Genomic DNA, 72,089 nt, shown 5'->3' on the forward strand with positions numbered 1-72,089 from the left:
TTGTCATTTAGGCTATTTATGAAAGTGTTGTTTCATTTCCACATATTTGTGAATTTTCCAAATTTATTTCCATTTTTAATCTCTAAATTTAGTCCATTATACTTAGAGAACACACTTTATGTGATTTCAATCCTTTTAAATTTATTTTGGCTTGTTTTATGGCATAATATATGGTCTACTCTAGTGAAAGTCTCATGTACACTTGAGAAAAATGTGTATTCTGCTATTGTTGTTGGATGGAGTATTCTTTATATGTCTGTTAGACCTAGATGGCCTATACTATTTTCCCAACTTTTATTTCCTTGTTGGTCTTCTGGCTGGCTGTTCTGTTTATTGTTGGAAATAGAGTATTGAATTCTACAACTATTTTCATTGAACTGTCTATTTTCCCTTCAATTTTGTCAGTTTTGCTTCATGTATTCTGAGACTTCATTGTTAGGTTCATATATGTTTAACATTATGTCCTCCTGATAGACTGACCCTTTTGTAATTTTAAATGTCACTCTATCTTCAATAATAATTTTTACTTTAAGTCTTTTTAATTTAATATTAGTAAGTCACTTTTATTCTCTTGGTTTACTATTTGCATGGTATATCTTTTCCCATCCTTTTATTTTTCAATCTATTTTTCTCATTGAATCTAAAGCATATCTTCTATAGACAGCTTGTTGTTGAATCATGTTTGTTTTAATACATTCCATCAATCTCTGCCTTACATTTCTCATTCCTCTTATTTTCCTCTGAACATTTTTGGCCAGTTTCTTATTTGCCTCAATGGCTCTAGCCATTCCAGATATCTACAGTATTAAATAATTGCTGCTAACATGTTTTTTGACAAATGTCCTAGGGATAGGGCTTTCCTCATTGAGTGAGCTCTGAGTCAGGTCAAATAAAGACAGACTCTACAAATAAAGAATAGATGGAAAGCTGCCAAATAGATCAAATAGTAACAATTCTCTGAGGATGAAGCTTTTTGAGGAGCTCCAAATCCATTCTCCTCTCTCCAGTGACTACAAAGCTGCTGACCTTCACATCTATTATGATTCTGAGGTTATTTTTAAAGGCAACTACGGGGTAGCTTTTTACTTCCAACCCCCTTTTTTCCTGGGGAAGACTTGACCAACACTCATCCAAGTCACCATGACACACACTCTAACATTTGTCAAGTTCTAAATAAGTAATAGTTACCCCCCCAAAAAAAAACTACTTGCTTATATATTATGCTCACTCAAGCTCCCTTGAAAGTGTCTTTGCCATCTCCAGTCAAATTAGATTTGCTAAATTTGATCTTATTTGTAAGCTGCATACATTTTAAAATTTGTGTCCATAGTCTTCTTAGTAACTTGCACTCTAATTATTATGTAACACACTTTAAGATTATAAACTAGCAGAAACTAACACACCATTGTAAAGCAATTATACTCCAATAAAGATGTTAAAAAAAAAAAAGGGTCATGTATCACAATGTTCATTGCAGCTCTATTTACAATAGCCAGGACATGGAAGCAACCTAAGTGTCCATCGACAGATGAATGGATAAAGAAGATGTGACACATATATACAATGGAATATTACTCAGCCATAAAAGGAAATGAAATTGTGTTATTTGTAGTGAGGTGGATGGACCTAGAGTCTGTCATACAGAGTGAAGTAAGTCAGAAAGAGAAAAACAAATACCATCTGCTAACACATACATATGGAATCTAAAAAAAAAGAAAATGGTTCTGAAGAACCTAGGGGGGGGGACAGGAATAAAGATGCAGACATAGAAAATGGACTTGAGGACACAGGGAGGGGGAAGGGTAAACTGGAATGAAGTGAGAGAGTGGCATGGGCATGTATACACTACCAAATGTAAAATAGATAGCTAGTGGGAAGCAGCCACATAGCACAGGGAGATCAGCTTGGTGCTGATCTCACATATAGGGGTGGGATAGGGAGTGTGGGAGGGAGAGGCAAGAGGGAGGAGATATGGGGATATACATGTATGTATAGCTGATTCACTTTGTTATAAAGCAGAAACTAACACACCATTGTAAAGCGATTATACTACAATAAAGATGTTAAACAAACAAAAAAAAGATTACAAACTGTTTTTCCTGAATTTCCAGTTCTTAAAGGTTAGGGAATAACACTATATCCTAGAAAAAAGCATATGTTATGCTCTCCCTTTGAAAATGAATAACTAGGGACTTCCCTGGAGGTCCAGTGGTTAAGACTTTGCCTTCCAATGCAGGGAGTGCAGGTTGGATCCCTGGTCGGGGAACTAAGATCCCACATGCCTCGTGGCCAAACAGTCAAAACATAAAACAGAAGCAATATTGTAACAAATTCAGTAAAGACTTTAAAAAAATACATTTAAAAAATGAATAACTATCATTTAGTCTATGTATGAGTATAGTTCTTTGTACGTCTATACTTTCTTCCAATTTCATTGTTAAATGACCCATTATCATCTGACATTAAGAAGTTTGGGAAACGGTGTTATAATAGTATCTTTAAACACCACCAGTATGTTAAAACTGGCTCAGCCTTTCTTAAAGTATACTTAAATTTAAAACTTAAGGATAATAAATGGGTGCCTATTCTTAGCTGATACTTGTACAAGGTGCATAACTTCACAATGAACAATTATAGGATCTATGACTCTTTGTAGTGCATACAGCCATCTGAAATAGAACTACATTCTCTAGTCTTCCTTGCTGCTAGTAACTATATGAATAAGGCCTAATCAATAATTTATAAGTGGAAGTAATATGTGCAACTTCTAGGTAATAACATTACTGGGATGTGAAAGGAGGGTTAATATAATCATCCTTACTCCTTCCCACTAAATGGAATATAATGTATATCATGGAGAGCTGACAAATAGATTATGAGATTACCTGGAGAATATAAGCCACACATGCTTCAGAGTCATAAAATCCATGTTCCTGACACCATGAAGTCACCATAACCACCCCCACGCAACTGCCAACTTCAAGACTTTTACATGAAAGAGAAATTATTCTGTCTTATTAAGGCCGCTGTTATTTGGGGTTTGAGTCACTCCCAGCTGAATCTAATGTTATCTGATGGTACAGTTTGCAAAGTTTAACACTTACTTTCCTGAGTTTAGTGAAGCTATTACATACATAGTAGAAATTCAATTAAGTTACTCATTGAGGATTGGTACTGCTTAGCCAGAACATGCTTGCAGGAAAATCTCTGTAACATGATAAAATGAATATTCTGAGATAGAATTATTTCATAAACACCAAGGTACACTCACACTTATGCCAGTTAATTTCTTATAAAATTGAAACTGACCTTCACTGTGCCTTCAATCAATTTTGTAAGGGTGTGAATATTCATGCATTAAGAATTTGTGTCTCTTTTGCCTGGTAATATTATTTGTCCCTGTTACATATTACTTTTTCATTATATTGGTAGAAGCCAACAATCACAGTCTCTGAAATGTTTCTCCTGATTTCCCTAGGCAGAATTCTCCACCATATATCTGTATTCCCATAGTATTTTATAAAGAACTTCTAAAATTTCAGGTAATGCATCATAATTATCTTTGGTGTTTATGCATCTGTCTTGTTTACTATGCTCTTAACATCTCAAAAGAAGCGACAGTGTTCTACCCATCTTGCATTTTCCATACCTCACACAGAGCATGTAGTAGGCTCTATTAGTTTTCTATTTTTGTGTAACTATTTGCCACAAAGTTAGCAGCTTAAAACAATACTCATTTATTGTCTTGCACTTTTCATGGTTCAGAAATACAGATGGGTCTGACCAAGCTCTTTGTTTATGGTCTCACAGTCCAGAATCAAGTGGTCAATTAGGCTGAGCTCCGACCCTCAGGAGCTGAGGATGGTTCTGCTTCCAAGCTCATTTAGGTTGCTGTCAGAATTCAGTTTCTTACATTTGTAGAATTGATAGGTTGTCACTTTCTTGCTGGTTATAAGCAGGGGCCCCTGAACTTCTAGAGGCTCCTGAATTTCTTGTCATGTGGCCCCTTGTGTCCATGAGCCAGCTATAGTGTGTTGAATTCTTCTCATGCTTTGACTCTCTCTGCTTTCCCTTTCTATCACAAGCTAGAATCAAAGCTTTTCTATTTTAAAGAGCTCATGTAAATAGATTAGGCCCACCCAGATATCTCCCTTCTGCTATATACTGTAAAATAATCATAATATCTCATCATTTTCACAGGTCCCACCCACACTCAAAAGGTAGGAGGTTATACAGATGGAGGAGCATTGGGGATCATTCTTAGAATTCTGCCTACCAGGTAGACAAAAAATAATGTATCTAATAAGAAAATGACCCTTAGTATGTTGAATTTTCTTAGCAAATAGAAATTTAAAATGTAAATATTTTAAATTTTGTGTTAACAGTTTATTCTCAAAGATCCATAAGCACATGGGCACAATTTCCTTTTACAGTAATGTTCAGTATTCAATAATCAAAGCCTTAGGATCTTGAGTGACATGCCATTACTAATCTGATCAATAAATAAAGAAGAAATAAAACATATTATAACTTAAAAAAACAAAACTAAGAAGGAACAAAGCTACAGATAAAACATAAGGGGTTCTATCAACACATTCCTAGGGAATTAGATGCTTACTCTACATGCAAATAACCAAAGGGCTACATGACCTTTCTAGGACAAATAAGAGCTTCTCCAAGGAGACCTTCTGTTTCTGCCTCTACAGAGAGCAGCTGGCATCTTTAGTAAATAAACCACCCAATCACAATGGCAAAACTGCGTGTAGAGAAAAAACAAAAAACAGTAAACAGTGGTGGTGAATTATGTAAATGAATTATGATTAGGGAAAGGTAATTTGGATGTATCAAGATTTTATTTGCATCAGAGATCAATGGTATTTGCAATGAAAGAACACAACTGCTTTGACACGTACATGTATAAGCAGAGTAGAAGAGAAGTAATCTGCCTATCACAGAAAGTGAACTTAGACTTCTTTCTGCCAAGGTCTAACTAAATTCTCCTGCCACCCACTTTTATTTTTGTCTAAATTTCTGCACAGCTGAATCTTTGGCTTTGTTCCATTTTCCCGACATTCTCAGATAAGAAATAGGTGTTATTTAACCCACAAGCATCCTCCAACCCAAGGCACTCTTACTCCTAGACTTTTGTTTTGCCTCTAAATCAAAGTTCCTCTAGTCACCATGAACATGTTTCCAGAGATAACATACTTGCTACTACCCTGGTCCAGAGCCTAAGGACCAGTCACACGTGGAAAGAACTCACTCACATCGTCACCTTCACCCCAGATTCTATGGGTTCTGCTTCCCATATCTGAATGCTGCCCACATTCCAGGGTTCTGCTGAGATGACTCAGAATTCCCATTTAAAATCGCCATTATGGCTGTCCTGACTTTTGGACATTAGGCCTACTGTGTGTTGGCCTACTCTCAACCATAATCTTCTGCTAATTCCAAATTCATTCATCCTTTTTGTTCTAACCTATTTTTTTAAATGTCACTCAAGTCTCAGAATATTACACTTGCCTTTCCAGTCCAAAATAGGAATATAGGTAGTGTCACAATTCATACAATCTTTCAAGAATTTCTCCAGCTAATTCATTTATGGGCTACTTGTATGTAGTCTGCTCCCTTTTCCAGAAACATAGAATTCTTAAAATATGGGGGAAAAATTATCTCCAGTAATATTAAGAATTTTAGCTAAAAAATATACCTATACACATGTATATAAAACATTAAATGTGTACTTTGCACATCTATAAAATCAATTTACCTTACCCATAAGAGAAACCTGAGTGTGTGTGCTGTTTCCTAACAGAATTCCATGGAAGGTACCATTGTCAGTCTCATACATTGAACGTATCCTCATCAGAGTACATGATTCCCTTCTTTCCCTCACACAAAGCGTACCCAGAATCCTGGAAGCAGTTAGAACACCTCTCTGAAGAACTGCCCCCTCTGCTTATTTTCTGCCACCAGCTCTTTGGCTGCTTGGGCTCCAATCAGCTGAGATTGCTACCTCCCAAGATTCCAGGAGTCTTGCCACCATAAGTTGCAGCTCAATCAGCTTTTATAATGTTCGCCAGTTCCATGCAGAAAAGATTAATTTGTGGTTTTATAGATGCCACCATTTTCCCAATTTTCCTGGATTGACCAGAAATTCATTGCATCTTCCCATTCTGGTGCCTAGGTCCCAGTCAATCCTTCAAAAGATTCTATATTCACTCAGTCCTTCAATTCCCTTCCTTTTCCTAGAGTTTTCTTATACAACTGTCATGTTCCATATCTAAAGTATATTTTGATTTTGCTTAATGTCTGCCAAGAACAGCCTCGTCAAAAAAAAAGAAAAAAAGTGGATGGCTTAGACATCTTCATCTGATCAACAGGTATTGTTCCTATGTAAGTCACAAGTTTGATTTTTAGCCTTAGTCACTAGTAACTATAACTTATGATCATTTAACAACTTGGCCAAAACTCACATAGGTTGGAGCCATGAACCAGTCCCCGAGTTAAACAAACTGTTCCTTTCACAGATATCCACAGTCATCACTGTAGCATATTCTGATTATTGTAATGACTCAGGACTCAGAAATATGAAATAAAATGTTCAGGTCTATTAGAGAATTTTGTCTGGCACCTGGATGAGAATACACTTCTTGAAATCTTTTTCCTCAAGGCCCCTATCATTTCCCACTGGAGACTGTCATTTGGAGACTTTTCGATATTCTATTTTCTCTTCAATATTATTTATTCCTATTACTTAGACCCTTTCAGATCACCCTCAAACAATTTTTCTACCATAATATTTCTAATTCATCTGAGGGTTAAAGGATAGTTTTCACTCACTTCAGCCACATGTAACTTCTCCTCACTCTGTTAATTATTTCTTTGATAACAGTGATACATCTTAATGTGTGAAAGATGCTCACTGTAAGTTAATTTAAAAATTGCTTGCATTTATTTTCATATTCCAAATATGTTTCCTTTCTTTGGTCTTCAGGAGCCAGCAAAGAAAATTTTATTTTAGTCACATCCAACTAACTAATGGGAATCCAAAGGGAGAAATGGAGATTCTGCTTCTTTATTTTTCAAATTTAGCCTGATTGTGTAAAGTAGAAAATACCTGGTTTGAGAAATACAAAGGTATGAGTGGTTGAATGGAGATATCAACCTCAACCATTCATCTGGATTAGTTTTTTTTAGATAAAACTGAAGTAAAAACACTTTCCAAATAATGTATTTTTTTTTTTTTTTTTTTTTTTTTTTTTGCGGTACGCGGGCCTCTCACTGTTGTGGCCTCTCCCGTTGTGGAGCACAGGCTCCGGATGCGCAGGCCCAGCAGCCATGGCTCACGGGCCCAGCCGCTCCACGGCATGTGGGATCTTCCCGGACCGGGGTACGAACCCGTGTCCCCTGCATCGGCAGGCGGACTCTCAACCACTGCCCCACCAGGGAAGCCCCAAATAATGTATTTTTATGCATGAGAACAAAAAGAACATGTATTTCTTAGAACCAGATGGCAAAGTTCAAACGTGCATAGAGTATTGGTAAATCCCTAAGCTTCAAGTTTAGCTCAGTTGCAAAAAAGTACAGAATGTTCTGAAATCAAGTATGAATAGAAAAAATGAGAAACTGAACAAAGGTTCAATAAGTTATGTGAGTTTGTACTGAATTGAAGAATAGACTCAGCACTTCTAGAATACATTATGTATGCAAGTATTGGTGAAAATAATTCACAGCCATAAAACCTATTAAGCCTTTCACTTACAAGAGCATCCTATGATAGCTTTTAAAAAAGAAAATATCAAATGCTTCATTTTATAAAAAATACTGTTGCAAGATTAGCAATAAATTCTGAATCAAAAATCCACCTTTGGTTATCAATAGTTGGAAATGAATTTTAGTTTTTACCCTACATACTCAGCCTAACCAATATGTTTACATCATTATGCTGTTTTTATAATTAATAAAGATAAATCTACGAGGGGGTTGCACATATTTCTCTCAAGCTGTTGAAAGTTAAAAATTGGCTCAAAATTTTAAAAAAGCATGTCTGTAGGTCCATGAGAGTCTGTACGTGCATAAGAAAAACATTTGGCTTTGTAAAATTTCATAAATGAGAATTTATGAGTTTCTAATTTTAAAAACTATAGCAAAAATAAAATCCTGGAAGTGATTAAACAAAATTTGAAAGCAGCCAAACTTCATTACACAAAATTTATGTAATTAATGTCATAATCTTTATAGATATAAGAATGTCTCTGAGACCATCTATTCTTCATTTGGACCAAATTCTTAATGTCAGGAGATTTAGTTTCTAAGTTCACATGCATTAAAGGTAGCATACTGAAGTGGTAGTGAGGTTGTTAGACACAGGCATACTAAATAAACCATGGCTAAAAATCAGAGTTTAAAATTGAGGGAAATGTCAGAGAATATATAAAAAGCAAGTACAGAACACTCTTCTGCATCCAGTAGTGGCTGAATAATATTCCACTATAGAACAACCTGCAGATGACACCTATAAATTCTGAATATAATACAAACTGGAGATTAAAGAGAAGAAGATATATTTTGGTTGATAGTCTATGAGTTCCTATTTTCACAGCTTTTATCATTAGTCTCAGACAGTGAAATATCTACAGTAAGTAGAACAGTGGAAAACTGGAATCTTTCTGGTCTGGGGAAAATAGAAGACTGAATCTGGGGAAACTATGACCACTAGTCATAGAGAGGGAATCCCAGAAAAGAAAGACATGGAGAGAAGATTCCCAATTCTATCTACCCACCTCTTTGGCTGGAACCTAAATCACACATTTGTGGAACAGACTGAATCAAGAAGAAACAGACAATTTGAGCAGACCAATCACTAGTAGTGAAATTGAATTTGTAATTAAAAAAAAAATACTCCCAGCAAACAAAAGTCCAGGACCAGACAGCTTCACAGGAGAATTCTACCAAACATATAAAAAAGGGATAATACCTATCCTTCTGAAGCTATTCCAAAGAATTGAAAAGGATGAAACACTCCCAAATTCATTCTATGAGGCCACTATTACCCTGATATCAAAACCAGAAAAAGACACTACAAAAAAAAAAGAGAAAAATATAGGTCAATATCTGCGATAAATATAGATGCAAAAATCCTTAACAAAATATTAGCAAACCTAATCCAAATACATAAAATGGATCATACACAGTGATCAAATTGGATTTAGTCCATGGATGCAAGGATGGCTCAATATTTGCAAATCAATCACTGTGACATACCACATTAACAAAAGGAAGCATAAGAATTACATGATCTTCTCAATAGAGGCAGAAAAAGCATTTCATAAAATTCAACATTCATTCGTGATAAAACTCTCATCAAAGTGGGTATAGAGGGAACATATCTCAACATAATAAAGACCATTTATGACAAACCAACAGCTAACATCATGCTCAGTGGTGAAAAGCTGAAATCTTTCCTCTACATTCAGGAACAAGACAAGGATGCCCACTCTCAGCACTTCTACTTAACATAGTATTGGAAGTCCTAGCCACAGAAATCAGACAAATATAAGAAATAAAAGACATCCAAATTGGAAGGGAGGATGTAAAACTGTCACTATTTGCAGATGACATGATACTTTATATTCTCTCCACCTAAAAGCTGTTAGAACTAATAATGAAGTCAGTAAAGTAGTAGGATACAAGATTAATATACAGAAATCTGTTGCCTTTCTATATACTAATAATTATCAGGAAGAGAAAGGAAAAAAAAATCCTGTATAAGATAGCATTAAAAATAATACAGCACCTAGGAACAAATTTAACCAAGGAGGTGAAAGACCTATACTCTGAAAACTATAAAACACCGATGAAGAAAGCTGAAGATGTTACAAAGAAATGGAAAGGTATCCTGTGCCCTCAGATTGGAAGAATTAATATTGTTAAAATTACCATACTACTCAAAGCAATCTATGATTTAATGCAATCCTTATCACAAAATCCACGACATTTTTCACAGAACTAAAACAAATAATCCTAAAACTTATATGGAACCATAAAAGACCCCAATTGCCAAGGCAATTTTGAGAAAAAAGAACACAGCTGGAGGCATCACCTCCCTGCCCGCACTTTAGACTATACTACAAAGCTATAGTAATCAAAACAGCATGGTACTGGCACAAAAACAGACACATAGATCAATGGAACAGACTAGAGAACCCACAAATAAACCCACACACTTTTAGTCAATTAATCTATGAAAAAGGAAGCAAAAGTATACAATCGGGGGGGGGCTTCCCTGGTGGCGCAGTTGTTGAGAGTCCACCTGCCAATGAAGGGGACACGGGTTCATGCCCCGGTCCGGGAAGATCCCACATACCGCAGAGTGGCTAGGCCTGTGAGCCATGGCCGCTGAGCCTATGCGTCCAGAGCCTGTGCTCCACAACAGGAGAGGCCACAATAGTGAGAGGCCTGCGTAGCAAAAAAAAAAAAAAAAAGTATACAATGGAGAAAAGAAAGTCTCTTCAAAAAGTGTTGCTAGTAAAACTGGACAGCTACATGTAAAAGAATGAAATTAGAACATTTTCTCATACCATATAGAAAAGTAAATTCAAAGTGGATTAAAGACCCAATTGTAAGAACTAAAACCATAAAACTCCTAGAAGAAAACAGGCAGAACACTCTTTGACATGAACCATAGCAATATATTTTGGATCTGTCTGTTAAGGCTAAAGAAATAAAAGCAAAAATAGACAAATGGGACCTTTTGCACAGCAAAGGAAACCATTAACAAAATGAAAATCAGAGGAAACCATTAACAAAATTAAAAGACAACCTATGGAATTGAAGAAAATATTTGCAAATGATATGATCAACAAGGAGTTAATATCCAAAATACATAAATAACTTATATAACTCAATATCTAAAAAACCCAATCCAATCAATAAATGGGCAGAAGACCTGAATAGACAATTTTTCCAAAGACATACAAATGGCTAACAGGCACATGAAAAGATGCTCAACATAGGTAATTATTAGAGAAATGCAAATCAAAGCAACAATGAGATATGACCTCACACCTGTCAGATGGCTGTCATCAAAATGTCTACAAATAATAAATGTTGGTGAGGATATGGAGAAAAGGGAACACTTGTACACTGTTGGTGGGAATGTAAATTGGTGCAGCCACTACGGAAAACAATATGGAGGTTCCTCATAAATCTAAAAATAGAACCACCATTATGTATATATAATATTTCATTATATATAATGATATATTACTGTGCCATTTGCAGCAATGTGGATGGACCTAGAGAATATTATGCTTAGTGAAATGTCAGACAAAGACAAATACTGTATGATATCACTTATATGTGGAATCTGAAAAATAAAACAAATGAATATATATAGCAAACCAGAAACAGACTAACAGATATAGAAAACAAACTAGTAGTTATCAGTGGGGAAAGGAAAAGGGGGAGGGGCAAGATAGGGTAATGGGACTAAGAGATACAAACTACTATGTATAAAATGGATAAGCAAAAAGGATATATTGTACAGCACACAGAATTGCAGCCCTTATCTTGTAATAACTTTTAATGGAGTATAATCTTTTTTTTTTTTGGAGTATAATCTTTAAAAATACTGAACCACTAGCTGTACACCTGCAACTAATATAATATTGTAAATCCACTAAAATTCAATTAAAAAGACTAAATCAATAAAAATAGATTGTGAGATAATAAAGAAAAAAATCTGAATTTATTTGCAGATGATATTATTGTCTATATAGAGAGTCTTTAAAAATCTATAAAAATGGGAGCTCCCTGGTGGTCCAGTGGTTAGGACTTGGTGCTTTCACTGCTGTGGGCCAGGTTCACTCCCTGGTCAGAGAACTAAGATCCCACAAGTGGTGCAGCGTGGCCAAAAAAAAAAAATTCTACGAAGAAACTGTTGGAAATAATAAGTAAATTAGCAAGAATATAATTTAGTATGGATACAAGATAAATATACAAAATCAATTGCATATCTATAGCAATAAACAATCGAAACATACAATTTAATAAAAAACAGCAATATGATTTATAGTATCAAAAATGTTAAATACTTAGGAATTAATCTGATAAAATATATTCAAGGCATGTTCACTGAAAACTATAAAATATTGCTAAAAGAAATTAAAGAAACATAAAAAATGAAAGATATATCTTTTTCTTGGGCCAGAAGACTTAATGTCAATAAGATATCATTTCTCCCCAAATTGTTCTATAGGTTCAATTCAACCCCAATCAAAATTCCAGTAATTCTTTTTTTATAGAAATTGAGAAAATAATTCTAAAGTCCTATGGCAATGCAAAGACTCTAGAATACCCAAAACAACATTGAAAAGAAAAGCAAATCTTCAGGGCTAATACTACCTGAATATCAGATGTATAATAAAGCTCTAGTATCAATTTATGTGATATTAACATTAATAACAGGGACCTAAAAATAGACACAAATATTATCAACTTATTTTTAACACAAATTCAAAGGCAATTCAATTGAGATAGAATAGTCTTTTGAACAAATGCTACTAGAACAATGGATATCCATATGCAAAAAAAAAAGGAATTTTGATGCATACCTCTTTTCACATAGAAATATTAACTCAAATGGATCATAAACCTAAATGTAAAAACCCAAACTATTAAAGTTCTATTGAAAGAAGCAAACATAGGATACAATATTTATGGTCATATGTTATGCAAAGATATTTTTAGATACCCCACTAAAAACACGACCTAAAAAAATTGTTTTAAAAATGATGAGTTGAGCTTTGTCAAATTTAAAACTTCAAAAGACACTACTAAAACAGTGAAAAGAAAAATCACAGACTGCAGGAGATTATCTGATAAAGGACTTGCATGCAGAATATATAAAGAATTTTCAAGGCTCAAAAATAAGGAAGCAAAGAGCCAACTTAAAAAAAAATTGAAAGTAGACATTCAACAAGATATACCAATGGCACATAAGTACATGGATTGATGCTCATCATCACTGGTCATTAGGAGATGGGAAAATGCAAATTAAGACGATGATGAGATACTACCACACAGATATTAGAATGGCTGAAATTAAAAAGAATGACCATATGGAGTATTGGCAAGGGTGTGCAGTAAATGGAACAGTCATACACTAATGGAGGGAGTGTTAAATGCCACAACCAATTTGGAAAACATTTTGATAGCTTCTTAAAAAGTTAAGCATATGCCTAAAATTTAGCCATTTAAGTATTTACCCAAGAGAAAAGAAAAATATATGTCCAGAAGAAGACATATACATAATGTTCACAGCTGCTTACTTTGTAATAACCAAAAACTGGAAACTTTCCATGAAAGAGTACATGAATAAATATAATCATACTCTATCATGGAATAATACTAATAAATAAAACATAGAATAAACTACTCATATAGGTTACAACATGGAAGAATCTCAAAATATTATTCTGACAAAAGCCAGAATAAAAAGAGTACATATTTTATGATTCTATTTATAGAAGAACTCTAGAATATGCAAAGTAATCTATGGTATAAGAAAGTTGCATGGGTATAGGGAAAGAGAAGCAGGATGGAGGGATTATAAAGTAGCAAATGGTCAGGTAGATGGATATGTTCAGTACCTTGCTTATGTCATTATATAATGACAAATATATGATATATATAACATATATAGTGTTAAATAAATAAATATAAATATGTGAATATATATTTTAAATGTGTGTAATTTATTGTCAGTTATATCTAAATAAAATTGTTAAAAAATACAATGTATCAAAATTTTTAAATGCAGCTAAAGTAGCACTTCGAGGGAAATTTATGGCTTTCAATTTATATGTAGAAAAGAGAAATGATATGTCAATAACTGAAATTTCCATCTTAAGAAATTAGGAAAACTAAAGCAAATTAAAATAGAAGGGAGGAAATGATAAAGAGCAGAAATTATTATCAGTAAATATCAGGAATGAAAAAATGGATATAACTAGAGATACACAGACATTAAATGAATAAGGGAATATTATGAACTTTATGCCAATAAATTTGAAATTTTAGATTCAAAAACTGTTTGAAAGACAGAATTACAAAATTGAATTCAAGAAGAAATTCAATTTCTTGAAAGGCTAGAAAACTTTCATAGCCTTAAGTCAATTAAAGAAATTAAATTTGTAACTAAAATTTCCCCACAAATAAAACTTCACACCCTGATGAATATAAATATTAATATAACATTATATAATATTATATAAATTATATAATATAAACATATATTTCATATATTTTCTGTATCAATAAATAAAAGTGGAGAAAAAAGAGAGAAGAAAAGAGGTGAGGAGAAGAATAAAGAGTAAAAGAAAGGATGGGATTTTCATGTAATAAATTATTATAAAAAACTATTTATAAACCAGAGCACAGAATAAATGACCAAGTTGTGATTCAACCCAGATGTTATATTTAATGACTTACTCTTTGCCTTTATTACAATCATATACGCCTAATTGCGGCTAAACACATCAGTCAAAAAAAGCATTCACCTATTTAAATTCACCTAGAACCCTAGGCTCCATAAAACTAGAACAACAACAAAGTCATGAATTATTTTTCAGAATCAAGTAACTACAAATTTCATCCAACTTGTTCAAAATCTAATCAAGGTTTGCCAGTTCCAGAATAGGTTATTACACCAGGGCTCATTTTGGCAGTTGGCTCTTATAATATCACTCCCCCAGTACCATGGCATTTTGCTTTCTTCACAGAAGCCACCTTATGGCAACAACTCCTTTTTCTTTTTTCTTCTCGTTCATAAACATTTAAGTCTCCAAAGGAAAGGAAAACCAGGAGGTGGACTATCTCATGAGCTCTTCTACTTCCATTTTAAAGGAACTTTAATAATGCATGATTCCTTCAGTTTGGATAACCAGATGGTTTCTCCAGATTATGTTACCACAAAATACAGGCTGCCAATTTTCTTGTAAAGTAACTGTCAACCTTTTAAATATGAACTATCAATACCATTTTTTCAATTTTATAGCAAAAAGCAATGTGCCAATTGTCAAGGTAGGTGATGGACCCCATTGTTTTATTCTCTAATGCTTGACATAAGTGATGTAATATATGCAACTGATGTAAAATTTATTTTTTTAAAAAGTGCTTGTAAACAGTGAAATGCTACTCAAATAAAAGATTGCTATGGGTTTCCTCCTGTGGGTTTTATTGGATGTTAAGTTATTGAGCTATTAATAATTTTGGATACCTCTATTTTTTCCTCAAGAACATTTATTTAAATGCTTAGCTGTTGAAAAATATGTAAATGAGAAGATAATTTTATTAACCCAGACAGTGCAGTGTTAGCTTATGAGAAGCTTAGAGAGTTGGTACTATGCTAAAATGAGATATTTGTTTATTAGATTAAGATGCTTAGCAGAAAACATATGGGGGAATATACATATATATTGGATTAAGGTTTTGTAAAAACACAAATAATATTTCAAGAAGAAAATAAACATTAAGTGTTCTTGTTGTTGTGTATAGGGTTCTTTCCATTCTGCCCTTCTTAAAATCCATTTTATAGATTTTGTAATTTTTCAAGAGTTAAGACTTTGCAGCTTAATTTATGTGATTATCCAGAGAAACTAATTCAAAAAGTGGACAACTTTGTGGAAGTGACTTTATCAGGCTTCGGAAAGGCAAAATTTAAAAGGAAAACTAATTTTGTCACAAATATCCTTCAGTCAGCAAAAGCTCTTATTTAAAGTAGTCAGACTTTCTAAAATACTTAGGCAATTAAAATCACTGATTTATTTTACATAATGGGAGGATCTCAAACAGTATGATTCATTTCAACTCATCCAGAATATCAACCCCCTTTCAATCTCACCTAGCTGCTAGCTGGAGTGTAGAACTGTAAAATGTTGATTGGCGAGAGAGAACATGTTTGGAACACCTGCCTTTGAGTTTTAGACAAAGCCCTTTCTCATTTCTGAGCTCAGACATAGGTGCTGACACATTTCTGGGTGGGCCAATGGAAGACTCTTTTCTAAGGGTTTTCCACCACCAACATTTGTTGCCTAAAGTGTATTCAAAATGGTTGATTATGAATATGCACATATACCAGGTTGCTCAGAAAAACTCCATTGTGAGTTTGTCAGAAATACATCTGCCCACTCATCTACCTTCTTTCTCCCACCATTCCCTTCCTTCCTCTACCAGACCATTTTCTGAGGATATTAAGGTTGAGACTGAAGAACTCACTCCAAATCATTAGACAACAGTTATAACAGTAGCCAAGAGAAAGGAGCTTCTTTTTGTTTAACATAAAACTGACAGGGTAGTTGGATCCCAACGTCCACAGTGGGAAATTAAGACCCAAATTGTAGGTAAATCTGATTAAAGCGGGACATAAGGAAAAGAATCAGAAATGAAATCCTTAAGGAAACTCTTACCAGCTAAACAATACACAAAGCATCATCTCTTCTTTTGTCAACCATACTCTTGTGTATGTCTATGTATTTGTATATGTTTCTATGCACGTGGAAAAATATGGAAGGATAACACCTCTGTATCACTTGAATCGCTAAACCAGTCATCATATAGAAGAAAACAATTGGGTACTAAAAATCATATATATCAAAAAAGCTATAACAAATCATTTCAATATTCACTTAAAAAATTTTTTTTTCTAAAGTGAGCATGGTAGAGTGGAAGTAGAAAACTGTATAAGTGGACTGAACATTTGCATTTGGATGTTGGTAATTACAAGCTGGGTGAACTTGAGTAACTCTCCTCTGAACTTTCCTCATTTGTGAAGATTGAATTGAACCAGGTAACCACTATGTTCTCTTCTGCTATCAAAACACATCTTGGTTTTACATAAGCAAGATTCAACATCTTACAGAAACATTTAAAGTAATTTCAGATAGCTAAACCATTTTTAAGATACCGTGTTAACCAGCTATAAAAAAAAAGATCTTTGTAAAACAGTAAACCTCAGGTTGGTACTGATGAAGTCCAAGGTGACAGCAATCTCCTTTTGAATACTATTGGCCTTTGAACCCCACACTGTTTGCTTCTTGGGAGAAAGGAGCTTGTCAGGCCATTGCTTATTGGGCATGTTAGGTGCCCAATATGTATTTGTTGCATGATTAAATAAATAAACCCTTATGTTTAAGTCTTTATTACTCATAGATCTATTTCATGAAGTGGAGAATTACTTGGTATGGTTTAAGGGGAAAAAAAAAACCTAAACAAATAAAGAAACCTGTTTTTCTGAATTTTTGTTTTCTTGTTCAGCAGTCCTTGCGGATCTCTGTATTTTCTTCCAGGTAGGAAAAAACTCTTTCTTTTGTAGAGAGTATCTGCCCATTTTATAATTGCTATAGGGCACACCCGTTCATGTGGCAGCACTGACGGATGTATTTCTCATATGAACTTGAAGCCTGAGATGTATGTACCTGAACAACAGATTAATCAGCACATGAACATGGGCTGTTGTGTCTTACTGATTAATTATGCTGAATGATGGATACAGGTTTAATCACTTTACGTGATAGATGTTAGGAGCCTGCAAATGATAGTCACCATATCATTTCTCAATAAATTGATTTTAACCAGCTTACTGTAGAAACTTCAGGTAGTTGATGTTCCAGGGGAAAAAAAAAAGCACAGGATTTTCCATGCATCACTTTACATTTCTACTAATTTATCTTAAAGTTTGTTCTCTGACTAAAAAGTCATACTTATGTAAATACAACAGTTACCTAGGAATTCCACTGTGGGGAAATCTGTCTGTCTTACCGACTAGAAAACATAATTTAGAAGATTAATAGGATTCATAATTGGGTTTATAATGTTAAGGAAATTTCCTTAAGCTTTAAAACCATCAACTCAAGGTTAAAATTATCTGTCTAAAAATGAAGAGGAAGAAACATAACTACAAATTGGCTCTTCTGCTTTTGAGGGAAATGCTAGATTGGTTCATATAAGAAAAATGGAGGAGCTTATTGATCATTTCTGCAATTGAAAAAAAACAGCATGTATTGTATAATTAATATTTTCCTCCTAAACAATTTACTAGACAGTCCCTAAGGAGAAAATAAATAATATATGGACCATTGAGATTTAACAAATTGATAGAAACCCCTCCCACTGGCACTAAGTTAATCTCTCCCTTTTTATTTCACTGCAGTTTGTACTTCTATCACAGCTTATTACTAGCCTAGATTTTCACCCCATGAGAAGTTATTAGAGCTACCTATGTGCATTGCTCTCTTCTTCATTAGAGGTAGTGGTGGGCTGGAAAACAGTGGCCATCATACCTTATTTAGCACTGTCCTTCACAATGCTTAAATAGTTCCTTACAGGCAGTAGATACTCAATAAAATCTTATTGAATTTAACTGAATAAATGTATAGGTTACACAGGGGAAAATGTTAGTTTGTCCATACATGATCTCCCTAACTCCTTTCAGTTATAGGTAAACTGCCTTAAACCTCAGCCCCACTCAGGCTCTGACTGAACCATAAAGGGCTACACTCTGATTAGTGGGTTGAGTCTAGCATTAACTGTGAGCGACAGGGTGTCTTCCCAGATGTCCCCTCTCTTGCTCCCTGTCCTTTTGTACGAGACATTGGTGAGTCTTCTGCCACACTGATCCCTTATGAGTACTTCAGTCTCCCTGAGGGGTGTTAGACTGAGCCTCATAACCTAGCTGGGTAAACTTGAGGGGGCATTGCTATGGGGCCTAACTTCCTGCCAACACCCTCTGTTGTAATCCAAGCCTAGTCATGAACTTGAATAATTTCACCATCTGGAAACTTCAGTTGCCGACACCAGCTCTTATTTTCATACCAAAACTTAACCTCTTTCCACCATTTATCCTGAGTCTAAAGCAACCATGGTGGAGTTCCCACCAAAGTATCAGGATCAGAGCCAATACATGGCTGGCTTGAGATTTCAACAGAAGTGTGAGCAAAATTTCTGGAGCTCTCTCTGAAAGGTAGAAGAGCAGAGGCAGAGTTTCAGGTTGAAAAGGCCCTTTTGTGGCAATTACAAGGTTAGTGGAATCACAAATAATAAGGTTGGGAGTCAAAGAACCTTGGCTTCCTGAGCCAGTTTCTTCTTAACTGCTCCAAGCTTCAGCTTCCTCGTCTGTCCAATAGAGATAAAGCTGGCTTGTTATAAGGCTTAAGTGGTGCAGGGAGAAGGAACATAAAGTGCCTAGTACAGTATCTGATTTGTTAGTGCTTAATAAATATTAACTACATTTAATTTTGTTCTTTTCATATAAGAAGAGCAAACAGCAGTTAACTCAACAAAAATAGGTTGGAGAAGTGGGCATAGCCCTGGTAGTGACCACTGACCTTGGAGGTTTCCAGAAGGCTTGAATTAATTCAACCCTAAATGGTCCTGATTCAAGTCATGGAGGGAAAGGAGACCTGTAGGCCCTCCTCCCAGGGGGGCTTAACCCTGACACACTTTGAGCCTTTTAGTTATAAACCTAGACCTATGTCTTTTGCCAATGCTGGTGCTACATAGCGAAAACTAGGCACATGGTGACAACAGCACTTGAAGACAGGCCCAGCCCTAACACTTGTGGGACTCAGGACAAGGGTACAAATGGAGGTCCGTGCATCTTATATCTAAATATTTAAAAGTTATAAATAATGCTATCAAACCATCAAATATGTTTGAACCTCTGACCTTACAAATATACCTTCATACAACCAGGAAATTCAGGTTTGAATTTACAATTTTTGGACACATTAGAGTTTCCTGCTATAATGTAGTGGTGCAGGGGAGCTGTCTCCAGACCCTTGTCTGTCTCAGCTTAGGTCTTCATCTGAAGGGTCTTGCTACATACTTCCTTCTTCAAAAGGAGCCCCTTAAAAATCCCTTGGGTATGGGGGTAAGTATATTGGTGGCTTGGTCTATTTACAAGTGAAGAACTCAAGAAGTATGCTTGCACAGGCTCTGGAAACTGACTCAGGACCATGTGGATGTGGACAAAATACTGGGTACTCATAGTATGGTCTAGAAGGGGGAGGTACTGCCACTAGTGAGGACATCCTCTTGGTCTTATGCTCCTCTGGTTTCAGCCACAGGGGAGCTAGATCAGGGCCCTCTAAAGCCCAGGGCCTGGGAAAGAAGTCCATCTTGCCCAGGTCTAAGGGCAAGATGCTTAAGTGATGGGTTTAGTAACAAAAGATCACAACCTGAATGTAGCAGTAGCAGCCCTTGGTTACAAAGCAGCATGAGTTATGCCCAAGGATATAAAATCTGACCATCATTTGCTGATGTGCTATGACAGTGACTCAAGGGAATTCAGCATTCGGGGATTTTTTGAATCTCTTTTTTTTCTCTTTTACTTTCCCCATTTTTGTCTCTCTCTCTCTCTTTTTTTTTTTTTCTGGCTTCTAAGTGTGGGCACTGCTGTTTTATTATAAGGAACTAGCTGTTTTTTGGTCAGTTAGCAGCATAGGTGTGTCATCCTTGAGTCTTTATAACAGAAAACTTTATACACAATTTTTATTTGGGTAATCAATCAATATCTTTATGTGAAAAAGCCTTGAATTATTCTTGCAAATGATACAACCCACCTAAGACCTTCTGATCAAAGCTCCATCTACAGGAGACAATAAAAGATTATATAGCTTTAAAATAAAGATTTAAAACTTCTAAAACTATATTCTATTCTTCCTATTTTCCACCCAGGGGAGCTCTTCAAAGCAAAGATGGAAAATTAGCTAGCTATCCAGAATTACTACGTGTGGGAAAGAACTGTGAATGATAGGCAGTTACTTAGAAAGTAAGGTTTCCATTATTCAGATTATTATGTCACTAAGATTAAGATGATAGTTCTTTATAATGAGTACAATCACAGAAATTTAAAGTTGATAGGGACTTTAAAAATTATCAAAATCACTGTGAAAAAAACTAACAATTGAAGTGGTTTAGTAAGTTGTTCAAGGTCATAGGGGTAGAGATTGGACTGGGATCCAGATGTCATTTCTAGTTAAGGGGTTGTCTTAGTTTGGGCTACTATAACAAATTACCATGGAGTGAGTGGCTTAAACAACAAACATTTATTTCTCACAGATCTGAAGGCTGGGAAGTCCAAGATCAAGGTTCTGGCAGATTCTTTGCTGGTGAAATCCCCCTTCCTGTTTTGTAGGTGGCTGCTTTCTTGCTATATTTTCACATGGTGGGGGAGAGAGAGATCATCTCTCTCACGTTTCTTCATACAAAAGCATCAGTCGCATTCATAAGGGCTCCACCGATCACCTCCCAAAGGCCCCACCTCCTCATACCATCACATCAGGGATTAGGGTTTCAACACGTGAATTTGGGGAGGATACAAATGTTCATAACACTGAGTTTTCCTCTGTAATAAGGTACTGACTATAGGACTGTGAGTACTAAGTGTGTTTCCAGATTTTCATGGAAGATTTAAAATAAAGGTAAGAAACGGTGTTAATGAAAGAAGAAAAAAGTAAAGGAACAGGAACCTCCGTGTGCCTCAGGGTATCTAGAAAGGAGACTCTCCTGGGTCACAGGCATACAGGGAGGCTGTCATCTCCTCTGGAACCCAATGCTTAATCTGAAACTATTAGTACAATAGTCCCCACTTATCTGTAGTTTTGCTTTTATTGGTTTCAGTTACCAGGGTCAACCATGGTCCAAAAATATTAAATGGAAAATTCCACAGAAAGAAACAATTCATAAGTTTTAAATTGTGTGCCATTCTAAGTAGCAGTGATAAAATCTCCCGCCATCCCACTCAGTCCTGCTGGGGACATGAATCACCCCTTTGTCCAGCATATGTTGCTTGTTCGCCACTTAGTAGCATCATGGTTGACTGTCACACTATTGCAGTGCTTGTGTTCAAATAAACCTTCTTTTACTTAACAATGGCCCCAAAGTGCAAGAGTAGTGATGCTGGCCACCCAGATATTCTCTTACTGTGCCTAATTTATAAATTAAACTTTACCATAGGTATGAATGTATAGGAAGAAACAGAGTATACATAGGGTTCAGTACTATCCATAGTTTCAGGCATCCACTAGGGGTCTTGGAATGTATCCCTCATGGATAAAGTGGGCCTACCATGTATCATTTTTCTAAGGAGACCGTCTCATCGAAAGACAGAAAGAAAAGAGGCAGAAAATCATAGCAAAGAGAAGACCACCCAGAAATTTGAACTATTAAACATCAGGTCTGAATTTGGTTTGAATCATCATCCTGCCCACTGATAAGGTTTCATGAAGTACAGAACTCATAAGGCACAGGAAGATGAGTCAAAGTCTTTTCCTCCACAGAAATCACTTTCTGAGTTACTCTTTGGGGAAAAGAGCTCAGTTAAATGAGCCCAAATGCTTTGCATGTTTGATTTGAAGTGGATCTGACAATGACACACCAAGGAGGCATCAGTATTAGTATCCAGAGCTGGTGATGCTGAGTGCAGCAAGCTGGAGGCATAGAATCTGTAAAGACAGAGAATCAGTCCAAATAGGATTAATTTAGGACTGCCTGTCACTTGTGACTCTTGGGCCAGTTGTACAAGGGGGACTGGCTGAGATGCGAAATGGCCTTGAACTTGTTTTTACTTGTAACTAGCAGCTGTATGAACTCGCCCCCTAAATTTAGCACATAGGACGATGAAGAGTTGAAGGAAAGCTAATAGAAGGTAAGTGGATTCTCCACTGAGGTAGATTCCCTCTTACATAAGGAGATCCCAAGGGCATGTGTTTCAAGGAATATGCTTACAATATTAGTTCACTTAGGATGGAAGTTTCCATTTTGAGGGTTTGTATATTTGTCACAGATTGAATACTGACTTGGCATCGTCTCTACAGCAACTCAGGTGTAATCCCTCAAGAAATGGGAAAGTCAGCATCATTCCAGAAGCAATGTTGGAAGTGGATTTCTGACTACTCTACATGAAAAAATATATGTTTTATATAAAATAGATAAAAAACAGAAAATCTCTCCCAGAATCAGAAAATATTAGATGTGGAAAGGATCCTCAAGATAATCTATTTTAATCTTCTTATTTAATAAATGAGGAGCAAAGTTCTAGAGAGGTTAGAGGACAGACCAAGATTATAGAGCCAATAGAGAAAGGTAGTATAGAGCAGTGGTTTAAAAAGTGTGTTCTAGTGCCACACTGCCTCGGTATAAATGGTGGCTCCACTAATTACTGGTTATGTAGCTTTGAGCGTGTTATTCAAATTTTCTGCATGTCAGATATCCTATATATAAATGGGAGTCATAGTTTCTACTATACTGAGATTACTATGAAGATTAAATAAGGTATTTTGTATAAAATGGTCTGTACAGTTGCAAGACAGATGGTAATCAATAAACACTAATTATTCCTAATAGTAATAATAGTATCATGCTGACAATGATAACTTCATCATTTTTGTTACATGACAAGATAAGAATTAGTTCAGAGATCTACATTTGTGCCCTCTAAAACTCATCAGAAATTTCAGAGTCAAATTTAACTGCAGCCAACTATAAGCTAATGAAAGGCTTTTCTACTGAAAGAGCTAAGTGCACTACTGGTAGGATAAAGACTGAAGTACTTTTGGAAGAGTTGAATAGACTGCAGAGGATACAATTGAAGAACTTAGTAACATGTGGAACAATTAAAAGTGAATGGACATGGATTTCTCGACAGATGTCAGCTTAACAAAGAGATCTAGTGAATTGTCACAGAACTCTGTCTTTAGTTTTATTCCAGATAACATATTCATAAATATCCTCAATATAGAAGACAATGGTTATCAATCAGGAGGATGAAGTTAAATTGATGGTCAAGTATTAGCAGTCTACAGCCAAAAGATAAGTTTAGAGAGAAAACATTGAATAGATATATTTCAATTTTTAAAAAGCAACTGCACAAGCAAAAGACAAAGGAGAAGCTTTAGCAGTAGCACGTCAAAAACATTTATCAGTTTCAGCTGCCATCAAACCTAAAATGATGCAAAACCCAAAAAGCAGTAAGTTTACTGACAACAAATCCATGTATCAGTTGAAAATTGTGAGTAAATATTTTATGAATTTGAAAATCTGGATGACTATTGCCTCTCTAGAATAATATCACAAGGTAGAAATCAAAATCCTCAGGAAATAAATGTTGAAAAAAGTGAAAGATGAAATCAAAGCTGACAGATCTCAAGAAAAGAGTAGACAAAAAGTAAAATCAATGCAGTCATAACGATGAAAATGGAATGCACACAAGAGTGAAAAAAAAACTGAAGAATACATATTGGCAGAGAGGATAAAAATAAAGCATATTTACAAAAAGAAATGGAAGAAAAAATAAAGACGAATGAGCAAATGATAGAGAATTAGGGAAGGGAAATCCACCTAAGCAGGGTCTCCAACAAAAAGAAACAACTTACTGGGAAAAACTATAGAGTCATAATTCAAGAAATTTTTCCTGAAATAAAAGTGGGCTTGAATCTCCATGCTGAAAAGGTACATCTTTGCTGGATTAATTGACCCAGAATAGTGGATACCAAGATGTATGGAATTCAGAGTACAGAATCCCATTAGCAGCCAGAAAAACAGATTAAAATATGAATGGTAGGAAAATCTATAGGATCATTCAAACTTATAAGATTGTTGATCAGGGCTTCCCTGGTGGCGCAGTGGTTGAGAGTCCGCTTGCCGATGCAGGGGACACAGGTTCGTGCCCCAGTCCGGGAGGATCCCACATGCCGCAGAGTGGCTGGGCCCGTGAGCCATGGCCGCTGAGCCTGCGCATCCGGAGCCTGTGCTCCGCAACGGGAGAGGCCACAGCAGGGAGAGGCTCGCATAACGCAAAAAAAAAAAAAAGATTGTTGATCAACATATAAAATTAACTTAAAGGAAATATAAGCCAAGGAAATTATATTAAGTCAAATTATTCTTTAGCTATAAAAGCTACAGGCAAACAGCATTATATAAATGAGAATTGAGTAAAAGTTGTTCCCATGAGTCTTTCTGGGGGAAATTATTAGAGGACAAAGTTCAGCCTCCAAAAATGACTGGGGGAAAACCAGAACAACTGGACAGAAGGGAGCATTGAATGGTTAATAGCTGGGAGTCAAAGGATATCATTTAAAGCTGACAGATCGAATAATAGAAGTATAAGAGCATTTAACTCTACAATGATAATAATCAAACAAGACTTTTAAATTGACTAAAATTGAAGGGTAGAAGTGAGAGAGAAGAGGGGAAAGGAAGTGGAAATACACTAATTACATCATCTCTTATCGAACATGAGATTAATTTTTTTAAAAAGGACAAAGTTTGTTATAAAACTTTGTTATTTTAAAGGAATGCAATGCTTCCTAAATATCAGAGCTACACGCATAAACACACAAAAATGAAGAAAATGGAACACATAGTAAAACATACACACAAAGCTATGAATACAATGAAAAACCATGAACAATTTTCATAGAACTAATGAAAAGTATATATATCATTATTTTATTAAAATTTAAGAGTAGATTATAGAACAAAGTCCAATGCTTTGCAACACACATTAATATTTCTATTTATGGAAATAGGAATCTATTAATAATCTGATCTTATCTTTTATTACCCTCCTTTCACTGACTCCACTGCTAGCCTCCCTGCTATTGTGGAATAGGCCAGACCTCCAGCTACTGCCCCAAGGCCTCTGTAATTGTTGTTTGAGTTGCTTTCTCTGAAATCTTCCCATAATCATCTACTTCTTATTCATAATCTTTAGGTCTTTATGTTCCCATTCCAGAGAAAGAATTTCTCAGCCAATGTTTAGAAAGAAATGAATAAGGGAGAAGAAAGCATATTTATTCGTGTGTGTGTGTGTGTGTGTGTGTGTGTGTGTTGTATTGGCTTGTATATATAAATAAAATTTTTCTAGAAGGTTAAATAAGAACTTAGTAATTGTGATCTTCAAGGGGAAAGGAAATTGAGCATCTGAGGGGCATTTATCATTGGGGGGGTGGAATTTCTTGCTTTTATATATTTTCATAGCTTGGAGATTTGACACATGTGTCTATATTATCTATTTTTTAAAAATTTAACATAATGATGCATTATGGTGAGAACTAAGAGAAAGGCACAGAACCCAAAAAGAAGTTGTTAAGGTTTTCTTGGTGAATATGTATCCTCATAGGAGTTTTATTCTAGAAAAAGGAATTAGCCAGGAGAGATGGAAGTGATGGATCTCCAGGTGGAAGATAGAACTGAAGACAATTTTAAAGTCAAAAATCAGCATTGTATGTTCCAAGGTACAAGACACGTAGCATAACTGAACTATAAAGAGCAAAACAGTGTGGGGAGAAGTGAGCCTGGAGAAACAGGTCAGGCCAAGTACTCACATTACATTAGCAACCTCATATCTCATTCTGGAAGCAATAAGAAGCCACTGTAGACTTCTAAGTGAAGCCTTTAAAAATATCACCACCTATCAAAAGTTAGCTGAATTCTTATATAATTAATACCAACTGTTATAATTTTTTTGACTTCTAATTAATTTTTATTAGAGAATAGTTGACTTACAATGTTGTTAGTTTCCACTGTACAGCAAAGTGAATCAGTTATACATATACATATATCCACTCTTTTTTAGATTCTTTTCCCATATAGGTCATTATAGAGTACTGAGTAGAGTTCCCTCTGTAGGTTCTTATTAGCTATCTATCTTATATATAGTACTGTGTATATGTCAATCCCAATCTCCCAATTTATCCCTCCCCCACTTCCCGTCTTGGTAACCATAAGTTTGTTTTCTACATAGGTGACTCTATTTCTCTTTTGTAAATAAGTTCATTTGTACCCAACTGCTATAACTTATAATACCTATACGATAGATTCAATTAAAACTCTGTGATTACTTTGGAGAAATGTCAATTTAGATCTTCTGCCCATTTTTTGATTTGGTTGTTTGGGTTTTTTTTTTCTTGATATTGAGCTGCATGAGCTGTTTGTATATTTTGTACATTAATCCCTTGTCAGTCTATTTGTTTGCAAATATTTTCTCCCATTCTGTGGGTTGACTTTTCAGTTTGTTTACGGTTTCTTTCACTTCCTTTCCTTTAAGTTTAATTAGGCTCATTTGTTTATTTTTGTTTTTATTTTCACCACTCTAGGAGGTGGATCTTACTGTGATTTATGTCAGAGAGTGTTCTGCCTCTGTTTTCCTCTAAGAGTTTTATAGCATCTGGCCTTATATTTAGATCTTTAATCCATTTTGAGTTTATTTTTGTGTCTGGTGTTAGGGAGTGTTCTAATTTCATTCTTTTACACGTAGCTCTCCAGTTTCCCCACCACCACTTATTGAAAAGACTGTCTTTTCTCTGTTGTAAATTCTTGCTTCCTTTGTCATAGGTTGGGTGACTATACTTGTGTGGGTTTGTCTCTGGACTTTCTCCAAAGAAGACATACAGATGGCCAAGAGGCACATGAAAAGATGCTCAACATCACTAATTATTAGATAAATGCAAATCAAAACTACAATGAGGTACCACCTCACACCAGTTAGAATGGGCATCATCAGAAAATCTACAAACAACAAATGCTGGAGAGGGTGTGGAGAAAAGGGAACCCTCTTGCACTGTTGGTGGGAATGTAAATTGATATAGCCACTATGGAGGTCAGTATGGAGGTTCCTTAAAAAACTAAAAATAGAATTACCATATGACACAGCAATCCTGCTACTGGGCATATACCCAGAGAAAACCATAATTCAAAAACACACATGCACCCCAGTGTTCATTGCAGCACTATTTACAATAGCCAGGTCATGGAAGCAACCTAAATGCCCATTGACAGATGAATGGACAAAGATGTGGTACATATATACAATGGAATATTACTCAGCCATAGAAAAGAATGGAATAATGCCATCTGCAGCAACATGGATAGACCTAGAGATTGTCACACTGAGTGAAGTAAGTCAGACGGAGAAAGACAAATATCACATGATATCGCTTATATGTAGAATTTTAAAAAATGGTACAAATGAACTTATTTACAAAACAGAAGTAGTCACAGATGTAAAAAACAAACATGGTTTGGGGGAAAAGGGGAGGGAGGGATAAACTGGGAAATTGGAATTGACTTATACACACTACTATATATAAAATAGACAACTAATAAGAACCTACCATAGAGCACAGGGAACTCTACTCAATACTCTGTAATGACCTATATGGGAAAAGAATCTAAAAAGTAATGGATATATGTACATGTATAACTGATTCACTTTGCTGTACAGTAGAAACTAACACAACATTGTAAATCAACTACACTCCAATAAAAATTTTTTTAAATACAAAAAACAAAACAAAACTCTGTGACTAGTTGTGGCCAGAATGTGGAGAAATTCAAACCTTAATACTGTGGTGGTTGTTTAAATTGGTCTGGCCACTTTGAGTAACAATTTATCAATACCTATTTGATTTGAAAATGGGTGTTTCATACATCCCATTCTATGTCTAAGTTTATGCCCAAGGAAAATATTCATGTAAAAATACAAGGAAGTGAGTAAAGGAGGTTATTTTAGGATGCTTGTAATAGCAAGCTATGGAAAGCATCTGTCTCCATAAACAGAGGAATAGATAAATACATTATAATAAAATACATTGTAGTATATTCATAAAATATTATTCACAGTTAAAATGAATAAGTGAAAAGTCACCTTAAACAATACTTAAGTCAATCCAGATGAGTGGAGTCCAAATATCCTGATTCCTATTGTTGCTGTAACAAATTATCACAAACTTATTGGCTCAAAACAACAAAAATTTATTGTTTTATAGTTGTGGAAGTCAGAAGTCCAAAAATGTTCTTAACGGTCTAAAATCATGGTGTTGGCAGGACTGCCTTCTGGAGGTTCTAGGGTAGAATCTGTTTTCTTGCCTTTTCCATTTCTAGGCTATCCACGTTCCTTGGCTTGTGGTCCCATCTTGTCTTATCAAAGCCAACACTGGCTGCTCAAGTCTTTCTCACAATCTCTTTGACACACATTCCTCTGCCTCCTCCTTTTGTCTTTTAAAGATCCATGTGATTACACAGATAAGCCAGGATAATCTCCCTATTTTAAGGTTATCTGATCACTAACCTTAGTTCCATCTTCCATCCTGATTTCCTCTTTCCATGTAACACAACATATTCACAGGTTTGGGGGAATAGGATGGAGACATATTTGGGGGGTCATATTTGCACCTACCACATACCTCTGACCACTGATACTTTACTGCACTATGATTCACCATCATGAGATAAGATCTGTTCAGTATAGCAGTAGGTAATTGTAAAATGCTCATTTATGTAGATATTATAGTAAGTAACTCTGGAAATCAGAGAGCACAGTATAGCAATCTCATTACCACAATCTGTTACCTACCTGAAATTCAGGGTTTACTACTTTTGAATCTAAGGATCATAAAACTTAACTAGGCTCAGTGAAGACCCAAGATAACCTTATCAGGGACCTGCAACTGAATTATAGATGTGGTCAACCAAAGCCAAAATAACATCTGTAAGTGAGCAATTTGCACTGACCTGTGCAGATGAGACTGAAAACAGCACAAAACACTTTTCTTTCTTGAGTTTTCATGCAGTTGAAGTCCAATTGCTAAAATCAAGTAGGTGAAGAAATCAATGCTCACTGTTGATTTTCCAGGTTCCTAATACTCTAGGATGATTTGGGGAGTTGCTGTTCTGTCAAACCATTCACAAATAAATGACTGGACACTCATTTGCATTTAGAATGTCTATTTAAATACTAATTTGACCTCTGAGTGTTCTGGGGGTTGGTTGATTAATGCATGTAAAATTGTCATTAAAATTGCATATCAAGCCAAGTTAAAATGAAGCTATTTCATCTTGTTGGCTGATTTTCTTCCCTGGAATCCTGAGAGGAAAGAAAGCAATGGCAGTAGATCATCAATAAGAAGAGAAGGAAGAAGGAAATTTTAATGTTCGTTATAAAAATATCTGAGCCTTTCATTCAGCTAAGAGAATTAGACTTCTCCTGATAAAACCCTTTATGATATTTTAAAAAATATGGTAGAAAATAATCCTCTTAAAAAATGAGACTTCTGAATGCCTTTCTGTTTTTGCACCGGAAATTGAGGGTGTAGAGCATGTCATATAAATGACTTCAGAGTTTCACAAGAAACACTCAGTGGAAATCCTTTTAAATTTATTTGGTGGTTTACTTCCCACCCTGAGGGGTTGAAAATCTCAGGTACAGGAAGCAGTTACTGATTTACTGGTTGAACCACAGCCTTTAGTTTCAGTGACAGCTCATTTGACCCATTTCATTTCTCAAAATTGCTTTTTAATTTCCTGAGAACAGCAGCATTGCTGTAGTGTGTTGAGAGCATAATGTGTTTCAAAATGCTAAACCCTCTTATTTTATTCCATAATTCATCTCCATTGGAAAGGCAGATCTCCTTTCGAGGGGCATGAGTGTAGGTTTGGAGGGTCAAAGGACAAGTTGTGCCCCTGCTCTGTTCTTTACCAGTCATGTGACCTTGGAGACTTCAATTCCCACCTCTGGGCCTCACCTTCTAGTATCTATTTAAATAAGGGATTGAACTATATTTTCAAAGATCCTTTCTGTTATAAAGTTCTATATCTTTTAAAGTTATCACTACGGGTGCTTAGCACTAGTAAAAATATGCATTACCATTTTATATACAATGGAAAGGTGGCTTTGCTAATTACAGGAATACTAGTTCAGCTATGCATGACAATTTTGAACAAAATAACATGTTTGGTCCTTAAATGGCAAATACTAAGAGGGTTTTACAATGACACATGGCTTGTCTTTTAACCTGCTAATTATATAGCCCTTTATTCTCAAGAGAAGATTCACTTATGCTAAAGACTCTGGGATGAAGCTTAACCAGCCACATGTTATAAAATGCACAAGATGAGACCATTGATTGTTTTTCCAACTCCAAAACTTTCAGGCTGTCACACTTCATAAATTTCTCTCCTCTTCCTAGTTATCTTTTCAAACCTTATTCATCCTTGAAGGCCTAGATGGAGTTCAATCTAACCCATATAGCTCTGCATGAATAGCCCATAGTTTTTCTTTCCTGCATCACTGTAGAATTTGATCATAGCAGTGCCAATCAAAACCACAACTATTTATCAACTTGTATATTTGTGTACAAATTAGAAGGTGTAGAGGAAACATAGAAAGGTAAAACATATTCACTATTTTCAAAGAATCTATAATACCATTAACATAAGACATAAGCACATATGGCTTAAGTGAATATGTGAGAACTGAAAATTACTGAATCATTTTAAGGTTACCTATTGTTAATTATAAAATTAATGATAAATGGTTTCAAATTTTTAATTTTTTTTTTACTCTTGAACTATTTTATCTTCACAAATAAAATAACTTACCAATATATATCAAATAAAGTTAGAGATGCTATGTTTCAAAGGAGAATAAAAAACCTAGGTCTTCTCTCTAGGTGGTTTGCAAAGCACATCCTTATAAATTGAGCATCCTAAAGAAAATGATTTTAGAACCACCGGGCAACAGGGGTTTGGCATTTTATGAATAAAAGGAATACAGCCTAGATGGTAAGAGAAGTCTTCTTAGAAGCGATGATACTGAATCCAGATTTTAAAACATGCATGGATGTTGGGTAGATTAAAAGAACTGTGTGGAAGCTTTACAGACGAATGAAAAGAGCATGAGGAAAGCATTGAGGGAGGCAATTGCAAGGAGATTTGGAAATAAACAATTATAATAAGATGATACTTTGCAAAATACATTATCTGTCTCTGCATTTTAAGGCACAAAACTTTGTCTTAGTCATTCAGGTCTATTTCTCTACCTTGAGGGGTTGAGTGATGATGGAGAAACATGGAAGTAGAGAATTAAAACTTTTAGGACAGAAATGCAGAGAGAGTCTTTCAGGTTTTTAATACCAAAATGTTAGTTGTGAATCAAGATAATAGTCTTGAAAGTCAAACTTTGAGGAGAAGAAAAAAAAATTTACATTCCCTTAACAAACATTAACACACAAAAGGCACATTTAGATCATAGACTTGTGTGTGTGTGTGTGTGTGTGTGTGTGTGTGTGTGTGTGTGTGTATGTTTCTGCTATCTTAGGATATTCCTTTTCTGCATGTTAGATTAGGTCATGGGGCATTGGGGGTGGGGGTGGGGGTGGTGCCTGTTGGGTAGAAAAGGTAAACAAGATACCCATATGAGTTTTGGTAGATCAAAAATGATCAGAGGTAGTGGTTGTTCCCTGGGTATAACATGGGAGAGGCTGAGCACCCAACTTCAGCACAGAAAACAGAATAAGAGAAATGGACCAAAGAAGCCAAATATACAGCAGAAAGTAACACAACATTGTAAATCAGCTACACTTCAATATAAAAAAAAAAAGAAGCCAAGTAGATGAGATTGAAGGTGAGTTTCTTGTACCCCATGGTCTGTGTATAGATGCTCAGAGAACCTAGAGAATCCTGGAGACTGGGATGGGACATGGAGGGCTGGACAAACATCATTCACTGTGCAGGGACCTGAGGACTGATAGCTAATGGCCAGGACACACACCTAAGAGCTGTGTGCCAGCATAACACACACAAAAAGCCAGACAGGACCAGTTTATCTTAGTAGGGACCAGTCTAGGGAGAAGATCTAACTGGCCACTGGATAGCAGAGAACAGCAAGATCAGGAGACATTGTATAGATACCAATAATTTGTGAATTCATACCTCCCTCACCAGAAGAATGATGTAAACACTTTTTAAACCCAGGTGCCACCAAAAGGAGGGGAAAGAAAGAAACAAGAACTTTTCTGAAGCTTCTGATTCATCAAAAGAAGTACTTGGAATTATTGGACTTCGTCTTCACTAGCAGAAGGTCTGCATGTGATCACATGCCCAGGTGACCCCAGAGATGGTATAGGGGCTGGGGCAGGGGTGGGGCAAGGAAAGGAAGATGAATTATAAAATAATGAAGAAGTTGTATTTGGGAATAATCTGAGTAAAATGGACCATGCCACACAAATCAGTTTGAAAATAATCAAGAATTCATATATATAAATAATGACAATGAAGACAGGAAAGATGGGCCAAGTTACGGAAAATCCAAATGTAAGTGTTATACATTTAAAATGATGTCCCTCTTCTGCAACCCACTGCTTTCTCAATCTTCTCTCTCCTTCCTGCCACAAACTCCCTCTTGGGAAGGGTAATTTTTCTACTACTCCAATGATTTTTTTCCCAAGAATCCACCAAGTAATTTTTTGTCCTTTCCCTCATCAGATAAATGAACAGCCAAATGAAGTGTAAAAAAAAAAGACAAGTGAGAGGGGCAAGATGTAAAAAGCTGCGAAGGATCTGAGTGGACAGGTGACCTGTCACAGTTTCTTGGATACAGGTAGAAGACATGGGACCTCTGGGCCGGAGAATAAGGACTTCATTACCCACAGCAATAGCAGCAGCTAGAGGATTAGCATTTTTACTGCTTCTCCTCACCCAAATTCCAACAGAGCAATGCAGAGGGCCAGGTTGACACCTACTCCCATAAGGGGTTACATCACAGGAGAGAAGCCCCAAGCTTATGGAACTGAACTCTTTTTAAATGGACAGTAAGCATGCCTGCCTTTTGCCCCAAAGGAAGCTATTATGTTTATTATATTATACAGGAAACAAACTTTCAGTGGCTCTGAAGGGAGACACTATCTCTATTGTCCAATGCTGTTCACTACGCAAACATTCTTGGAAAGAGAGTAAACAAAGATGGTCTGCTCTAAAGATGTGCCGAAAAATAAGAGACCTATGAAGAATTGTCTCCCAAGATAAGACTGTGACCCTCTCCCCCGCTAAATATTTATCTTATCACATATGATTAAGGTTATTCTCTACCTATCAGAAGTGGGAGTTATTAAAAACACTTGAGAAGAAGTTATTTTTTAAAAACACAAAGAGTAATATCGCTTGTCGGAGTCCATTTGGGCTGCTATATCAAGATACCATAGTCTGAGTGACTTAACAACAAACATTTATTTCTCATAGTTCTGGACACTGAGGAGTCCAAAATCAAGGCACCAGCAGATCCAGTGTCTGAAAAAGACACTTTTCCTGGTTTTCAGACAAGGTTGATGTATCATCACAGGGCAAAGAGCAGAGAGACAGGAAGCAAGCTCTTTTTCTCTCTCTCTCTTCCTTCCTCCCTCTCCCTCTCTTTCTCTCAAGTTTCTTGTTTCAGGGGTAGTGGGGGGTCGGGTGCAGTAATCCCGTGATGAGGGCTCCACTCTCATGAGCGAATTATTTCCCTAAGGCTTTACCTGCTGATACTATCCTATTGGATGTTAGGGTTTCAGCTAATGAATTTTAGAGGAACACAAATATACAATCCATAATACCACTGAAGTTTGACAACTGGTTGGAGACTAGAGAAAAAGTGACATTTCATCCAGATGAGAAGTAATATTTAAACATTATTTATTACATGACTTATGTTTGTCTTAACTCCCTAACTAGATTTTTTTTCTCTTTAGAATCCAGACTACATATTAAACTAGCTATTTCCCACATCCCTCTCACAGGGCTGAGTACACAGGAGGCACTCAATAAATACCCTGCTGGTACAATGACTTATTAATTTGAATCTGGGGGGTTGCTAAGAAGAGTGGATAGTGCTTTTAATGTCTGGCTGCAGAAACACAGCATAGAGAACGTGAATTTGTTCACACTCCTTCATTACATTGTACTTATTTAATTCCCCAAGAAAAGTAATCATCTCTTTAATGCTATGTCCTTTTGGGGAATTTTCTCCACATGCAGGTTACGTTATATTTCTAAAGAGCAATAGCTCAACTGTTTTGGCACATGACTCTTAAAGGTCAGCCTGTAAGAGGGTTAAGCTTTAGGTGTGTGGCAGTGCTGTTTTTTTTAGGGACTTGGAAGCTGTGCTTTCTATAACTTGTATTTTTATATCAAGGGTAGCTAAACTGTGTAGCTGCTTTAGAACTGCATGGGATCATTGCTAGAAATTGAAATTCTAATATGATGCTTTCCTATTCTCAATGTTACAGTCATGTTTTCTTTTAACTAATTAGAAAAATAATGTTTGTAATAGGAAAAAGACTAAAGCAAAATCTGATTCCAGGGCTTCCCTGGTGGCGCAGTGGTTGAGAGTCCGCCTGCCGATGCAGGGGACACGGGTTCGTGCGGAAGATCCCACATGCCGCGGAGCGGCTGGGCCCGTGAGCCACGGCCGCTGAGTCTGCGCGTCCGGAGCCTGTACTCCACAACGGGAGAGGCCACAGCAGTGAGAGGCCCGCGTACCGCAAAAGAAGAAAAAAAAAAAAAAAATCTGATTCCAGGTACCAATCAAATGGAGAAACAAAGCATTCAATGCTCATTGTGTGAAAAATCTCTCTTTTAAGGTCAAAGCAGCAGATGAAACCGCCGTGGTTTTTGTTGTTTCTTTGCTTAATAGAGTCAGCATTTTTATTTACAAGCAAATGATAGCATCTCTTATTTAAGTGTAAAAGTTAGCCTTTGCCAAATGATGATAGAAATAATTAACAATATTATCTTAGTCAATTTAGCTAATTCTGCCTCTCTGTGATCTCCTTTGGTTCCTTCAAAGGTTTTGGAACTCCAGAAAAAAAGAAAAAAGGAATTTTCCTGGAAGAAATTTGCATAGCAGAGTTAAAGTGAAAGACTGAATAACTCCAGTCGAATAAGTCCTATGCATCTCATGGTGACTTATTACTTGAAGTGTTATGATACCCAGTACTTTAAGAATACAGTCAGCTCTACAAGACCGAACTGATGCTACGGCAAGTGGGGTTTGCTTTTGTTTTTGTTTTTCTCTATGACCTTCCCCCCTTTTGGATTTAGCTGTTAATGTTCTAGTTCTCGTTTAGCTTTATCTCATTAAATTACATAGCATTTCATTATTTTTAGGGTTTCACCTCCTCCTTACATAAGAAGCCATTATGATTTCTCTAAGCCCAGTTTTTACTACACATTGTGACTTTCCATGGTAAATGCAGCAGAGTGAAGACTGAATTATTACAACTTAGACCTTTATTTAACACCCCAACTCCTTGCACATGTATCATTCTTTACCAATAGAGACAATGAAAATAAATCCTAAAAGATTTTAAAATCCCAGTCTTGGAAAGTCACTCTGCTGGAAATGGATAAGCATTTCCCATGTCATCAGGATATTGTGCAAATATGTGTGTGTGTGTGTGTGTGTGTGTGTGTGTGTGTGTGTAATTTCTATAACTTGGCAGGTAAGAAACAATAAAACTTCGTGCAAATGAATTTATTCATAATGATATCTTATATAATGTGCTTTTTGTAGTACTGTTTTTTTCTCCATATCAATGTTACTGTTAATTCTTCAATCTCTGCTCTATTCTGAATGTTATTACTGTTTTAAACCTTGCTGTTTCCTCCATTTTTCCCTAGTGAGACAGTACAAGAGGTATGAGGAGTGTTCTCTTCGTTCTCCTGTTCTCAATGCATGAAATGCTTGCCACTGTCAACACGACCTGGTGCCACAGCCTCTGTCACATTCCCAGACATCACTGCACACAATTTATGAGGTTTACATAAAGGTTATGTGGAATAAATCACTGGCCTTTATCTTTGCCTGGTATCCTCTTTGCATTATTTATGAGCAAAGAACAATGCATCATGCTGGACTCCATGTTAGGCCTCAATAATTCACCTGTGAAACATCATTTTCCTGGAGATCCTGACGTTAGAGTGAAGAGGCAATTCCCTCTTTCTGAGAAGAGCCTTGCGGCATGTTTCAGATAATACAGCAGAAAGACACTGATGATACCTATTAATAATCATCTTAGGAAGCAGCACAACCCACAAAGGAATAAATGCTCTTATGCTTGCATTCTACAAGGACTGGCACTTATCTTGTCCATCCTCCGGACACCATTCAGTCACTCACTCAACAGCATTTTGCTGAATACTTACTATGTTCCAGGCTGCACCATTGTTAAATGTTTGTATTTCTTCAGTGAACAGAGAAACAAAAAGTATGGTCTTGGCCTAGGTTCCTTCACAAAAGGTCCTGAGAGAAGGGCTTGAATGCATAAAGTTTAATTCTGGAAATGAACCCAAGTAACTGGTGTAGGGAACTAGAAGAGCAACACAGGGCAGGAGGGAAAGTTAATTTAAAATTGCATCATTGAACTGACTACCTCAATGAACTGGAACAAAATTCCACCTGGGATCTTCTGAGGAGCCATGTATGGGCACCTCAGAATTGTTCACCTGAGACAGAGAAGAGCAGTTCTCATCCCCAATTTCTGAGGGTTGTGCATGGAAACTTAACTGTCTTCTGCAAGTGTCACATGGCTGAGCTGATTCCCACAGGCATCCCATTTGGAAGTAGTGGAGAAAATCCAGAGCCCAAAGCAAGAGATTTAGAGTGTTGGTAAGGCAAGGTGCTGTCATATTATACCTGCATGTATCTGTGTGCCACGGTAGTGGCTGGAGTGAAAATACACGTCAGAAAGATATGAGGTTGCATGCAAGAGATGGCTGATACAATCCCTGCCCTTGAGCTTGTATCCAAGTCAGTTGCATTTTATCCAATCCAGATGCTTTACTTGGGGCTTTCTAAAGCAAACAACAGAAGTAAATGAAAATAGCTGCACTCATACAATAGATCTAGACCAATACATAGCTAAGACCTGTTAACTTAAATTCTGTTAATTTAAGAATTGCCATGTGAAAAAAAATACAAATATAAAAAGGTCTACTATATTTATTACCAAGGTTTATCATAGAGAAAGATTAAAGATTTTAGAATAGATATGTCTAAGAGAACCAGCTATAGTGTGGTCTCATCTGAATAGCTCTTGTTTTATTTTATAGGTTCTACAGGATGTGAACATGGTCTTATTTAGAAACAATTTCAATTGAAATCATAGATCATAGGTATTAATGACTACCAAATTCCAAAACACAAGACCTTCAAGTAAAAGAGAGTGTAAAAAGCCAGCTTTTAATCCTTACCTGAACATTTATATCCACCCTTTAGAGTCTGAAAAAGCAAGAGATAAAGTATTTTTGGAGAGAGCTGTTATAGCACTGTGACTCTACCCCTGCCATGGTGGGGGGAAATTGGAAAGCACTTTAATTTTTCAAAACCAAGGAAAGAATCTTCACTAGTATGCCTTAGAGAACTTTATCTGTTTTCTATGGATCTTAGAGTCACAGTAGACTAAAACATACCTGAGAAACCTAAAGGGAGAGAGACCATGGTTGCCTAGCTTTTCTGATTATGAAGACAAAGACAGTGGATTTGGGTACCAGGCTCTATTTCCAGAATTTTCAGGGTATAGTCAGAGAAGTGGTAAAGGATTGTTTTGATTCTGCCCAAGAGGGTTGCCTGAATTGGGAAGGTGTCCTCAGCCAAAAGAATGTCTGAAGTCTGAGGAAAAGTAAAAAATCATCAGCCAGAAGAGAAGCATTTATCCACCTCAAGGGAAGTACATTTAAAACATCCCCATCAATGGGAATAGGAAGAAGGATCTCTAGAAACTCCACAAAATCACTTTGCAGAAGAATGAGCATTTTAAATATCTACCAAATTTGTAGCTTCTCCATTTTGAAGAATCTAAAAGAGTTAAAGTCTAAGGAGGATTCAGTATGGGATCACCATAACCATTCTAAAATGGAACCAAGAAGGATAATCTTCCACACTTGGACCATGTGGTACTTACCAGGATGAAAACATGGATCCTACCAATAAGGTAGAGGAGAAGAGAAGGAAAGAAAGAAAGATGTAAAAGAAAAACTAAACTGGAGGCATAGTCAAGAATTGACGGTACTCGGAATGGAAGGCAAGTACTAATCAGAAATTTTCTCTTGTGTTCATGATGTTAGTAGTATGAACTTTTGGTAATAAATGTCTCATAATGAACTCTACCCGCACATCTTCCAGATATCATGGGATGTGATATCAAGATCACACACAAAAAGCAAAGAAGGAAAGATGAAAATAAAAAGGTATAATGATACATAAACCTGGAGGAGGCTTACAGGCTAGCTGACTTTATCATCCTAGGACCAGCCACCAAAGGGGAACTCTCAGATTACTGACTTAGGTGCATGTTCTGGAGCAAACAGTCAACTCACCTTGGTACTCAAGGATAAGCCAAGTGAGCGAATGTAAGTCCTTAAACACTCTTATTTTACAACTATCTTTCTGCAGAGTCTCTAAATTCTTAATGGATGAAATGTAGTAAGATTGAATTGTCTTCCTAAACATGGAAATTGTGGGTGGAAGCAGCAATTTCAACTGATTTCAACTGGTTGAAATGAAGAGCTTATATCGCCTCTCGCATTTTGCTGTCTGATCATAACTCTTCAATATCAAGAAAAACTGATGACCTAAGTGGATGATACACCATGACTATCAATACATGAAATCAAAGCAACCAGCTGAAAAATGAGAACTTAGGCAATCAACAGTTTGCTTTTTCTTTGTGACATCAACTGACTAATTTGAGTGATTTTCTCTTAAATAACAGGGTGTCACGGGTAGGAACTGGGTGAGCGAGAGTGTGGTATTGAGTACACACTAGGCCAACAAGAGTCAGTCACAATCTGTTGCACAGAGATGATCAAATGACCAGATAATTTGTCTTTGGAGAGAGAATTGTCTCCTGTCTTATCCTCAAAAATATGCTCAGATTTCACAGATACAGCAGATGCTCTAAAGTGCCAGATTAGTCATGCTAAGAGATTTCACTAAAATTAACCATCTCTGAAAAGAAAATGTTAGTAACGTTTAGTAAGGAGAGAATTTCCATTTGTTCTCAGAAGGCTTTGTTCTGGTGTTCAGACTGTGATGGATGATTACCAGCCCCTCAAGTGAGCAGAGCCCAACCAACTTTTAGATTTGTCTTCCTTCTTCTAGAAAGGGTTTAGCAAAGAGAAATTGATGGAAGTTATGCTTTTACCTGAATATAGAATAGGAAATGGACTAGATTTTTCTTTTAGGATCAAACAAGTCCCAGAAATCACAAATCAGGACTCTTTATATTTGTTTATTTTAACTCTAACCTACTATTATTCAATAAATATCTTTCATTTAAATTTATAGAGTCCCACTGCAGTTTAACACTCTAGGTAAAGGTAATGTATAACAGAGTTAATTGATTAGTACAATTTCATTTTACTTTAATATACCAAACCTCTGGTGTGAAATATCCACAGTCAATGATCAGCATAGACTAAACTGAGGTCATTTTAACTATTACCAACTTCTAAATTTAGTTTTACAGATGAGAAAGAGATCATTAAAGTGTATGTCTCTCTCAATTGTAATAACTTATTAGTAGATGTTTATAGTCTTTTATCATTTTGTTTTCTTCTTAGCTGATGTTTTCGCTAACATGATTAACTCATTTTATAGACTTTTAGAATTAAAACTGTGTAGCCAACATCATGAGCCATTGTTCATAGCATCTGGCCTTCTGGTCCTTGTTTTCAATTACCTTTCAGTAAAGATGGAGTTAGTCCTGAAAAACCACAATTCTTTAAGGCTCAGACAATTGTGATTTCATCCTCCTACCATCCCTTTAGAAGTATAAGGCTACTGTTCCAGAAGTCACGTCCTTTAAAAAAGGAAACCTTGGTAGAAAGGGGAGAAGAAAAAAATCATTTGCAGTGTCTTTCCAAGGTTCTGAACAGGGATAGGGGAAGCATCTTAATGATGGTAAGTCATAATGAAAGGGCAGTGGATTCCACTGGGTTACCCATATTTCCTCCTACTTGAACTAGCAATCCCCCGGAAAACCACAAATAATAATTATCATGGAAAGAGCCATCTATTCAGCGTTATTATGTGGCAGGTACCATATTAAATACACTATATACTTTACCTCATTTAATCTTTAGGAAGATTCCACAGTGTTACAATAATGTATCATTATTGTCTTATGATCGAAAAAAATTCAGGAAATGCAGAGAGGACAAGCAAAATCAGCTAGTTATATGGCTAATATAAAACAAGACTTAAACCCAGAATCGACTGGCCCCAAATCTCATAGAGCAAAAACATTTTATATTTCACTTCAGATCCTCTCAGCCTCACCTGCTTCTGGGGTCTTTGGCCATTTAGACTACTTCAACTAAACTGGGGCAACCAACTGTGTGTGCAAACTGACAAAATTCACATGGGACACCCCGACAAGACTGCATCTCATACCCACATTGCACATCCCTCACCTCCTGGCCCTGAGGTTTAATGTTGATATTGAGGCACAGAGAGCTACCTGGAAGTGTGGACGTAGTTGATGCCCTGTGGGAAAACATTTGACCAGAGGGAGATGGAAGGCTATGTATAAATTCTTCATCCGTTATCCTGCCAAAATACTGCCTTTAGAAACAATTTGCCCAGCCTTCCAGAGACTGCCTAAGTGAAATGTATGAAGTGAAACACGTATGAAGGGATTTAATACAGGGAAGAGAGGTCTCTATAGCTGTTGGAAAAGCTAGAATTATAAGTAAGAAAACAAGCACTAATGATCTCATCCCACAGCACCAGGTAGAAGCAGGTAGTTCTCAAAAGCATGCCCAGAAACCACGACAAATCTAAGAATCTCTGGTAAGCTCTTATCAACTTTTAATATGCAACAGCGAGGTGGTGGTGGGGTCTCTCACCAATTTGCCTGAAATATACCTCACACCTCCTGCCCTCTATGACACTAACTACCCCATCTCCTGAAGAATGATGGTTTCTCCCTCTTGCCTTCCTTCCAAGAGACTCTCATGAACAGCATTTAATTCAAGACTATACAGGGAGGTGAATTCTGCCTTAGGAGACCTTAGACTAGGGAGAGGTGAGGACACTGAGTTGACAGTCAAGTACTTAGGCATATGGAAATCTGACCTTGATATGAATCCTGGTTAAATACCTTGTCAACCTGGCATCTATAGGGGATGCTGAAGTAATACTAGAATTCCACAAACATTACAGAGTTCCCCCCAAAACCTGGGAATATAATGAGATAGAGAAAATTTTATATGCCAGAATATATTTTAGGAAACCTATGTGATTAGAAGAAACAACTTGATAAGCCACTAGGGGAGGAGGGTGAGACCACTGGACAACATGGTAAAATAGCAAGAGAGATTATTAACTTTCTTCTAAAGAGGACCTAGTTCACAGCAGGACTCCTGTGATGTTAAATGGGTGGGCAAGCTGAGACTACATCACCAAAAGTCTTCCTTCTTTATAGTTTTCCCACAGATTAAAGTATTTCCTCTGAATCAATGTTGAACACATACTTAAGAATGTTCTTTTGAAACATCACCAATTGTTGGTCTGACTGAGGGGTCCATATGACTCAATCCAGCTCTACATTGGTGTGAACATAACCAATCAGTTAACAGTGTCCCAGTGGAAAAACAGGTGAGAGCATCAGTTCCAGTCTACCTTGTCTTTAAAAAAAAAACTAGCTTCAAAACAAGGTCCATTTCTGAGGTTTAAGTTCTAAATATACAGTTGACAACATTTCAGAAACTTATTCCTGACTCTGTATTTGCTATCTTTATTTTAATTCATTAGTCATTTTAATGACTAATCTCATTCAGTGAATTATTTCTCTTTTTGTTTATAGTGTGCCATAACAATTAAGAGCATTATATTGCGTTGATATATAAGTAAATTGATTAATAAGTTTCAAGACCCTTAAGTATAAAATGTTTGGTTAAAGAAATGGAAATTCCTGGTGGCTGCTCCAAGATGTACTTCTGTTGGAAAAACAATAACCATAACCACAAAGGTATATTTATTTAATCTCTGCTGTACCAAAAATTATTCAAAGTGCTCAGATGACTTCTAATAAAGAACAGGTAAGAAATAATCATCATAATTTACAGTTTGATCCAGTTATGCCTTAAGATGTTACTAGTTGCAAGTAATTTGAGCAATGCTTAACATGTTTTTTTAAAATAATATGTATTAGTAATGGTGCATTTGTTATAAAATCATAGCTAATTTTTTTCTGTACATCATTCTAAGGACAGAGAAATACAAACAGCTATTGACAAAATTGATAATACTTGATATATATATATATATGTGTGTGTATATATATAGAGTATTTGACATATAATATAATAAAAGGCTACGGAAGTGATAGAGGTGACACCAGAGAACAGCACAATCCATCTCTAGACATTTCCAGCTTCTCCAGTTTTTTGCTATTCCTCCAAGGTGATCATCTGTCATTTCCATGGTGGCTGCAACTCTACCACTATAGTTTCAAAAAGTTGTTTTTGGTAACTGATGTGTAGTGTGCTCTAAAGCTTTCCAAATGCAACAGCAATATTACTGAGATGCCTGAATTCCAGTCTTCATAGTATGCAGACTGATTAAGCTAGGTTAGGCATAAGCAGCCATTCTGGAAGAAGTTACATGTGTTGTCCAGTTCCCCAGTTCCTTGAAGTTTGACCTTCATTTTCCTAGGGTAATGATTAAGCACTCGTGACAGCAAACATATTAATAGCATAAGGTTAATTAATATGTGCACATGTTTACTAACTTCCCAGACATTTTACGAAAAATGTGGATCCTTCCTATTCATTATGGAAACTGTATCCTTGGAAATACTGAAGCCTTTTGAAAAACTCAAACTAGAACTCCAAAAAGCATGTTCAATCATACTATTGACTCTTAGAAAAGAACTTTAACTTTTCATGATATGGCTTTTCAGGAAGTACCATACAGTAGGCAAAATTACTCAATAAAATATATCTAAGATTCTGAGATTTGTCCTTCCATCATTAAAATCAGCTGTTTATTTTATCATGCTCATTAAAGTAAAAACAGAAAGCTTTATTTATAAGTATTTCTTAATAATTTTCTTCAAATATATAATTGTTATTTAAGAGCAATATAGATACATATGTTTTTCACTAATATAAAAATTTTGCCTCTGTTTTATTGACCTGTTTTCTAACCTGAAAAATGTAAAAGGACAGTATTTTACACATAGGGGAACAAACCCAGAAGAGAATCTTAAGAATTGAGGCCAAAATGTAGGAGATAGGAATAAGAGTATATAGATAGCCAGTGGTTTCAATGAATAGTGAAAATGCAGTAGGATCAATAACCATGCCTAATATGCACCTTTTTATCTCCAGCAATGACACAATGATTGAAATAGGCCAGACCACAAAGGTAGGCAAAAATGGTGACCTTGCTTCAGAGAGGTTATTTTCACTTTAGTTTACTATAAATCAGGAAGTAAACAGTGTGAGGAGTGTAACTAGATAAAGACACAAATGAGTAGAGAGAGCTCACCCTGCCTCCCAAAATCCTCAGTTGTCTTGGAAGATGTGTCCGATGCAGCCCTGACAGAGGAAAAAAAACAAATCCCTGTTCAAAGCCATGGGCTTTGTGCCTTTTATATGGTGAAGATTAGCAAACGGCAGCTCCAACTTCTCATTCGATATTCTCTCCAGTAGGAAATTCTTGCTATGACACATACACATACATAGGTACATACTCCTAAGTCTGCAGCAGGCCCTCGCCATGTTGTACTACACCGGCCCTTGCATATGTGTTTTGAATTCAGTTTATAACTGACCAGTCTCAAAAGACACAGCATTTTTATATCTCTACCTTCCTTCACAGTGCTCTAATGCTGGTATAAATCTCTGGCTCATTTTATGTTTCTCACCACTCAAGGCACAGTTCATTCAACCCAACTTCTAATTGGAAACAATTGTTCCTTCCTTCCTCTTACAATTTCAAATGAAGCCTGTACATCCTTAAAGGCATCTATTTAATCCACCTTATAAAACAATCATTTGTATGATTATATCCATCCTTCTACAAAAGACAATCCCTGAGAGCGCCAACCTCTGTAAACAGAACAGTCCCTACATAAAAGAGATGTTCTTAAATGTAAAAAAATGGAAGAGTACCTGCACTCCATACCATCAGAGAGGTTTGGAACAGGGTATGACAGAAGCAGCAGGAGCAATAAGGGAAAAGTTAATAGCATCTTAGCCTTTCTTCATGCTGAATCTAGGCTCCAGTCCTGGAAATCAGGCCTCAGACACTATTACACTAAGCTCCATGCTTCTTTGAGCATGTGTCCCTCTACATTTCTGTCAACGAAACATTGAAAACACATTTTACACATAGGTAAAAAACCCATAAGAATGGATAGTAATGCTAAATAAAGACCCTCAATTCATGTGTATATGTTCCTTTTTCCCCAATTTTGGTTTTTTTGTGTGTTTAAATTTTTATTGAAGTATAGTTGATTTACAATGTTGTGTTAGTTTCAGATGTACAGCAATGTGATTCAGTTATATATATATTCTTTTTTTACATTCTTTTCCATTATATGTTATTATAAGATATTGTGTATAGTTCCCTGTACTATACAGTAGGTCCTTGTTGGTTATCTATTTTTTATATAGTAGTGTGTATATGTTAATCCCAAACTCCTAATTTATCCCTCCCCCCTTTCCCTTTGGTAACCATAAATTTGTTTTCTATGTCTGTGAGTCTATTTCTGTTTTGTATATAAGCTCATTTGTATCATAATTTTTTAGATCCCACATATAAGCAGTATCATATGATATTTGTCTTCCTCTGCCTTACTTACTTCACTTAGTATGACTATCTCCAAGTCCATCCATGTTGCTGCAAATAGCATTTCATTCTTTTGTTTTGATAAATTTCCAACATACAGAAAAGTTAAAAGAAACCTGCAATGAACACTATATTTCCAGAGCCCAGATTTACCAAATAGTAGCATTTTGCTACATTTTTCCTTTCTTCTGTCCTTCTTTCCTTCCCTTCTGGGTTTCTCCCTTTTCTCCTTTATTTCAATTTACCTCACTACCTTTTTTGTGAAAACACTTTAAAGTAAGTTGCAAATATCATACTTCACTCCTAAATGGTTCAGTATCTCCTAAAAACAGGATCATTCCTCTCAATAACCACAATAATTTGTCATATCCAAGGAACAGAATGTGCATATACAACAATATATAATGTACTGACCATGTGCACATTTTCCCCAAAACGCATTTTATGGCTTCTAGCTTTCTTTTTTCTTAATCCAGGATTCAAATATGAACTGTGCATAGCATTAAACTGCCATGTTTCTTTAGCCGTCTTTAATCTAGGACACTCCCTAATCTCTTTCTTTAATTTAACATTAATATTCTTGAAGAACTCAGGTCCATTTTCTTACAGAATGTTCTACAATCTAGATTTATCCAATTTTTCCACATGAGAAAATTGAAGTTAAAGAGTTTGTGTGAGAATAGTTCAAAAGTATTTGCATCATTATCATGAGGTATTTGATGTTAGTTTGGATAATCATTGATTTATCCTGAGTTTGATCACTTGAATAAGATGTTATTTACTAGAACTCTTTACTGTAAAGTTACTTATTTCCATTTTGAATTAATTACAAATCCATGGCTTGGTACATTGATACTATGTGAATATTCTGTCCCACAATTACATTTTACCCAATAGTTTTATATCTGTTTACTATCCTTGCCTGAAACAATCATTAGAGTGTTATTTTCAAAATGGTGATCTTTTAATTCTATCATTTCTTCTACCTTCATTAGCTATCATTCTTCTGTGAAGAAGAGATACAGTCTCCCCCTTTTTTTAGTATCACTATGACTTCTGGATTCTTTTTTTTTCTCTAATTGTTTTTACTGTTGTTGTTGTTTATTTTGCTGAAGTATAGTTGATTTACAATGTTGTGTTAATTTCTGCTGTATAGCAAAGTGATTCAGTTTTACATATATATATATACATTCTTTTCCATATGTTTTCCATTATGGTTTGTCATTGAATATAATTCCCTGTGCTATAGAGTAGGACCTTATTATTTATCCATCTGGATTCCTTTTTTATTTAATGAGCTACAATCTATTTATACATTGCCATCATTATACCTTTTTATTTTTCATTATTTTTTTTTTTGCGGTACGCGGGCCTCTCACTGTTGTGGCCTCTCCCGTTGCAGAGTAAAGGCTCCGGACGCGCAGGCTCAGCGGCCATGGCTCACGGGTCCAGCCGCTCCGCAGCAAGTGGGATCTTCCCGGACCAGGGCACGAACCCGTGTCCCCTGCATTGGCAGGCGGACTCTCAACCACTGTGCCACCAGGGAAGCCCCATCATTATACCTTTTGATGCTCAAATTATTCCAAATTTGACCAGTGATTTCCCCTTCAAGTTGGATGTTGTGTCTTTAAGTTTTTTCCATTAGTCCTTGAGCATTTCCTTGATTCCCATATTTATTATATAATGAGCTTATACTAATTTTACCAATTCAAATTCAAGACCACAGGGTTCTTTCTCTCTTCCTCCTATTTCATATTTGTATCTTTCTTTACCAAGTGAGAAACCTAATTCCAAAGAACATCAATATATTTCCTTACTTGTTCCAACCAATATAAACAAAATGTTTTCATAATTAAACATCAATCTCATCACCAAAACCAAGCCTAATAGAGGTTTCAAGAGTTGTTTGTAATTCTTTATGTCTTTAGACACTAATTATGAAGGGTAAAAGTACTGTGATCAAAAGTTACTTGAATTAATTATTTTTTGCTAAGTGGTTATATATCAATTTGATACAGTTAGACTTATTTGCTTTTGTTTATATTCAATTTCAGGTCTGCTTTTTTCCATTTTCAGTTTAATTATTAAGGGTATATTTACATAGTTCAAGGGTCAAAATTATTTAAAAATAGTATAATCAAGGATGTCTCACCACCATCCCTACCCCTTTCATCCTAGTTCTACTCACTCCACATAGATGCCATTTTCAACCATTTCTCTTTTATCTTTCCTAAGATTTTCTTTTCTAAATAGGCAATATTGGTATTTTACCTTTCACATGCAAATAGTAGCATGGACTCTTGAACTCATACTTTTTAAACTTAACAATGGTTTTGAGAAATCAAAATCACTCCATATTAATTTATACAGATTTTCTAATATTTTTCAGCAGCCAAGTTCTCCATTGTATGGCTGTACCTTAGATTATTATTCAATAAATAATCTAAGTCTCCTCTCCATAAATGCAGAACATTAAGCTGTTTTCAGTATTTTGCTATCACAAATAATGCCAAATGAATAATCTTGTGCATATTTGTGGAAGAGCATCTTCGAGTGAAATTGCTAGATTGGGATTGAGAGTCACAAGGTAAATTCATTTATAATTTTGGTAGATGTATCCAAATTCTCTTCCTTAGATGCTGTACCACTTTACATTCTTATCAGCAATATATGAGTTTCATTTCTCCAGAGACTCACCAGTAGAATATGTCATTGAACTTTTGAATTTTTGCCAGTTAGATGAGAAATAATTATTTCAGCATAGTTTTAATTTGTATTTCACTTATTATGAGTGAAGTTGAGCATCTTCTCAAATTTTTCAGAGGCCATTTTATTTTTGTGTGTGACCTAATATAGTTCTATTTTTTCCATAATTCCTGAAATTGACAAAAATATGCTTTTTCACTATATCTGCTCTGGATTCCTTAACATGGCTTCAGATAAGTTCCAATTCTCCTAGTAGTAATACATATGTGTTGAAGCATTGCTTCAGAGATTCTCATGACGTCCCAGAGAATATAGAGAACAATTATGAGCACTGGAACCACCTGGAGAAGGTTCCACTAGTCGTCCAATTCCTTCGTCCGCATAGAAAGAATTCTTTTAAGTACACTGATGAAGTCACTGCAGGAAGTGTTAGGAGACCTGGACAGATGCAGACAGGATATTGGTGTCCCCCTTCATCAGCTGAGTCTCTGAAGCTAGCCCCACACTACCACTGCCAGTTTAGTAATAATGAGCTCTCTCTCCATGCTTATATGATCTGATGGAAAATCACATATACATTAATCTCAGTCCATTTCTTTATTCATTCAAATAGGCATCAAACCTTTATAGAGTGCATGCCACTACTTTTTCTTAAAATACGATTGCTACACGTTACATATTGTGATTGCCTACATTTGAGATTTGCTTCTCAAACTTTCCAGTCTTTGCTAAGAGTGAGCACAGAAGTCAGCATTATGAAATGCCCTTAGTGTGTCAGTTTCCCCTCCAGCTCTTGCCCCACTTCATTAGTTTGAATCTATTAACAAGCCATTGGCTTGTCACTGAAGGTCATTTAAGGGTACACCATCAGCTAGACTCCAGCACAATTTTTCTGCTTTCACCACAACCCTTCAAGGGACTGGAAATCTGAAGATTTTATTTTTATGAAAATCATCCTGCTGGGCAACAAGAACTAGACAAACTTATGAGGTTACTTAGAATGGCTTGCAGATAAGTGAAAAGTAATGATATTAAGATATAACATTTGAATTATTTATTGAAGCAAATTTTTTTTTTTTTGTTATTGTACGCGGGCCTCTCACTGTTGTGCCTCTCCCGTTGTGGAGCACAGGCTCTGTACGCGCAGGTCCAGCGGCCATGGCTCACGGGCCCAGCCGCTCCGCGGCATGTGGGGTCTTCCCGGACCGGGGCACGAACCCGTGTCCCCTGCATCAGCAGGCGGACTCTCAACCACTGCGCCACCATGGAAGCCCTATTGAAGCAAATTTTATATACATCTTATTATTCTGAGGAAGGATCTTCTCAATCTAACCGAATACTCTGACTACTGAAATGCCATTTTTTCAGGTAGAAAAGCAAGAAATGTTGCTATGTTAGATAACTATTGTTTGGGCTGTCAATTCCATTCTCCACTTTTTTCTACCCGCTCTGTGTCAAGCATGCTCATGTTCATGCCCTTTTCCCCTCAGGATTTTGACTGGAATCAGCAAAAGGAGATTATTGGCAGGAGCTCTGTGTGCAACGGAGGAGAAGGAGATAGGGATGTTGATTTCCCTGGAACCCTCCCTAGAGGCGACAATGGGCCTGATGGGTCCCTGAAACAAGGCCACAGCCCTACCAGGTGGTCCTCTCTGCCCAGTAACTGCTTCCTCCACTTGTCTTTTCAGACCTAGAGGTGTTAATAATTTCTGCAATTAACAGCTCCAGGGTAGGTTTCCTATAGGCTGACCCTAGTTTTGTGAATATTCCCTATATTAAACTCCCTGCAAATTCATCAACTAGAGGATAACATCTGTTTCCTAGACCCTGACTGACACTGTTACCTGTGGCATTCTGCTATTCTTTTCATACCCAACGGAATGTTAACCAAAGGCCACATTAACCTGACCTTGTATTACTTGAAGCAACAAGATGTGTAATTGGACTTCCCTGGTGGCACAGTAGTTGAGAATCTGCCTGCCAATGCAGGGGACGTGGGTTCGAGCCCTGATCTGGGAAGATCCCACATGCCGCGGAGCAACTAAGCCCGTGTGCCACAGCTACTGAGCCTGCGCGTCTGGAGCCTGTGCTCCACAACAAGAGGAGGCCACGAAAGTGAGAGGCCCACGCACTGCGATGAAGAGTGGCCCCCACTTGCCGCAACTAGAGAAAGCCCTCTCACAGAAACGAAGACCCAACACAGCCAAAAATAAATAAATTAATTAAAAAAAAAAAAAGATGTGTAATTAATGTAGATGGCCAAGAGGCACATGAAAAGATGTTCGGCATCACTAATTATTAGAGAAATGCAAATCAAAACTACAATGAGGTTATCACCTCACACCAGTCAGAATGGCCATCATCAAAAATTCTACAAACAATAAATGCTGGAGAGGGTGTGGAGAAAAGGGAACCCTCTTGCACTGTTGGTGGGAATGTAACATGACAGCCACTATGGAGAACAGTATGGAACTTTCTTAAAAAACTAAAAATAGAATTACCATATGACCCAGCAATCCCGTTACTGGACATATACCTAGAGAAAATCATAACTCAAAAAGACACAGTGTTCATTGTGGCACTATTTACAGTAGCCAGGTCATGGAAGCAAATTAAATGCCCATCAATGGACGAAAGGATAAATAAGATGTGGTACATATATACAGTGGAATATTACTCACTCATAAAAAGGAATGAAATGGGGTCATTTGTAGCGATGTGGATGGACCTAGAGACTGTCATACAGAGTGAAGTAAGTCAGAAAGAGAAAAACAAATATCGTATATTAACGCATATATGTGGAATCTAGAAAAATGATACAGACAAACCTGTTTGCAAGGCAGAAATAGAGACACAGACATAGAAAACAAACGTATGGACACCAAGGCAGGAAAGGGGAGGTGGTATGAATTGGGAGATTGGAATTGACATATATACACTAATATGTACAAAATACATAACTAGTGAGAACCTGCTGTATAGCACAGGGAACTCTACTTCACTTTGCTGTACATTAGAAACTAATACAACATTGTAAAATGACTATACCACAAATAAATAAATAAATAAAAAGAGTTAAGTTTTCCAGTGGAAAAATATATCAGGACTTTTTTCTTATTAAGATGGCTGTTTTTCAGTGATAGGAGGGACATATGGATATACAGAAACATGATGATTTATCACTGCAGCTTCTCAGTCTGCCTTCTCAATAAGAATTTTCTGAATGTAAGTCCAACACTCTGACTTTCTGAAAATGCAGCATCTCTCTCCACAGGGCAGCAAGCAGGATCTTAGATCCCCAACTGGGGACTGATCCCGGACCCTTGGCAGTGAAAGCGCAGAGTCCTAACCACCGGACCACCAGCAAATTCCCTCTCCATAGGTTTTTTGGTTGGTTTTTTTTTAACATCTTTATTGGAGTACAATTGCTTTACAATGGTGTATTAGTTTCTGCTGTATAACAAAGTGAACCAGTTATACATATACACATATCCCCATATCTCCTCCCTCCTGTGTCTCCTTCCCACCCTCCCTATCCCACTTCTCTAGGTGGACACAAAGCACCGAGCTGATCTCCATGTGCTATGCGGCTATTTCCCACTAGCTATCTGTTTTACATTTGGTAGTGTATATATGTCCATGTCACTCTCTCACTTTGTCCCAGCTTACCCTTCCCCCTCCCCATGTCCTCAAGTCCATTCTCTACATCTGCATCTTTATTCCTGTTCTGCCCCTAGGTTCTTCATAACCAACTTTTTTTTTTTTAGATTCCATATATATGTGTTAGCATACAGTATTTGTTTTTCTCTTTCTGACTTACTTCACTCTGTATGACAGTCTCTAGGTCCATCCACCTCACTACAAATAACTCAATTTCATTTCTTTTTATGGTTAATATTCCATCGTATATATGTGCCACATCTTCTTTATCCATTCATCTGTTGATGGACACTTAGGTTGCTTCCATGTCCTGCCTATTGTAAACAGAGCTGCAATGAACATTGTGGTACATGACTCCTTTTGAATTATGGTTTTCTCATGGTATATGCCCAGTAGTGGGATTGTTTGGTCGTATGGTAGTTCTATTTTTAGGTTTTTAAGGACCTTCCATACTGTTCTCCATAGTGGCTGTATCAATTTACATTCCCACAACAGTGAAAGAAGGTTCCCTTTTCTCCACACCCTCTCCAGCATTTATTGTTTGTCGATTTTTTGATGATAGCCATTCTGACTGGTGTGAGGTGATACCTCATTGTAGTTTTTGTTTTGTTTTGTTTTGTTTTTTGCGGTACGCAGGCCGCTCACTGCTGTGGCCTCTCCCGTTGCAGAGCACAGGCTCTGGACGCGCAGGCTCAACGGCCATGGCTCACGGGCCCAGCCGCTCTGCGGCATGTGGGATCTTCCTGGACCGGGGCACGAACCCGTGTCCCCTGCATCGGCAGGTGGACTCTCAACCACTGCGCCACCAGGGAAGCCCCCTCATTGTAGTTTTGATTTGCATTTCTCTAATGATGAGTGATGTTGAGCATCCTTTCATGTGTTTGCTGGCAATCTGTATATCTTCATTGGAAAAATGTCGATTTAGGTCTTCTGCCCATTTTTGGATTGGGTTGTTTGTGTTTTTGATATTGAACTGCCTAAGCTGCTTGTATATTTTGGAGATTAATCCTTTGTCAGTTGCCTCGTTTGCAAATATTTTCTCCCATTCTTTTTTTTTTAAATTATACTTAGCTTTAAATAACTTTTATTGATTAACAAATATTTATTGAGTATATATGGTGTACTGCTATAAAGTGAATGTTTTTTTTTTAATTAATTTATTTTATTTTTGGCTGCGTTGGGTCTTTGTTGCTGAGCGTGGGCTTTTCTCTAGTTGTGGTGAGTGGGAGCTACTTTTCCTCGTGGTGCATGGGCTTCTCATTGTGGTGGCTTCTCTTGTTGCAGAGCACGAGCTCTAGGCACACAGGCTTTAGTAGTTGCAGCATGCAGGCTAAGTAGTTGTGGCTCATGGCTCTAGAGCACAGGCTCAGTAGTTGTGGTGCATGGGCTTAGTTGCTCCATGGCATGTGGGATCTTCCTGGACCAGGGATCAAACCCGTGTCCGCTGCCTTGGCAGGCAAATTCTTAACCACTGCACCACCAGGGAAGCCCTTTTCTCCCATTCTGAGGGTTGTCTTTTCAACTTGTTTATGGTTTACTTTGCTGTGCAAAAGCTTTTAAGTTTCATTAGGTCTCATTTGTTTATTTTTATTTTTATCTCCATTTCTCTAGGAGATGGGTCAAAAAGGATCTTGCTGTGATTTATGTCGTACAGTGTTCTGCCTATGTTTTCCTCTAAGAGTTTGGTAGTATCTGGCCTTACATTTAGGTCTTTAATCCATTTTGAGTTTATTTTTGCATCTGGTGTTAGAGAGTGTTCTAATTTCATACTTTTACTTGTAGCTCTCCAGTTTTCTGAGCACCAATTATTGAAGAGGATGTCTTTTCTCCATTATATATTCTTGCCTGCTTTATCAAAGATAAGGTGACCATATGTGCGTGGGCTTATCTCTGGGCTTTCTATCCTGTTCCATTGATCTATCTTTCTGTTTTTGTGCCAGTACCATACTCTCTTGATTATTATAGCTTTGTAGTATAGTCTGAAGTCAGGGAGCCCAATTCCTCGAGCACCATTTTTCTTTCTCAAGATTGCTTGAGCTTTTGGGGTCTTTTGTGTTTCCATACAAATTGTGAAATTTTTTTTCTAGTTCTGTGAAAAATGCCATTGGTAGTTTGATATGGATTGCATTGAATCTTGCTTTGGGAATAGTCATTTTCACAATGTTGATTCTTCCAATCCAAGAACATGGTAAATCTCTCCATCTGTTTGTATCATCTTTAATTTCTTTCATCACTGTCTTATAGTTTTCTGCATACAGGTCTTTTGTCTCCTTAGGTAGGTTTATTCCTAGGTATTTTATTCTTTATTTTGCAATGGTAAATGGGAGTGTTTTCTTGATTTCACTTTCAGATTTTTCATCCTTAGTGTATAGGAATGCCAGAGATTTCTGTGCATTAATTTTGCATCCTGCTACTTTACCAAATTCATTGATTAGCTCTAGTAGTTTTCTGGTAGCATCTATAGGATTTTCTATGTATAGTATCATGTCATCTACAAACAATGACAGTTTTACTTCTTTTCCAATTTGGGTTCCTTTTCTTTTTCTTCTCTGATGGCTGTGGCTAAAACTTCCAAAACTATGTTGAATAACAGTGGTGAGAGTGGACAACCCTGTCTTGTTCCTGATCTTAGTGGAAATGGTTTCAGTTTTTCACCATTGAGAACAATGTTGGCTGTGGGTTTCTCATACATGGACTTTATATATTCAGGTAAGCTCCCTCTATGCCTACTTTCTGGAGGGTTTTATCATAAACGGGTGTTGAATTTTGTTGAAAGCTTTTTCTGTATTTATTGAGATAATCATACAGTTTTTCTCCTTCAATTTGTTAATATCATTTATCACATTGATTGATTTGCATATATTGAAGAATCCTTGCATTCCTGGGATAAACCCCACTTGATCATGGTGTATGATCCTTTTAATGTGCTGTTGGATTCTGTTTGCTAGTATTTTGTTGAGGATTTTTGCATCTATGTTCATCAGTAATATTGGCCTGTAGTTTTCTTTTTTGTGATACCTTTGTCTGGTGTTGCTATCAGGGTGATGGTGGCTTTGTAGAATGAGTTTGGGAGTATTCCTCCCTCTACTATATTTTGGAAGAGTTTGAGAAGGATAGGTGTTAGCTCTTCTCTAAATGTTTGATAGAATCTGCCTGTGAAGCCATCTGGTCCTGAACTTTTGTTTATTGGAAGATTTTTAATCACAGTTTCAATTTCACTGCTTGTGATTGATCTGTTTATACTTTCTATTTCTTCCTTGTTCAGTCTCGGAAGGTTGTGCTTTTCTAAGAATTTGTCCATTTCTTCCAGGTTGTCCATTTTATTGCCATAGAGTTGCTTGTAGTAATCTCTCATGATCCTTTGTATTTCTGCAGTGTCAGTTGTTACTTCTCCTTTTTCATTTCTATTCTATTGATTTGAGTCTTCTCTCTTTTTTTCTTAATGAGTCTGGCTAATGGTTAATCAATTTTGTTTATCTTCTCAAAGAACCAGCTTTTAGTTTTATTGATCTTTGCTATCGTTTACTTCATTACTTTTTCATTTATTTCTGATCTGATCTTTCTGATATCTTTCCTTCAGCTAACTTTTGGGTTTTTTTGTTCTTTCTCTAATTGCTTTAGGTATAAGGTTAGGTTGTTTATTTGAGGTTTTTCTTGTTTCTTGAGGTAGGATTGTATTGCTATAAACTTCTTGCTTAGAACTGCTTTTGCTTCATCCCATAGGTTTTGGGTTGTTGTGTTTTCATTGCCATTTGTTATAGGTATTTCTTTATTTCCCCTTTGATTTCTTCAGTGATCTCTTGGTTATTTAGTAGTGTACTGTTTAGCCTCCATGTGTTTGTATTTTTTACAGATGTGTTACTGTAATTGATATCTAGGCTCATAGCATTGTGGTTGGAAAAGATACTTGATATGATTTCAATTTTCTTAAATTTACTATGGCTTGATTTGTGACCCAAGATATGATCTATCCTGGAGAATGTTCCATGAACACTTGAGAAGAAAATGTATTCCGTTGTTTTTGGATGGAATGTCCTATAAATATCAATTAAGTCCATCTTGTTTAATGTATCATTTAAAGCTTGTGCTGCCTTATTTATTTTCATTTTGGATGACCTGTCCATTGGTGAAAGTGGGGTGTTTAAGTCCCCTATTATTACTGTGTTACTGTTGATTTTCCCTTTTATGGCTGTTAGCATTTGCTTTATGTACTGAGGTGCTCCTATTTTGGAGGCATAAATATTTACAATTGTTACATCTTTTTCTTGGATTGATCCCTTGATCAATGTAGTGTCCTTCTTTGTCTCTTGTAATAGCCTTTATTTTAAAGTCTATTTTGTCTGATATGAGAATTGCTACTCCAGCTTTCTTTTGATTTCTATTTGCATGGAATATCTTTTTCCATCCCCTCACTTTCAGTCTGTATGTGTCCCTAGGTCTGAAATGGGTCTCTTGTAGACAGCATATATATGGATGTTGTTTTCATATCCATTCAGCCAGTCTGTGTCTTTTGGTTGGAGCATTTAATCCATTTACATTTAAGGTAATTATTGATATGTATGTTCCTATTACCGTTTTCTTTATTGTTTTGGGTTTGTTATTGTAGGTCTTTTCCTTCTCTTGTTTTTCCTGCCTAGAGAAGTTCCTTTAGCATTTGTTGTTAAGCTGGTTCAGTGGTGCTGATTTCTCTTAGCTTTTGCTTGTATGTAAAGGTTTTAAATTCTCCACTGAATGTGAATGAGATCCTTGCTGGATAGGGTAATCTTGATTGTAGGTTTTCCCCTTTCATCACTTTAAATATGTCCTGCCACAGCCTCCTTCCTTGCACAGTTTCTGCTGAAAGATCAGTTGTTAGCCTTATGGGGATTCCCTTGTATGTTATTTGTTGCTTTTCCCTTGCTGCTTTTAATATTTTTTCTTTTTATTTAATTTTTGATAGTTTGATTAATATGTCTTTGTGTGTTTCTCCTTGGATTTACCCTGTATGGGACTCTCTGTGGTTCCTCAACTTGACTGGCTCTTTCCTTTTCCATGTTAGGGAAGTTTTCAACTATAAGAAATTATAAATATTTTCTCAGACCCTTTCTTTTTCTCCTCTTCTTCTGGGACCCCTATAAATTGAATGTTGGTGTATTTCATTTAATGTTGTCCCAGAGGTCTCTGAGACAGTCTTCAATTCTTTTCATTCTTTTTTCTTTATTCTTCTCTGCAATAGTTATTTCCACTATTTTATCTTCTAGGTCACTTATCCATTCTTCTGCCTCATTTATTCTGCTATTAATTCCTTCTGGAGAATTTTTAATTTCATCTGTTGTGTTTTTCATCATTGCTTGTTTGCTCTTTAGTTTGTCTAGGTCCTTGTTAAACGTTTATTGTATTTTCTCCATTCTACTTCCAAGATTTTGGATCATCTTTACTATCATTACTCTGAATTCATTTTCAGGTAGACTGCCTATTTCCTCTTCATTTGTTTGGTCTGGTGGGTTTTTATCTTGCTCCTTCATCTGCTGTGTATTTCTCTGTCTTCTTATTTTGCTTAACTTACTGTGTTTGGGGTCTCTGTTTCACAGGCTGCAGGTTCGTAGCCCCTGTTGTTTTTGGTGTCTGCCCCCAGTGGGTAAGATTGGTTCAGTGGCTTGTGTATGCTTCCTGGTGGAGGGTACTAGTGCCTGTGTTCTGGTGGATGAGGCTGGATCTAATCTTTCTGTTGGGCAGGACTGTGTCCGGTGGTGTGTTTTGGGGTATCTGTGACCTTATTATGATTTTAGGCAGCCTCTCTGCTAATGGGTGGGGTTGTGTTCCTTTCTTGCTAGTTGTTTGGCAAAGGATGTCCAGCTCTGTAGCTTGCTGGTCATTGAGTGGAGCTGGGTCTTAGCATTGAGATGGAGATCTCTGGGAGAGATTTTGCCTTTTGATATTATGTGGGGCTGGGAGGTCTCTGGTGGACCAACGTCCTGAACTTGGCTCTCCCACCTCAGAGGCTCAGGCCTGACACACGGCTGGAGCACCAAGACTCTGTCAGCCATATGGCTCAGAAGAAAATTGAGAAAAAAAAGAAATAAAAAACAAAATAAAATAAAGTTATTTTAAAAATTGTTAAATATTATTAAAAATAAAAATGTAATTAAAATAACAAAGAAAGAAAGAAGAGAACAACCAAACCCAAAAAGAAATCCACCAATTATAAAAAGCGCTAAAAACTCTACTAAAAAAAACCCCAACAACCAGACAGACAGAACCTTAGGACAAATGGTAAAACCAAAGCTATACAGACAAAATCACAGAAAGAAATATACACATACACACTCGCAAAAAGAGAAAAAGGAAAAAAAAGATAGATATATATATATATATAAAGGAAGAGAGCAACCAAATCAATTATCAAATCTACCAATGATAATAAGCTCTAAATAGTAAACTAAGATAAACATAAAACCAGAAACAAATTAGATGCAGAAAGCAAACCTCAAGTCTACAGCTGCCCCCAAATTCCACTGCCTCAATTTGGGATGATTCGTTGTCTGTTCAGGTATTCCACAGATGCAGGGTAAAAGTTCATTGTGGAGATTTAATCTGCTGCTCCTGAGGCTGCCCAATGAAATTTCCCTTTCTCTTCTTTGCTTGCACAGCTACCAGGGTTCAACTTTGGATTTGGCCCCACTTTTGCACATAGGTCACCTTCTGGCCCCTGTTCTTTGCCCAGAAAGGAGGGCGTTAAAGGAGCGGCTGATTAAGTGGCTCTGGCTCAATCAGGCTAGGGGGAGGGAGGGGTGCAGAATGTGGGGCAAGCCTGCGGTGGCAGAGGCCAACATGACATTGCAACAGCCTGAGGTGTACTATGTGATCTCCCAGGGAAGTTGTCCCTGGATCACCAGACCCTGGCAGTGGTGGGCTGCACAGGTTCCTGGGAGGGGAGGTGTGGAGAGTGACCTGTGCTCACACACAGGCTTCTTGGTGGCTGCAGTAGCAGCCTTAGCGTCTCATGCCCATCTCTGTCATCCAGGCTAATAGCCACAGCTCACACCTGTCTCTGGAGCTTGTTTAGGCGGTGCTCTGAATCCCCTCTCCTGCACACCGCGAATCAATGGTCTCTTGCCTCTTTGAAGTTCCAGACATTTTTCCAGACTCTCTCCTGGCTAGCTGTGGTGCACTAGCCCCCTTCAGGCTGTATTCATGCCGCCAACCCCAGTCCTCTCCCTGGGATCTGACCTCCGAAGCCTGAGCCTCAGCTCCCAGCCCCCGCCCGCCCCGACGGGTGAGCAGACAAGCCTCTCGGGTTGGCTGGTTGGCACCGATCCTCTATGCAGGAATCTCTCTGGTTTTCCCTCTACACCCCTGTTTCTGTGCTCTCCTCCATGGCTCCGAAGCTTCCCCCCCACCACCACCCCCGTCTCCACCTGCGAAGGGGCTTCCTAGTGTGTGGAAACCTTTCCTCCTTCACAACTCCCTCCCAGAGGTGCGGGTCCCATCCCTATTCTTTTGTATCTGTTTTTACTTTTTTCTTTTGCCCTACCCAGGTACATGGGGAGTTTCTTGCCTTTTGGGAGGTCTGAGGTCTTCTGCCAGCGTTCAGTAAGGGTTCTGTAGGAGTTGTTCCAAATGTAGATATGTTTTGATGTATTTGTGGGGAGGCAGGTGATCTTCACATCTTACTCCTCTGCCATCTGGAAGGTCTCCCCTCTCCATAGGCTTTTTTTTTTTTTTGCGGTACGTGGGCCTCTCACTGTTGTGGCCTCTCCCGTTGCAGAGCACAGGCTCCGGATGCACAGGCTCAGCGGCCATGGCTCACGGGCCCAGCCACTCCGTGGCATGTGGGACCTTCCTGAACTGGGGCACAAACCCATGTCCCCTGCATCAGTAGGCGGATTCTCAACCACTGCACCACCAGGGAAGCCCTCCATAGGTTTTTAAGGACTCTTTTACAAGCCTGTTTATGTTTTTGCTTCAATATAAATAAAGTCAAATACATAGCTGGAAAGTGAAAAAAAAGTCAATTGATCATTCCTGTATCTTGTTAAAGTTACACTTAACAACAGGACATGAGACAACATAGTTTCTAAAAAGAATATACAGAATATAATTTCACATTACATTGCTGTCTCATGCCATCATTGTAAGTGCTAATTATTATATGCTGTTGTATTGAACAAAAAGCTATTGCAATGAACTGATTTCTCCCTAAAGGGCCACATTACCATGTTCCACCATTTCATGCATCTTTTTTTTATACTTGCGTACTGTCCTTTCATTGCTGATACTACGGTTTTTTCCCCAACACTGTACTAATATCTCTTTTGAAAAGCAGCCATGTGGTTTAGAGGAAGAGGCTGGCTTTGACCTTTCTCTCAGTTTCAGGGCGATGTCCAATCAGGGTAACTCCATTTCTTTTGCCCCAGTCATTGTTTCAAGCATGACACTGTTAGGGCTTGCCAGTATCCTGACCAAAAACATTGATTGGTTCAGATGTGGCAAAATCAGAAACAAGCTCCCTATGTGCACTGAATGTGAGCAAGGAAGCACACCAAACTGACACCAAATTTCTGGACTCTGAAAAGCCAGCCTGAGGGTGAAACCAAACACAGTGTCATGGTGCTCGTAGGATTATAAAATTGACATCCTGATTGAATCATGACTGAAGGCCACCCTACCACTAGTTCCTAGTTACACAATTCAATAAATTGTTTTACCTGGTTTGAGTTGGGTTTTTTGTGTTTACTTTCAAAATCATTGGTAGACCTTTCTCTCAATTAACTGCAACTCCTTTCTCTGTCCTGCTTGTCACTGTGTTAGTCTAGCATCATTTTCTCACCGTATTTCATTCCTCACTTGGCCTTCTCTTTGCTGCAAATTGTAGAAAAGACTAGCCAGACTTGAAAATTAAGGTTTATTTTATGCGTAACTTCTAGGATTATAGGAGAAAGTCCAAGACTTACTCTACATTATGCCATGGAATAGTATGCGAGGCTGTGATAACTAATCTTCTCACCACTTGGAGGTCATTTCTGCACACTTCACTATATGTTCAAGAAGGCTGAACCACTGGACATCTAATTCCTAGACACATGGGAAGAGATTGTACTTATTGATCCCTGCAAGAGTACATGTATGTGTGTGGCCTATAGAGAGATTTCTTACTGCCACATTCAGAAAACTGGAATAAATATAGCGGATTATTCCTCAAATGGTAGGCATTTTTCTTTCTTGGCATTTATTTGTTATCCATTGGACTCATTAAGAAGTCTGATGCTAAAACATTTGTAATAGCAAAAATTGCAAATTCAAAGCATATTGATGAATTTTGATGCAGTGATACTTCTTTCAGACTTCATGTATTTTGTCAGAACATTGTTTTAATAAATTAACACCACCAGAAGAAAATGAGGGAAAAAGCTTGTCATCTTGGGCACTGTAATTCTTGATTCCTTCAAAGCCTGACATCCTAAGCATAACAATAGGAAAAGCTTGAATTTGAATGTCACCAATTCAAAGATGACCCCAGAAAAGAATTTCTCTCTCATGAGTTGAGATGTCGGAGTTCATCAGCATCAGCTTTGCTCATCAACCAAAAGTGTCAACTCCACTGAAACGTTCAATTTTCCCAAACAATATTCAACTTGATTTGTTTTTTGACTTCTCCCATAACATATATTCACCCTACACTTTGTTGCTATTCTTGTTGTTTTTGTAATCCTAAACTGCTAACCTTGGTAGTATCCTTTATGGTGTACTCATGCTCTTGGGTAGATACCTTGAGAGTGGGAACAATGTCCCTTTTTGTTTTTTGCAACACTGCTAGGAACTTCTAATGTAGATTTGTACCCAGTTAATTTCTCCTTCTGGGAACACTGGAGGATTACACTTCCTTAAACCTTTGCAGTTGCAGCTACTCGTGAATATTTATAGTCAATAAAATGGGACTGGAATTGGTGTTGTCACTTTTTGGTTGAGGGAATGAAGAAAATCTATGTGCAATTCTCCAGTTTCTCTTTCCTCACTGCCCTGAGCCAGGAAGTTGTGTATCCAGGTTATGTTGTAACTACAAGACAGTGGAGTTGCCATCCCCCTGGATCTCTGAAGAAGCCTCCTTATCTTGACTAGCATGAGTGTGAAGTAAATCTCTGTCCCATCAAGCCACTAAGATTTGGAGTTTATTTTCTCAGCATAAGAATAGATTATCCTTATTAATACAATCATGTATATGAGAAATAATTACCAATTTATAGTTTAATTGAATTTTAATTAAATCAGCCCTAATTACTATCTATCATTTTGAGCAAAGTAATCAGGCCAGCATATTTGATTCTTCCCTTTCCTTTAGTACAGGTATAACTATTAGTCCTGGGTGAAAGAATTCTTTGAAAATCTCTATCCGAAGTTCTTAAACTGGGATCTCAGAAACCTTGAGACCTAAGTCTGTTGTCTTCTATGGGCTTCTACATCTATTTATTCTAATGGGGTAGCAGATCCTTATCCCTTTAACATGTTTTGAAGTGTCCAGAACCATGAATAAATAAGAACTTCTAGGTCAGATGAAACCAAAAATTTCTATAGAGAAGGACCTTAAAATCTTAACATATGCAGGACAACTGAATAGTTGAAAGGAGACTGTTTTTAGTCTAACACTCTACCATAAATACATTCAATAGTTAATTAAACTAATCAGATATTTCCTCACATCTCAAGAAAATTTTAAATATGTATATATGAATGCCTGCCTCTAACTTTTCAACATTCTTTGACCTCATTTACATTGATGAAAGAAAAAATGCAGACACTAAGAAAAATCTTTAAATCACTCATTTTGTAACAAACAAATCATGCTACGTTGTCATATAGTTGTATCATTGGACAAATATTTGTATAGTTCATACTATCTTGATGGAGTAGATTATCATGTTAATGCATAACCATTAAGAGATTGATACCCACTCACATCCTTGCAAGTTTTTACACCAATATGAGTCCCCTAGTAATCCATTTCAACTCTTTCTATATAATCACAAGCATTCAGTTACTGATAGGTTGTTGATTCACATCACCCAATGAATTTAGTCCCTATCACAACTTCCAAAAAGATTTGAAAATAATAACTCTGCTACAAAACACTCAAAGGCAGTGGTACCAGGAACTCTTGAATTGCCGTGATGTTGAAGCCACTCTCTTTCACTGAATATTTCAGGGAATAAATATATCAGGCTTTCTGAGTCATTTTCTCTTTTTGTTTCCTATTTTTAATCCCTACCAAAGGCATGGTTCATAAACAGAAACAACAACAAAAATCTTCTGTCTCCTGGTTATCAGGTTCAAGTATATAAACCCTTGCCTGATTTCATAATGAATTTTTAGAATAATAGTGGCTATGACCTCAACTCTGCCTATCTCTGCCACACTCTGCTGGATCCAAACTTGTCTCAAGTCCATGACAGTCAGCCTAGAATCAGACCCTTTCCCAAATGAGCTCTTAGACTAGCAACATCTTTGAGGACCTCTACTGTGTGCCTCCTGCCCAGAACCTGTTCATTTTCATCTAGCTTTTCCTTTCTTTAGACTTCACAAACTAGATGAACAACTACTTAGTCACAAAATTGTTCTATGAAAAATAAGTGCTTTATTTTCTTCTCATAACAATGAATTCACTTATTGGCCCACACAGTGAATGAATATATCAAGATTTGTAATATAGTTATCCATATGTGTGTGTTTTGTATTATATATAGTTGTCAGGTCATTAAGAACAAACAGAATGTTATATTTATATCTCTTACAAGCTATAGTGCATTACCTTGCACACAGCATGTCTTTGATAAACATGTCCTGAATTTTAGTTACAGATTGGATGCGTGGTTGGATAAATAAACAAATGTTACCAAATCCAGGGAAATAAGATAAGAAAGCAGTGTGTGATAATTGAAAAGATGTTTGAATTTAGGAGGCTAACCTCAGATTTGCCACTAACTAGCATTAACTAGCCCAGAAATCTTACACAAGTTAGTTACCTCCTCTGGACTTCAGATTCATCATCTATAAAATAAGGTGCTAAGATTACGTGATCTTCTGTCACCCCACTGGTATTAAAATCTGTGATGGATAATAACCCATCAAGTTTAGTACTATAATATTTCAAGTATCTCTCTCCTTTTCATCAGTTGCCTTAAATATCTTTAAGTAACTATTTTTCTTTCACCAATAACCTTACTCAGGCTGAAACAGAAACCCTACAGAGGAAGATCACGGAACAGTCCATAACTTTGATCTTTAGTCTCTAGGTATAAAACAGCCCAAGGATAAGAGGCAAAGAAAGGCAATGTCAGACTAGGCAGCCTTGAGAAAATGGATGATCTGCAGGGGGGAAAATCTGGAGTTAACTATTTTGCAGAGAATTTCTGAACAAAAAGTTTTAGCTTTGAAGTGAAAGAAGTTGTATGGAAGAGGAAATAGATGATTCACCAAATGACAGACAGAAATGTGGTGATCAAATGGATTAGATATGTCTATATGCTGGAGAATCCATAACTGGAATAAGGCATTCTGAAAAGCCATGAGTAGAACACATTAAATTGTTTTCATTTTTATATGAAATGGAGGAACTCATTTCCTGATACTATGGCCATGATGGAGATGGTAGGGAGTGGTAGTTAACAGCACGGGTTTGGGATTCACACTAATCTAAGTTTGAACCTTGACTCTGACACATACCACTTAGATGACTTTCTAGCAAGTATCCCAGGGATCATTTTCCTCATTAGTAGTAGCTATGGCTACCTCATGGGGTTATGACCAGAATTAAATGAAGTGAAACTAGTATAGTCCTTAGCTCAGTGTCCAGCACAAGTGCTCAGTCATTATTAACTATTGTTAGACATGAGGAAGAAATTAAGTTATTCCTATAGTTTGAAGGTCTTTTGTCCCTGGGTGAGTATGGCCAAGTTAGACTGAATTTGGTTAGAAATGTACCAAAACCAGCCCAGGAGAGCTAGCCTCAATGTTGCTGGTAAAGAACTATGAAGTTGTAGGTCTAAGAAGCAAGATAGCAGAGGAAGTTCCCTGGGCTGAATTTGCATTTAAGCTAGGAATTAAAAGCAGTTTCAGAGCTAGAGTGAATTGACAGTTGGGTTCTAAACTGGGGAATTTGCAAAAAGAAACCTCCCTTTTGTGTTTGGTCATTATTCTACCTGTCAAGCAGTAAACAACTGCTCTACTCAACCCAGTTTTAGATACCATAGACAAAGTCATCAATAGTTCTTGTTAGTTTTTATAGGTTAAGCACTGAGAACACTTGATATTACCTCTCAATTCTCTTTCTCTTTTTTAGCTTTTAGAGGATTAAGAAAGAAAGGGTGTGTGTGTGTAAACAGGCTGGGGTGGGGGTGTGTGGCAGCTTTTAAGCAACCAGAAACTGAAACACAAATCTAGTTGATAATTTTAAATATCCTCCCTGCCAAAAAAAAATACCCAAAAAACTTTAAAAGTTTATTGAAAAAATGTTTCATTATATTGTATTCTAATTAAGACAGTGATTTACATGTTGATGACCAGGTGGGTACCCAGAAATTTAAAAACCCTTGTGGTACATTTTAAATGGTTTAAATCTATGTGTACTTAAATTCTCAATATTAGTCAGTGTAATTTTAATTCCACTTAGAATATGGTGAGGGAAGAGACAAAGTAAATATATAAGCAATAACATATCTAATTAAAATATCTTTTCTCTACTAATGGCATATTTTTGACATAGATATGATACTAGATTTGAAGTTGTTCCTTAATGTGTCTATAGGAGGAAAAGTATACATTTTAAAGACCTGTATAGAATCCCTAGAGTGAGTTGGTTTCTAAAGCACATTTATATCTCATTTACTTATTTTCTCCTATACCCTAATGCTTCAAAATGCACATCTTCTGACTCCAAATTGTGTCACTCAAGTGCCAGATTCAAAAAGGAACAAGCAGCTCATGCAGCTCAATAACAAAAAAACAAACAACCCAATCCAAAAATGGGCAGAAGACCTAAATAGACATTTCTCCAAAGAAGATATACTGATTGCCAACAAACACATGAAAGAATGCTCAACATCATTAATCATTAGAGAAATGCAAATCAAAACTACAACGAGATATCATCTCACACTGGTCAGAATGGCCATCATCAAAAAATCTACAAACAATAAATGCTGGAGAGGGTGTGGAGAAAAGGGAACACTCTTGCACTGCTGGTGGGAATGTAAATTAATACATCCACTATGGAGAACAGTATGGAGGTTCCTAAAAAAACTACAAATAGAACTACCATATGACCCAGCAATCCCACTACTGGGCATATACCCTGAGAAAACCATAATTCAAAAAGAGTCATGTACCAAAATGTTCATTGCAGCTCTATTTACAATAGCCCGGAGATGGAAACAACCCAAGTGTCCATCATCGGATGAATGGATAAAGGCGATGTGGCACATATATACAATGGAATATTACTCAGCCATAAAAAGAAACAAAATTGAGCTATTTGTAATGAGGTGGATAGACCTGGAGTCTGTCACACAGAGTGAAGTAAGTCAGAAAGAGAAAGACAAATACCGTATGCTAACACATATATATGGGATTTAAGAAAAAAAAATGTCATGAAGAACCTATGGGTAAGACAGGAATAAAGACACAGACCTACTAGAGAATGGACTTGAGGATATAGGGACGGGGAAGGGTAAGCTGTGACAAAGTGAGAAAGTGGCATGGACATATATACACTACCAAACGTAAGGTAGATAGCTAGTGGGAAGCAGCCGCATAGCACAGGGAGATCAGCTCGGTGCTTTGTGACCGCCTGGAGGGGTGGGATAGGGAGGGTGGGAGGGAGGCAGATGCAAGAGGGAAGACATATGGAACATATGTATATGTATAACTGATTCACTTTGTTATAAAGCAGAAACTAACACACCATTGTAAAGCAATTATACTCCAATAGAGATGTTAAAAATAATAATAATAAAAAAATAAAGGAACAATGAATCATTCAATGTTAAAGAAACCTTGAAGTGAAATGTTCTGTCTTATTTTCATGTTTCTATATCCTGGTTTCACTAGAGAAAATGCCAGGAAAATAAAAAAGTAGAAATGAAAATGTCCTTATTTTCTTTTTTTTCTTAAATCTGTGTTCCTTGGGCTCTATCATACACTACTTGTAAGAAAAATGCATCCACATTCAAAATAGATCTTCATGTTTAATATGGTGATGGAGAATTTTGTTTTCCTAAGACACCTATGATTTTTTTCAAACATTAAGCTCTTAGCAAATATGCTAAATGACAATGCAAATTCATTTATTTTGTTATCAGAATTTTTGTTTCTTGAATGGAGCAAACAAAAAGTTTAGCCAAATTGATTTTATTTTGATAAATTAATACATGTAGATGAACTGCCTTTCTCAAATTTCCAGACTTAGGGACAGTTGGATCAACATATTTATAATGTTAGAAGAAACCACTGGCTTTGTCTTTGGCAAAACAAGTAAAGTTGAAAGACTAAAATTATAGACTCAAATTTCACAGAATTACAAAACTTTTCATCCGGAATTTTGCCACCCAGGAAGCACTAATTAAAGATCATTATAAGGACAGACAGCAAATGCACAAAATTATGCTAAAAAAAGATGTGGTAGGAACAGCACTGAGAAAGCAACCTCAGAGATGAACTAATTAGAACTATGGAAAGTGATAGAGATTTTTAAAATTATAACATTATTGTCAGATAAATGAGACAAAGAGTCATTCATTACATTTTTTTTAATACATTCTGAACTTCAACTTACCTTTTCTGTTTGAGCTAATACAAAAATAAAATGTGGCAGAAGAATAAATAATACAATTTGGAAGGTATAATTTTTTTTTTTTTTTCGGTACATGGGCCTCTCACTGTTGTGGCCTCTCCCATTGCCGAGCACAGCTTCTGGACACTCAGGCTCAGCGGCCATGGCTCATGGGCCCAGCCGCTCCGCGGCATGTGGGATCTTCCCAGACTGGGGCACGAACCCGTGTCCCCTGCATCGGCAGGCAGACTCACAACCACTGCACCACCAGGGAAGCCCAGAAGGTATAATTTTTTAAAAGATTTTTCTTAAAAGTAGATTTTTTTCTTACTTTACATTGAATTTTTAAATTACATTACAACTTTTGCCAGGTAAAAATTTTTTTAAATACTATTTTCACATTCCCATCACTTTGTCTCTCTCTACTCCTATTGGTCGTTCTCTGTTTCTCTCTTCTCTCTCCAGCCACTTTCTGCTTCATTTCAAAATCTATTTAAGGCAGATATTTTTAATAAAGTGAATTAGTCATTGACATGACCAAATATATAAAAATAAAAATTTAATGGTTAACCGTCCTATTATCAACAGTAATGTAAGTAATGTCCAACTGGAAAATAAATGGTAAAGTTGTACGGTTTGATCGCTCTACTTGACTTTTTAGCCACTATTTGCTTTATTCTGAAATTTAGCCATTATATAGGTCATCTTGTATATTAATTTTGCTCTATACTACTAATAAGACATTAAGAGCAGATGATTCTGAAGAAAGATCCTTTTAAACGGTGCAAGTTCCTTAAATTTATAAGTAGAGTCTCTCTCAGTGGCTACTCGAGGCAATAATATGAGCCGTTTCTGTCGTCTTACTCTTCTTCATCTTCCCTTTTAATCTTTAATGACTTTTGTTTCATTATATTTCTTTGGCTGAAATTTCTGTCTTAAGTATCTTTGTTCCTAAGGACCCCTCAATTTTAATTTGCTTGGTGTCTTATTAAATAATAAGTGTTTTGTAGCACTGAATAGAAAATATTTTAGAGACTCAGCACCCTCAGAAACAAAGTCTTCTTAAAACTTGCTTAGACAAGTGACAATGCCTTAAAATTTAGCACAACTTCATTCTCAGGAACAGGACATAATATTCAAAAGAGGTTGATTAAGCTCCACTTCATAAATTATAGAGAGTTGGTCAAAGAACAGGACTATTAAATAATAGAAGATTTCACTAGAATTTTTGTCACTGATGTCTCATCAAATAACTTTGGTCAATACCCAGTTTGGTAATCATTTTGAAGATATTTAATCAATTGCTTTCAGTCTCCTTATTCAAAAATCCAAGGTTTTTTTGATGTTAGCTTGCCATTACTTATCTCCAAACTAGCAGTGTTATACTTTTGTTTCTTATCTGAAAGTTGTCTTTTTCACCATATAGCCATATTCAGTGCTTCATATTAAGATTAAAGGAGTTAATATTAATTGAGTCCCTGCTATATGCCTGGCACTAACTAGTTACTTTTAAAATGGTATAAAATTAAATAGTAAAAATCAGAACTCTACTTTCAGCATTGAAATCATGAAGGAGTTAGGTCACTCCCTTAAGCAGAAAACAGCTACAAAATGGATTGAAATTATTCAAAATAATCACTTCAAGAACTGAAAATGACCAAAGGCAGGCAACAAGTTGAGAGGTGTTTATTCATGAAAAATGGTTGTTTCATTGGTTAAGAAGGGTGAATTTGTGGTCTTTCCACACGCGATTGTTCCCATCTCCAACTCAGAGGATGAAAACTACAGCCTCACTTGCCAGAGGTAGAAATTTGGTTCAAAGCCAAAGCACAGCAACTAGAAACCAAAAAAGAGTTTGGGACCAAGATAATCATAGAAAAGCTGAGATAAGCTCTACACACATCCCTGGGTGACTTCTAAACTATTCATGCAAGTCTTGGAGAAACATGAAAATTTGTTGCATCTTAAATGTATTCCTCAATCCACAGCTCAGGAGTGCAGAGGATAAAATATAAAAAAGCTTTTGGTGTCTGAGAATAGCCTCTGTCTAAATCATTGGCTGACTGCTGAACTACACAGGCACAAAGTAGACCCCTAGGGACAAAGGCTAAAAAAAAGTGAGCAGAGATAGCAGTGGATACACACCACAGAAGTGAAGGATTTTACATTTGGAGATCAGGAAAGTTAACTGATTAGTAAAACAAACAAATAAAAACAGCAACTGTCAGAAGAACAAAATAGAATTGAGTTACTACAATGTATTAGCTGGTGTCTAGCTTTCAACCAAAAATTACTAGATAAGCAGATAAATTAATAATTGTAACTCATAATCAGGAAAAAAAAGTCACATATGTTGGATAAAATAGACAAATACTTCAAAGCAATCACTATAAATATGTCCCCTAAATTAAAAAAAACATATGTCAAAGGAATTAAAGGAAATGTGCCAATAATAAGCAGTATATAGGGATCTCAAGAGAAATTAAAAGAATATAAAAGAACCAAGTAGGAATTCTAAAGCTGAAAAATGCAATAACTAAAAGTAAAAGTTCACTAGATGAATTTAATAGCAGCACTGAGATGACAGAAAAAAAATCATTTGTGAACTTGAAAATACACCAGAAGAAATTATTCAATTTGAAGAGTGGAAAAGGATTAAAGGAAAAAGAAGTCATCTAAAATAGAAGTTAAATCTTTCAGAAGATCACTAAAACTGAGAAATCTTTGGCTAGAATAAATATTTATCTAGCTAAATCTTTAGCTAGAAGAAGAAGAAATGAATGAACTACACCTTACCAATATTGAGAATGAAAAAGAGGATATCAATACAAAGACTTCAGATAGTAAAAAGATAAGGGAATATTATAAACACTCCATGCCAAAAATCCTTTCACTTTATGTGAAATAAGTTCCTTTAAATACAAAATTACAAATATTAACTCAAGAAAAATAGAAAAAATGAGGACTACTATATCAATTAAATAAATAAAATTGGTTATTTAAAACCTTCTCCCTGAAAATAAAGGTCCAGATAGTTTCACTGGTAAATTCTATTATTTAAGGGAGAAATTATGCCAATCCTGACCAAATTTCTACAAAAATAAGGAAGAAATCTTTGTGAATTTGTGTTATGAGGCTAATATTACACTGACGACCAAGCCAGGCAAAGGCATCACATGAAAACTACAGACTGATATCTTTCATAAACATAGATATAAATATCCTTAACAAAATATTAGCAAATAAAATCCATCAACATATGAAAAAATAATGCATTATGATCTAAAAGGTTGATCCCAGGAATGCAAGTTCATTTCAAATTAAAAATCAACCAATGTAATCTATCACATCAAAAGATACTTTTCTATGAATTACTTTCTCCCCTGACACATACTTCATTTCGTTTTCGGTCTTCTATGTAATTCTGCTTATTCTTATTTTATATATGAGGAATCAGAGATCAAAAAGCATTCAATAACTGGCCAAACTTTACATATCATATAAAGGAAACAAGAATTTTAGCTCAGGTCTGCCTTATCTTAAATTATTCTTTCTACTGTGGACTCTATCTTCCACTGATGACCTGCAATAATACGAAAAATCTACACGGACAGATAAGAGGGTCTTGAGAGTTTTTTTTAATAAATTGCTTGTGTTCCCTCCAGTAGTACCTTTGCCAACATCCTTTATATTCTGGGTAATAAACACTTAATCCAAAGCAGTATGTTCCATGCTGTTGGACCCATAATAACTGCTCTACTTCCCTTGCATAGCACCAGATGCCCAGACTCCAGTCTCAGTAATAGTTTTGTAACCTATGAATATGAAACATTAGATACATAAAAGTTCCCCATGTTCCATTTGGTTAAAAAAAGACTGTCACCCTATCTGTGGCCTAAGGAAAAATGAACATACAAATGGCTTGAGTCCTGCTTCAGAGGATGCTTTCTTTATTCCACAAATAAAATCATCAAGGCAGCTCCAGTGAGCTTGTACATGTAACTAAAACCCATAACTTGAGAAAATAAAATGTCCTTTTATATATAAATACCCGTGAATACTCTTGCACTGAATCTATAAGATCTTTTGAAGTATTAAATAGAAGTATCATGAACAACAACAAGAAAAATTCACAACATGAGAGCATTTGGGACATGGGAGTAAACCTTGTGGGAAATCCAGATTAAAGATATTCTTTAGAAATGCTTTCAAAAGCACTTTTTAAAAAAAAAATACCAATACCAAAAT

This window comes from Phocoena phocoena, chromosome 2, assembly GCF_963924675.1.
Source record: "Phocoena phocoena chromosome 2, mPhoPho1.1, whole genome shotgun sequence".
NCBI lineage: Eukaryota > Metazoa > Chordata > Mammalia > Artiodactyla > Phocoenidae > Phocoena > Phocoena phocoena.